The following is a 68,616-nucleotide window of genomic DNA, read 5'->3' as shown; positions in this document are numbered from 1 at the left end:
TAAAATAACAAACGTTATATGTTGAGCGCGTGTTTAATCCTTGTTATATATCCATCTCATTTTGATGACGTAATATGTTAGGTCGTTTGAGTGTTTACCCAATCGGCATAAGTATCTCCTATCACTTTTCTTGGAACGTGTCCGTTTAGATTAATAAATGTCTACAACGATGTCGTAAACGTAGCATGTCAAATGAAGTCATGTGAATTTAGCTTTTAAGGTAACTTCAGTGTAGCACGTATACTTTAGTAACAGTAGACGTCCTTTGGAAAGAGTTCGTGGAAAATACCGCCACCTAACCTATTTCTGCCGCCAAACAGTAATGTGAACATTACTGTTTTATTTCATTAGCGTATGGATTATGGCCTAGGATTTGCCATTGCCATGCTAGAGAGTGGGTTGACAATTGCAGTGATGTGCCAACCTTAGTGAAAAAGAAGGTAATTGCTATTCATCTGGGTTTTTCCAATTATTAGGCGGAAATTCTGTGAATTGTATATATATGTAGATATACGGTTTCATAAATAAATAAGATTGTTTATCATTTGTTTATAGATTTTTTTACTAAAATGTATGGATTCGGACTTACATTAAAGTTATCTGGGATTAAAATTTATCTATTTTGGAAGGTATATATTGTATATTGTACCAGAAATGCACTTACAATCGACTTCAAAAAAGGAGCTGTTCTCAACTCGATTGAATATTTTTTGTATGTGTGTTACGCCATAATCTGTTAACCGATTTCGATGATTCTTTTTTTGTTGGAAAGAGGGTACCTCAGTAGCAGTCCCATTCATATTTAAAGAAAATATTCCACCAATAAGGGTGGCAAATAAGGGTACGAATCCGGTTTATTGAATTTCACCCATTTTACGTAAACCGATTTCAATAAAACTTGGCGAATAGATGTAATTGCAATGAAAATAAAATGCTATGGCGACCTAGAGCTGATCTAATGATGGAAATGGCAGACAGATGAGAGAAAATTCTCGACAGTGTACAGCATCTACTTTATGTTTGGGTTCGTTATGCGAGTATTACTGCGTTTCGGTTTGGAAGGGTGAGGACTTGTCAACTTATGTCTCAGGGTGACGGGTGCTGTGGCTGTGCCTCTAAGATCTTTGTGATTTAAAGCTTTGAGTAGTACTGCAACCGTTATGGATAGGCGTGTCACTTACCACCAGGCGCACGACTTGTTCGTCCCGCCATTTGCTGTTACAGAAAAAAAAACTTCCATATGCGGTTCAGTTATCATTGTCGTCAGTAGCCATCGCTTGTTGACGTCGGATCTCTGTCAAATATTCTCCGCCTGTTGTTATTTCATTCATATTAATTTTCAACGCGCGGATTGCGGGATAGATAGATAAAACGTTTTTTTTTATGTACAAACATACATACATAACAGAAAAGTATGTAATATTATAATAAAAAATCAGTGGAGTCGTACCACTGCCTAACACCCAGTTATGTATGTGTGCTGTAGCAGTGCAAAAAGTCCATAGCTCTAGCTAGATAGATAGATAAACATTTTATTCACTGATATAACACAAATACAGATTAAGCATAAAAGAAAAACCATAACATGATTGTCATAGCATTGAAAGGGCGCTGACTCAGCATATGCCAAATTTTCCTGAGGCGCTGGTTTTCAGTTAGGACCAACGAGAATTATTTGAAGGCAAAAATATAACGACTACGCGTAAAGTTATATTGAGAATAATAACATACATAGTAAAGTGTAAAGCAGTATTGTGGGCATTACTGAGTTCCGGTTTTGAAGGGTAAGGGTGCTGGTGAAATTACAGGCACATGTGACTTGTCAACTTTGTCTCAGGGTGATGGGCGCAGTGCCCCACAGATTTTTGTGATTTAAATATCTACTGTTATGGACAGGCGTGTCGCTTACCACCAGGCGCACGACTTGTTCGACCCATCACTTGGTATCATAAAAAAACACAAATCGAACAACTCAAGAAAAGTTTCTTCTATTTCACTGGGCTTGAACCAGCGTCTGTGGCCCACCCGGGGCCACCGCTCTTACCAACGGAGCTACAGGTCGAGTCAGCAGATCTTACGAATTTGTCTGTGTGCTTGTTACAGTTTTTTGTATTGAGTTTAAGAGCGCTTTCAAATTAGAAGCACTGCAGTGCACATTTCTGGTCTGCAAAAGTGGCGCTCTAAATACCTTTTTATTGACGTCATTGTCACTTGTGAGGCAGTTATAGATTTATATTACGAAAATGCTATTCATTGTCATTGCCGTAGTTTTTGCATCCTTTTTAAAACAATTATGTCACGTGACTGGCACGCATATACTCGATGCTGTCACGTGACGGTGACAACGACATCACAGCTTATGAGATACGTGTTTCCTTTTATAGACAAAAAATACATGGGGAATGTTGATGTGTGTACGTAATAATATATTCTAATGAATTTTTTAACTTGTTTATGCCTGACAAATTTACTAAATAATCAAAATGATTTTACTTGATATGCGATATAATAAAAAAGACAATATTTTTTTTACAATATCTAGTGAGGGGACGAACAAGTCGTGCAGTTGTAGTGTTACTCAGAGCTTTAAATCGCAAAGATCGGAGAGGCAGTGCCACTGCGCCTGTCACACTGAGACATAAGTTGACACGTCTCTGTGACAGTAATTTCACCCTTCAAAAGCCGAACGCAGTAATGGGAGCACTACTGCTTGTCGGCAGAAATAGGTAAGGTGGCAGTACTTCCGTGGACTAACTTTTTCACGGAGGAGCTCTGCTGCTACTAAGCTAAAACAAATAAAACAAACGTCAAATTGTTGTATGAAGCTACAGAAGATTATGAAGTACATGTGAACAGAAACGATAATTAAAATACAATTAATGTTCTACAATATTCGCGAAAAACACAACAAAAAACAGGTAGGTACTCAATTATAAGCCTTTGTGAGCATTTTCTTCTGAATATCGATAACGTATGTGCTATAATTAAAAAAAAAAATTCAAATATTAGATCAGGAATAATAACCAACGTTCTTAACAAATAGCAGCCTTATTATTGTAGTAAATAGTAACATTATTATTGTGTCAAAAACAATATTTTATCTTTTTTGTTTTTACAATTAGAAAAAGTATTTGCCTTCGACATGCACCAGGCGCAGGTTGGTTATTGTAGTGACATATGCCAATGAGAGTGAAAAAGGAGGCAACTGTTTCGCATCTGCATTTTTCAACTCGTTCGTTGTTTTCATAGTTTTTAATTCGAATTTTGATAAAATTCTAAGTAGAGGTACATTGACCTACTAAAGGTGGAATTAATTTTACACAATCTTTTTAATTTTTACTCGACTTAAAAAAAAGGAGGAGGTTATTTTCGGTTGTATGTATGTTTTCAGATATCTCCGTCAATTGTAGATCAATTTTGAAAATTCTTTTATTGTTTGATAGGGTGCACTCTTGTAGTGATCCCATAGTCACCAAGTCAGAATTCAGATTCTGACTTGATTCAGATTCTGTGGTCAAAGGAAATCCTCAAATTTTGTAGGCATGTTCGTGTATTCACCAATTTTACTATAGATTCTATATCTGCTTTTGTTTCAAAGGGTACTCCAGGTGGCCCCTGATGCTGTTCTGGGTTCGTTTCAGCTAACACAAATTATTATCAAGAAATTACTGTCACCATGGCAACCAGAAAAGAAACTATAAAATGTATAAAGGTGTCCGTAACAGTCCCATTCAGAATCTGATGAGAGGATCCCATGGAAACCAAAAAAGCCGTTAGGCAAACTTTTGAGGGCGGTTTTTTTTTTCAATGAAAAAGTTACAATTATTACAATTTTAACTTTATAAACTGGATTTGCCGACACGCTAACATTTACGTACATAAGTTTAGTGCCAATAAACATAACATTGAAAATGTAATTTTAATTAAGAATAGTATTTTTTTTTATTAAAATTAGTGCAAACATGACATTAATTAATACAGAGAACAATAGTAAACTAGCTGTTCCTGACAATCGTCTTCTCAAAGTCACAAAATCATTTAGGGGCCAATATTTTTCTAAATAAGATTATAGTATAAGATTCAGGTTGATGTTCAAAATTTGCCATTTACGAGATTTAAACCTGTAGTGAAACAAAAACTTTATGGTAAAGGTTTATTATACAGCTTCTGCGTAGGTACCTGGATGGCAAAAATCCGTGTTAGTGTCCCGGTCAGCTCATGCAGGTATTCCCAATCAGAGATGTTCGAAATAAATTGCAATATTTACAAAAATGATAAATGTAGCGAAATAGGTAGCAGTACTTCCCTGGAATAACTCTGTCACATAGTGCTCTACTGCAAACATACAACTATGCATAGTGGATTTAGATCCGAAAAAAAGACCATTTGCTACGTGTAACAATCGCGAAAATCTAAGAGCTCATTGTTTAAATTTTGAACAATGTATAGATAAAAATAATATTAAATGGGTTAATAGGTTAATTATTAAGCAAGTAATAAACAATTGCTCATGGATATTCCAATTGATTTCTAGGTAATCTGTCTTATACTAAAATTATCTGAGATTAAAATTTATCTTTTGCAAAGGTGTATATAATAGCATGAGAAATGCACACATTTTAATTAGTTTGTGGTAGTAGGGAAGACAAGAAGTAACCATGCGTTTCGCCGTTGCCCTGCTTGCTTGTTTGGCCCTTGCCTTGGGTAAGAAAAACCGTAATATTATAATTATCTAATTCAACCTAAATACAACTAGAAATTCGTCAAATGGGTCATACGGAATAAGTTCTTTGGTTTCTTGAACAAATGGCATATATTTTTAAAATTCTTGACCAATATACTAATTCATTTATAATACTAATGAATTCTAGAATCTATCGCCTCTCAAGAAGAGACCTTGGGTTAGAATCTGAGCTCGCACCTCTGACTTTCTCGGTATGTCCGTGCGAAATTTGATTTGAAATTTACAATGAGGTTTTCAATAAAGGAATACATCATGGCGTAACCTGCACTTCGAAGAAAGTTCACAATCCTTGGAAAACGTGTGAAGTTCCCGACCCGCATTGGGCCGACGGATTATGGCCCAAACCCTCGCCAGAGAGGAGACCCGTGCTAAGCTGTGGGTCGTATAAATGAGTTGATGATGATTCAAACACATTATAGATCAATACATTTTATACTTATTGAAGAAGTTGAACTGCATTTTGCCAGCGGTTTATTGCTACGAAATAAAGCAAGTGAACCAATGTCTTGAAAATTAACAGTTCTCTTTATTATTTTTACAGCTGAAGTAGCTGGGCCACCTCCGGATCATTATGAACCACAAAGGATCGTTGGTGGATCATTGACTACCATCAACCAGTATCCATTTGGGGTCGCTTTGCTCTATTCTCAAGCCCAGACTACATTCTGGCAAAGTTGTGGTGGTTCTATCCTTAACCAGAGATCAGTACTGAGCGCTGCTCACTGCACCGTGGGGTATGTACTAAATCGAAATTTAGAATCTAAATCATATAACGTTAATGTGTTCGTTTGGAAGACAAGTTTCTCACATAATAAACTGAGAAATGATTAACAAATAATTGATATTTAAACGAAGATTTGTTTTAATTGTGTTATTCAGCCCATGTTAAACAGACTGCACATACCTTGGTGCACAATTCACATAGTACTTGTTTCTCTGAAAAGTAATGAATCCTACGTGCTAACTATATCAATCAATTGAGTTGCATCTTAAGTTGAAGTGTTTACTCGTGTGTCGTGATTGAGTAATAGGTATACGTGTGGAATTTCAAATCGATATCATTGTAGTACTCCAACTAATATTTATTATATTTTATTTTCATAGGACCGGCAATGTCCCCGGCAGATGGCGCAGTCGTGTAGGCTCTTCCTGGGCAAATAGCGGTGGCGCTGTTCATCTGACAGCCCAAATCATCAATCATCCCCAGTACAACCCTAATACTGAAAATAACGACATCACCATTTTGAGACTTAGCTCTAATATCCAGTATATTGGTGGCACCGTAGCGCCATCAAGCATTGCAGGTGCCAATTACAATCTTGGTGATAACCAGGTCGTGTGGGCCATCGGATGGGGACGCACTTCGGTAATTGCATATTTTTTTCAATTCGTTTCTTTGTTTTAGAACTAAAACCGTTAAACTTAATCTTTATTTATTTTTTGTGTAGAGTGGTGGTGCAGCTTCTGAGCAACTACGTCACGTTCAAATCTGGACAATCAACCAGGCGGTCTGCAGTCAACGATACGGCACTCGTGGTATCTCTATTACTGCCAACATGTTGTGCTCTGGCTGGTTGGACGTCGGCGGCCGTGACCAGTGCCAGGGTGATTCTGGTGGCCCGCTGCTGCACAACAATATCGTTGTTGGTGTCTGCTCTTTTGGACTTGGATGTGCTGATCCGTTCTTCCCTGGTGTGAATGCCCGCGTTTCTACTGCGTCTAACTGGATTCAGTCCAATGCTTAAGGCGTCTATAAATAATAAAGATTTATTTTATAAGCAGATACATCAAAGTTTTGTTTCCGAATAATTTCATGATTAGAATTTTTTTAAACCCATCATTAAGAAAATCTATCGATAAGAAGTTAAAAAGAATAAAATTTAACGGAGCACAGGACCTAGGTAAATAATCACTAATCAACTTATAAACAGAACGATACTTTTTATAATACCAGTGAGTATTTTAGTCAACATTTGGATTTTCTTCTATATTGTATAAGTAAAAAAATACTGTATAGGTAAATACAAATTTTTCTTTGGCATACAGAAGTTTTCTAAATCTGATAATTTTAATATTTAGTATTTATTTTTATTGAATATTATCATGTTTTTAGTAGCATGATATTCGTCTATTTTTTGTGAGAATATTTTGTAACTACGCTAGTGTGTAATTAATAAATATTGATTTAAAGATCGAATAAACATGAAGAAAAATTGCTTCAATCCGACTGTAGTCGGTCGTCGCAACGTGGCTACCGCTCTTACTAGCTGAGCTACGAATCGAGCAAGCAGATTTTACGACTTCTCTATGTGCTCGTTGCGGATCGTTGTATTGGGTGTAAAAGATTAATTTTTTTATAAAACAAAAAGTTTAACACTTTTTCAGTTGAGGTTTTCGCGATTGTTATACTCAGAAATTAAACTTTTTTTCGGTTTCTTAGGTTTTCGCCATTGTTACACTCAGGAAGTTAAACTTTTTTGTCGGTTTCTTAGGTTTTCGTGATTATTACTGTTGATGTTATTGTTGTTATATATGAAATTCAAGATTATACTATATTTGAACGTAAAATTTGATTCTCTACAGGTCAATAAAACCGTCGTTAAAATATTGTAAAAAACAACTAAAAGATGCATACTTAATTACTTAACTCAAAACGAGACACGTTTTATGTGAGCTAGTTCTGGCCAAAATAGTCCTTATTCTAAAATTAGAAATTATTTTTTCTTTTTAAATATGTATATTTGGCAAGTAGGAATTAACCTATACATAAATTAACACAGATCCTTCACGGGAAGCGAGTAATTCGGTTTTCGTCGATTTTGAGAAAATACACTTTTTGTGTTAATACACTATTGTATTAACAGTGCGACATACACGATTCAAATCCGAAAAAAATACTTTCATTTCCTATTTTTGCTACTTTACTGCATTACATCCTGGGGCAGTGCTCAAAAAACCACCCTGATAAACCTGGAAAGAGCGCAGAGAGCTGTTCTTAAAGTCATCAACTTCATCCTTTCGATTATCCAACCCGCAATTCCTAAACGAGTGCGATGATCTCTCGGTTCGGGAACTGTTTATCCAACAAATAATTTTGAGAAAGCACGCAAATACTCCATTTGATTTCATTACTTTTACCAACCACAGACGACTCGATACCTTTTCATCTCGTACACAACTCCACACAGCACACTCGCATAGATTCTTTTGCTTCCCTGGTACATTCCTTTACTTTAAATTAAATTCCTCTTAGCATTTTTCGCCATGAATAAAATAGAATGTAAAAAGATCGTCCAATTGTGGCTTAAGAGTAAAACTTACAACGAAACAGAGGGTATTGCTGGAAGTTGTTTCATAATTATTTTTATATAGGTAACCATTTATTTATAATTACTAATTATTTTATTTGTAAATATAGAAAATCTCTTTTTAAGCTGTAATATACAGAAATTTGCCCAAAACGATGCCTAAAATACAGGTACACATTTATTTAGTTGTATAGCTTTACTATGAAGAATGTATAATTTAGATTCCCTTCTTAATGCTTATTTTAGTGCTATAATAGCTTTTACTAGATTAAGTTATATTGAAAAAAAATATCTTTATCTTATCTTTATTTATTGTTACGTGTTGTTTTCTAATTTTTAGTAGCTATTTACGAACCAAATTTCATAATCTATCCAGACCTTCATCGTCATTACTGTGCGATGATATGTTTGTTTACAAATAACACGTCAGATTGACATCTCTAACTGGATGAGGTCGTAGAGAGGGTGGAACAGTTATCTTAAAGTCAATGTATATATGTAATGTATTGTTGACAGGGTTGCCATATGGAAAATAAGGAGTAAAGTCAATGGTGAAATGGTTTATAAATGAGCGCGTATGAACAAACGGGCTTTTGTGTGAGCGACTTTTTTATTTATTATGGTCAAAATCACAAGTAATACATAAGCTAACAAATAGAGATTTAATAAGTAACTAACGTTAACCACAGTTTACGTACACTGTTTTCAAATTTCAGTAAGTATTTACTCCTAATTCAGGGGTGGTACTGCCTACAAGAAATACCAACATTAAATCAAGAGTAGATACAGTAATATCATTATAAAAGTATACATAGATTGCTCCTCCAATAGACACAAAATAATTAGAAAAGTAAACAACTGCGTGACCGTTCACATTGAATTCAGTTGTAATCTGATTCGTGTTTTGTACTTTCGAAATAATATGAAAATAGATAAGCGAATTAATTTTCTATCTACGAAGGTTATATGTACATATAATATAATCTATTGGAGGTTTTGATATTAGAAGTTAATAAGTAAAATGGTTGCCATTCACGAACGCCATTACCTAACTTCCTCCGTAGCTGAACGCTACGAGGCTTACTATGCTGGACAGCGACGACGCAGATATCCCGGGCCGGGAGAAATATTTGTACGGCCCACAATTCTTTCTGTCGTGAGTTTGGATATAATTTCCCTCTCTCGTTAATTTTTCTCTCGTGAGGTTGTTGGTTTGTCTATATGGTGTATATCCGTGGCACCCGCGACACAGAGTTTCCCTAGTGTGAAGTTAGTGTGTGCGTTATTATTATTATAATCCCTGACTGAACGGGCCTTATGATGGAGGATTTCTCGCTCAACGTATCCCTCGCGGACGCTTGTACTAAAGTAGTTCTAGCTTATGTTGTTCAGTTTCAAGATTCTTCCAAAACGTTACCATTGTAGCGAGAGCTGTAACGGCGCGTACTCATAGTGATTGCAGTGTACAATGCCTTTCATCACACTTGCGAAGGGAAATTAGACTTTAAAATGTGATATTTTATGTATTCATAAAATACTTACAAAATTTTAAATATCTTAAAAAAATCGTACATACTTATAGAATAATAATTCATTTTTCAGCATTAATACTTTTTGTTTTGACTTTATTTATGAATGAGTTAAAAAATCCTTAAAACTTTAGTGTGCCTTGCATAAAAATCACATATTAAATAACGACGACCTACATATATACATTACTTTTAATAAACAAAATAAAAAACACTGCTTTTTAGCGCGAGGCGGCGGGTGGTGGTCGAATTAGCAGTTTTTCTGTGCCTTTTGTGTGTCACAGGAGCATAGGAATAAAAAAAATCCATTAGGCCGTATGATAAAAATACAGCCTATTTTTGCTGTACAAAATAATATGCTAAATTTATTGCTGAAAAATATTATTACTGTGATAATGTTATTGGGAGTCTTTCCGTTCCCAGTAACACTGCCAAATAGAAGGTAACAGAATTATATGAGTAGGAGCAGGGTTACGATTGTGACCGATGTCGTAATAGCGGTATTACGACAAAAAGGTTATCCCTTTTTTATTTTCGCAGACAACCATTTACGATTGGCACGGTGCAAAGCAAATTGCACGGCAGAATTAGGCGCACGTCATTTCAGTCGCGTAGTTTCTGCTAGATTTGTTCTTTGGTCTTGGTTTTTCCTTTGAGCTCAGCAGTCGTTTATATAAAATTAAACATCTACTCTGATATTGGGATAAGAACCTCACGTATTTAAGTTTTGTTTTTTATCATAGCTCTATAAATATTTTTTTCATGCACGTATTATTGTGTAGAGTGTATTGTAGTAATTGGTCATAGATATCGCTATTAGAAGAATCCCCAGGAAGCCTGCAACGGCTCCAACTGTTTGCTTCACGTTCGGCTTTAAGATCAGTGTCAAAAAGACAGAGGTCCTTGGACATACATGATCCCGAGACACTAACCCTTAAGTTTGGTGAGGATCTGTTCAAGTAGATGGATAAATTACGCTGTTTAAGGAGCACTACAACATTCTAGTATGACCTTAATACCGAAATTAATAGTAGGGTCGGTCTAGCTGCAGTATATGACAAACTGTTTTTCAAGGTCTTCTGCTCACATGACCTGAATTTGGCAAATTTCTTATATTCCTAAGGGCGCAAATTTGCACCTGCGGCGGCGGAACGTTCAGGACTCACATTCCACGATGGCTGCATCGAGTACATAACCAGAAATAGAGACAAAATAAGGGCCATCGGTCCCTGGTAACTGATCAGGCGAATGGGCCATATATCACTTTTAAATATTAACTCTCGTTTGCGCTGAAATCACAAATTAGAAAGCTGAAATAGCACAGCGCCAAGAACTGACCTGTATGTACGTCTCCGTATATTCGGAAAATGGGAGATAGTATGGTCACGTATCACTTATGGTGGAGGACAAATTGGCGAAACACATATTCTACTTTGAATTTGAGGAGGGTAAGCGGAGACGTGACGGTCAGCTCCTCAGGTATAAAGATGTTCAGAAGCGACATAATATGAGAAGATGCAACATTGAGCCAGGAATATTTGTAGCACCATATATGGTTCGAAACAGCGGAAAGCTCACCTTAATGATAATTGCGACTACATAAAGACCCGCTCACGTGCATGATCACGTGCTCTCAACGTGCATGAGGGATCTTTGAGCGCACTAGTGCCAACACAACTAGGACTTGAAGTAGTCGTCATAACCAGAAAAAAAGCCGATTGATGAATATGTCCTAATGATATGATTTTATCAGCGATATGTACCTGTAAAGTATCTGCATTAAATTACACGCTACATAATTTATAGTCTTATTTTAAAAAAGTTATTGTTGTCGCTTTATTCATTAGGTAACGTACTTTCGATATCAGTTTAAAGGTTTTTGATATCCATTATATTAAGGGAATAATCGCCTGGACACATACACTTAAAGATTACACCCTGTATGGTCCGCAAGGTTGTTAGCATTTTACAAATAACCCTATGTACAATAAATATATTCTAGAAATTGTATAGCTTGATGATGAATTTGAAAAATAAGTGTTTATACTCAAACGCTTCGATAGTAAATAACTTAATAAAATGTATTGTATTAAATGTGTTGCCCGCTTATGACCTTTGTTCTCACTGCCTTGGGTTGGCTGGAAGAGATCTCTTTTAGAGATAAGTCCACCTTTGCAAACCTTTTCTATAATAGATTTTTTCTGATGTATTTATTGGTGCAATAAAGAATAAATAATTGTCATTTGATACTTGAAACATCTAAGCAACAGAATGTTTTTACAATTACAATTTTTGCAATTGTCATGCTCGCAGTAGGGTTGCCAATTGTAGTAACGTGTATAAAAATTTTGTTGTACTATCAATCTAAAATTCTTGTGTCTAACGTGGGAACCCTACGATTAAAATTTTAATGAATGTTGATACAAAATGCAAAAATCGTATGATAATTATTAGTAGTTACTATGTAATCAGATTTAGATTAAAATTATCGAGCAGTAAAATTTATCTCTAGGTATATATAGTACGAGAAATGCATATTTCCTTTAGTTTGGGGTGAAAGGTAAATAATTGACCATGCTTTTCGCCGTCGCCTTAATTGCTTGTTGGGGCATTGTCTCGGGTAAGAAAAACTGTTATAATATAATTTTTAGATAAAAAACCTGCGAAAATGTAAAATTTTATATATAACTTGTTTAGCTTCTTGAATAAAGACCAATTACTGACCTTTTGTTACATTGTGATAGCATTTACTAATAAAATAGGTGTTTGATCACCATATTCATTAATTTATACATTTAAAATTTTATACATTCATTCATTCGTTATATTTTTAATTTACATAACAAACTCGACCCCACTTGAATTTGGTCCGCAAGGTGATATGTCGACCTATTCCACTAGTCCCTACTAGCTGTCCCCCTGGTGGGGACAAGTGGATTTTTTCCACACTTCCTTACTACACCGTCACAACCTAATGTCTGTGAATCATTGTCTTGAATAATATTAATTATTTTATAATTTCTGCAGCCACCGTAGCCGGACCCCCGCCAGGACCTTATGAATCACAAAGAATCATAGGTGGATCAGCGACCACCAACTACCAGTACATATTCACCGCCGCTTTGCTCTTTTCTCAAGCGGAGACTACATTCACTCAACAATGCGGTGGTTCCATCCTTAACCAGAGAACAATTCTCACCGCTGCTCATTGCTTCTCGTACGTATCGAACCTATGAAATATATGAATGTCAAAAGTTACAAATTTTTAACGAAATTTAGCTGCATACGATTACGTTCATTTAAAAGGAGTTTTATCCTATATACTAAGTAAATCAATCAATCAAGCGAATTCCATCTGAAATTTTCTTTTTTACACTGTAACTAACGATTTTATTTGCACAGCTCCGGCATGGTTGCTACCAGATGGCGCGCTCGTGTAGGCTCTTCCTGGGCAAATAGCGGTGGCTACGTCCATCTGTCGGCTGACATCATGAACTATCCCCAATATAATCCGAGTTACCATGACAATGATTTCTCCCTCTTAAGGCTTAGCTCCCTTATTCAGTATATAAGTGGTTCAGTGGGACCGGGGAGCATTGCGGGCTCCAACTACAATCTCGCTGACAACCAGATTGTGTGGGCAATTGGATGGGGAGAAACTTGGGTAAATATTTTTAAATTTTCATTACAATTTCAACTTTTTTTCTTTATTAATGGATTTGTGAATAACTCTGTTATTAATTTTTTGAGTTATTCTTGGTCTTTTTTTATATTTCTGCGGAATAGTAATATGCACCATTTGAAATTATTAGGTGGTCAAAGTTGTAGTGACATAGAATGATAAATAGTACTTTTATAACCAACAGTTTTGGACCTGAACATCCTTTGACTAATCTTTTTTTGTAGCCTGGTGGTTCAGCATCCGAACAGCTACGTCACGTTCAACTCTGGACAGTCAACCAGCAGGTTTGCGCACAACAATACGCTACTCAAGGTAGTGTTATTACCAATAGCATGCTGTGCGCTGGCTACTTGGACGTCGGTGGTCGCGGTCAGTGCGCGGGTGATGATGGCAGCCCACTGTTGCACAACAATGTCATTGTGGGTGTCTACTCTTGGGGATTAGGGTGTGGTGACCCCTATTACCCTAGTGTTAACGCTCGCATTACTTATGCTTCTAACTGGATCCAAGCTATGGCTTAAAGCACATATGGCACAGAAGAAACATAAATTTATTAAGTTATAAAAATACACAAATTTCCTGAATAAAGAATTTTTTAAAAGCAAATCTATTTTATTGTAACAAATTCAATAATTTCAAGAATTACATAATTAAAAATCTTTACAAATTTATTATAATTATAATATAATAATTATCAAAGAACGAACATTAAGAAAAATTCTTTCGATGCGGCTGGATTCGAACTAGCGCCTTCCAACAATTAGTGCTTGAAACTCTGCCAGCAAAGCCACGGAACAAACCAGCAGCCCTTACGAATTTTTGTATGTGTTTGTTGCAGATCTTTATTTTTGGTTTTAACGACTTTTTTGCCATAACGACGTTTTTTGCGTCACTCGTTGACTCGTGAGCTACGTAATTTCACCAGCACCCTTGCCCTTCAAAACCGGAACGCTCACATTAATGTTAGGCGGCAGAAATAGGTAAGGTGGCTGTACTTCCCAGGACAAACTCTTTCACAAGCAGCTCTACTGCTACTTTTATTTATATTTACGCACCTATAACATAAACAAGTCATTAAAAAAATCTACCACAGCAAACTTTTACGTCGTGTGCTCCAGTTACACATAACTACGTTGCCACCATCTCAAACTAGTTCGTGCACCTTCCAAAACACCTGCTCCACATCATTTTTTCAGCAACAGAGTGCATAATTGGAACATGCTACCGGAAATTGTTGTTTCTGCTGTCTCTGTTAATGTCTTCAAAAACAAGCTCGACAGCTAGCTACGAAAGTGTGAATTAGTGGTAAAAAAGTGAACTAAAACAAACGATATAAATTTCAACACTGTATGATGTATACATACCATCGAAAGCTGCTCGTCTATTATCAAATAAATAAATACGTAAATTAAATTTATTCGTGAGGCGAGTATTGTGTTTCCAACTTTCAATTATCGGCTTTCTTTCGCATGTATGTCCTAACAATGGCTAACAATATAAACATAATCCTTTTATTTTATTTTTAATTTTGGGTCACTTGACCGTTATCATAAATCCATAAAGCATATCGGCGTGCACGTACGAAAAATACATTAAATTTCAAATTCGTCATTCTTAATTGAGAACCCCAGGGTTAAAATTGTAAATAATGTTAACACAAAATGATTTAACTATGCGATAACTCTCACTAGTTACCGTGTAATCAGATTTAGATTAAAATTATCGAACAGTAAAATTTATCTATCCAGAGGTATAAATAGTACCAGAATAGCACAATTCTTTTAGTTTGGGGGAAAGGAAGAAAAAGAATTGACCATGCTTTTTGCCGTCACCTTGTTTGTTTGCTGGGGCATTGTCTCGGGTAAGAAACTATTATAATTATAAATTATCTAATTCAACCTGTAAAATTTTTATATTTGTAATGTAATGTTACATTTTTTCGATTGCCACTCGCTATTGGTCCGTAAACCTAAAACCTAATGTCTTGGAAAATATTTATTATTTTTAAAGCCAAAGTAGCCGGACCCCCTCCAGGACCTAATGAATCACAAAGAATCGTTGGTGGATCAGCGACCACCATCACCCAATACCCATTCGCAGCCGCTTTGCTCTACTCTCAAGCCCAGACCGTATTCACTCAACAATGCGGTGGTACCATCATTAACCAGAGAACAATTCTCACCGCTGCCCACTGCTTCTGGAAGTACGTATCAAACTAAAAAACTTCTCTTACACATGACTGTTTATTGAAAGATAAGTTACAAATTTTTAACGCAGTTTATTTGTTTGTGTATTACAGTTAGTTACAATATAAATAAAATATAAATAGGTACAATATTATAAAGTACAATTACGTTCATTTAAAAGGTATTTATCTGAAAAGAGCTATATGCTAAATAAAAAAAAATCAATCAGTCAAGTGGTATCTGAAATTTTCGTAAGCTCTTCCTTGCATCGCATTTGTGCGACATCCAGCTGGAATTCTAATTTAAATCTAATTGGTAAATATTTTCACACTCCAACTAACGATTTTGTTTTCACAGCACCGGCATGATTGTTTCTCGATGGCGCGCTCGTGTAGGCTCTTCCTGGGCACACAGTGGTGGCTCCATCCATACGCCGGGTGAAATTACGAACCACCCTCAATACAATCCTAGCTTCGAAGACAATGATTTCTCCCTTTTAAGGCTTAACACCTTCATCCAGTACCTTACTAATTCAGTGGGGCCGGCGAACATTGCGGCCGCCAATTACAATCTCGGTGACAATCAGATTGTGTGGGCAATTGGATGGGGAGACACTTGGGTAAATATTTTTCATGACAATTTCAACTTTTTTTCTTTATTAATCGTTTCCTAAATAACTCTGTTACTAATTTTAATGGTTATTTTTCCTCTATCTTTATAATTCCAGCTGAGTATTATGTACCATTTGTGACGACTGTTTGTCGGAAAGAGTAGTATCTTCTTAAACTGGTGGGCAAAGTAGTAGTGACTATAATACAAAATGATACAATGATAAACAGCACTTTTATAATGAACTACTACGGCCTGGGCGTTTTTAACCAATGTTTTCTTTTGTAGCTTGGTGTTCCTGGTGTAGATCAGCTACGTCACGTTCAAATCTGGACTGTCAATCAGGAGCTCTGCGCACAACGATACGCTACTCAAGGTCGCCGTATTACTAAGAGTATGTTGTGCATTGGCTACGTGAACGTCGGTGGTCGCGATCAGTGCACGGGTGATGATGGCAGCCCATTGCTGCACAACAATGTCGTTGTGGGTATCCGCTCTTGGGGAATCGGGTGTGGCGACCCCTATTACCCTGGTGTTAACTCCCGTGTTTCTGTTGCTTCTCACTGGATCGAAGCTATGACTTAAATCACCGATATGAATAAAGAAATTTTTAAAAGTAAATGTATTTATTTGTTTTTGAAGAATCACGTCACCAAAATCGTTAGAAATTAAATTAAATTCGCTTGATAAAAACGATAAGTATTCTATGATTTTGAAAAGCGATTCAGTTTAGTTAATATAGATTGTTTTGATCACGACACGAAGAATTCTCTTCGACAGTATGAAAAAAGAGTGAAGGTTTTTTAGCGTACTATATACTATACACCAGGTTTCAATTGAAAATCACTTGGCTTGTATATATTTAAACATAACATTGTTTTATGGATAATTTTGTTATTACTTGTTAAAACACAGAAAAATCAATTTTATTTGATAAAAAATATGTTTTTACTGAGTTATCAAATACAATATCGAATGAATTTCGACATCTTTAATGACTCGCTAGCTACCTTTAAAAATAATAACTTAACCTCCGGTTAAAAAAACCGACCTCAAAAGTCATTCATTCCCTGGTTTGCCACCTTTAGAGGTGAAACATTTTCTTTAAATTCAAATGGGACTACATCTGAGGTACCTTCTTTCCAACAAAAAAAAAATCATCAAAATTGGTTCACAAATGGCGGAGTTATCGCGTAACATACATACAAAAAAAACATACAGACGGATTGAGAACCTCCTCCTTTTTTTAAGTCGGTTAACAATAAAAAAAATTATTCAATGTTCTGACCGACTTGTTATGTACCAAATCATCATTTATTTATAATCTTATTCTAACGTCCTGATTGTATTTTACTTTTTCTTTTTTAACTGTACAGAAAATTGTAATTATAATTGTAACGAGTAATTAACTTTCATACATTCTTGAATCTGTATAGCTTGCTGTGTTCGCCAATATGTATAGTGTATACCTGCCTTTAAGCATTACAATAATACAATAAATAAATAAAGGTTACAACACCTATTATTTATTTATTGTAAAGTAACGCCTATGTACGTAGCAAACTAGAATATGCATTATGGTTTGGGTCAATATAAGACAAATACTTCATCATGGTTGCACGAATTCAGCGTCAATTTGCATGTTGGCTGTAGAGCTAACATAGAGGTACGTACTGCAGCCTCTATAACTTAATATATAGAGGCTGCAGTACGCGTATTACCCATACTTACCTTCACGCTTTGTTGTGTGGTGTAGTTAGAGCGCATTTGATCGACACGAATTTCATCGCGGAGTCCGCGTTGCCGCCGTGCAGCGACCCCGTGCGTCTAACTGTCATGGCTTGTTTGACTGTGTTTTAATTTAAATGAGCGTTCCGGGCACGCGGGCTAGCCTGGTTTGAATATGGTCTACGCGGCGGTCGCGCGGTAATTTTATTGAGAGGAATGTAAATGTTGATGCATAATAAATAGAATTCAGATTCGCTATTAATGAACATGAAGGCGTGGCAACTGGGCGGTCGCAAACTTTCTTCTCGTGTAACTGAGCGCTTAGACACTTCGTCTCTTAGGCGAAAGATGCTTCTTCTGGCTCATTTCATTTCCTCGTTCCATTATAAGGTGGCAGCAAATATTTATTAGCATTATTGGTATTTTTTTATAATACCGAGTGGCAGGATGAACAAGTCGTGCACCTGGTGGTAAGCGACACGCCTATCCATTACAGTTACAGTGCCACTCAGACCTTTAAATCGCAAAGGTCTTAGGGGCACTACCACTGTGCTCGTCACCCTGCGTGCCTTACAGCTCAGCCACCAATGAGGAGATTTGGTAGTGGACTCAGAGTCACTAGCCTCTCGAAGAACCGGATGAAGTCAAGTATGTCATCATTGTAATGTCTAAGGTTGATCTGCTAGTCTCGCGCGTATACCTTGCGGTGATAAGGGTGCGGTGGCTCCTACGCACAGTACATACATATGAAGGGTAACTTGTAAATTATTAGAATTAGCATGGGAATATTAATTTAAAAATATATATAATTATCTGTTTATAACATATGAATGTGTTGGCTATTTAGCTGTAACTTTGCAATGTAAATAAATAAATAAAAGTCATAAATAAAATAATATTTTTAGTTAATTATGTTCTTCAGCACAGATTGGTTATGTTGATTTGCAAGCCGTGCACGTGATAATAATGTCTAGAAATTAAATTTAACTCTTGCACCACTTCCGCACTTACTGACAACATGATCATATTATGTGGTGTAACATGATACAAACACTGTATCTACGTAATGTAATAATTTAGTGGTTTTCTTTAGTGACAGTAATTCCGGTATTTTTTATTCACATCTACCATAAATATTTAAGAATCTATACTGCCGCATATTTGTATGCGTAGTTGTGCCTTTTTTCGTTACGAGGACAGTACAATTTACTTGATATTATGAAAACCGACTTCTGCAAACTTTTGTCCTTCTTACTCCAGTTTTTTTATGATGTCAAGCGGCCGGACGAATAAGTCGCATATCTGGTGGTAAGCGACATGCCCATTCATGACAATTGCAGTGCCACTTAGAGCTTTAAATCGCAAAGATCTGAGGGGCACTGCCACTGCGCCCGTCACCCTGAGATATAATTTGACAAGTCCCATGTGCTTGTAATTTCACCAGCAACCATACCCGCCGCAGAAATAGGAGTAGTTCTCTAGATGAACTCTTTCACAAGGAGCTCTAGTGCTACTAAGCCACAGATGTCTACGTAAATATAATTCGTTTTGTTAGGCGGGTATTGCGTTTGATTCAATCAATCTTCGATTTCCGATCGCATTTTTATCACTAAGACTGGCTTACAATATAATCTTTTTATTTTAATTAAAATCAAAGTTTATCAGTGATACACCGGTGGCATGCGTTCTAATTCTTGGTGCAGTCTACATTTTGAACTTAACACCGTTTTTACTATTACGACTAGTGGGTACTGTTGAATTGAAATCCTAATGTCCCATAAAGTTTACTAAAAGCCTACTTCCTCATTTATATTAGGGGTTAAAGTATGAAATTGCCGTTTTATTGCAATAGGTTCTTTGAATTTTCATAGAATCTTCATGGTTTGAGGTTTTCGAATGAAACTTTTTTCAAATGGTTTCTGTGATTTTTTTTTTTTAATTTGAAACATTTGAATATCGACTTTCAATTGTTTTTGTTATTCAATTTAGACAAGAAAGATGGATACTGCGAAAATTCGAGTGATTTTTGAATACGAGTTCCGACGCGGAACTAACGCGGCAGAAACAGCCCGCAATATCAATGCTGCGTTTGGAGAGGGGTCTACTAATGAACGCACCGTGCGATTTTGGTTTAAACGCTTTCGTGATGGAAATTTCGACTTAAAGAACGAGTCACGAGGAAGACCGCCCACACAGGTGAATAACGATGAATTAAGAGAGATAGTGGAAGCCGATCCTAGTCAAACTACCCAGGAATTAGCGGCATGGTTTAACGTTACCTTACCCACAATATTGACTCACTTGCGTCAAATCAATAAAATAAAAAAATACGAAAAATGGGTGCCTCATGATTTGACTGATCTGCAGAAAGAAACGCGTGTTGAAACTTGTGTTGCCTTGTTGAACCGGTACAGAAATGAAGGAATATTGGATCGAATTGTAACATGTGATGAAAAGTGGATTCTTTATGATAACCGGAAAAGCAAAATGCAATGGCTGACCCCAGGTCAAATGCCACAACAGTGTCCTAAAGCAAAACTTACCAATAAAAAGGTAATGGTAACTGTTTGGTGGTCTCAGCATGGTGTTATTCACTATAGTTTTCTCCGATCTGGTCAAGCAATAACGGCAGATGTCTATTGTGCCGAACTCCGAACCATGTTGACAAAACTAGCAGTAAAACAGCCCCGACTCATGAATCGATCTTCACCATTATTGCTCCACGACAACGCGAGACCTCACACAGCACGAGAAACCATTTTGACCCTTCAGGAACTGCAGTTAGAAACCATTCGTCATCCTCCGTATTCACCAGACCTTGCTCCAACGGACTACCATTTTTTTCGTGATTTGGACAATTATCTACGTGACAAGAAGTTTTCTTCCCAGGAGGCAGTACAAAATACTTTCACACAGTTTGTGCAGTCTAGATCGTCGGAGTTCTATCGCAAAGGCATTAATAACCTTCCCATTAGATGGCAGCAATGTATAGATAATAATGGCAACTATTTTGATTAAATAAATTTGTTAAAAATTTAAAAAATAAACAATTTAGATTTTCAGTACAAATCGGCAATTTCATACTTTAACCGCTATTATTTTCTTCCGTTTATTAGTTCGGATTCTTGTTTTTGTCGAGTTCTGATTGTTGTTAAACAATGTTTTACTTGCTGAACAAGAAACGGTATTACATATAAACAGCGAAATGACCTGCGGGACCACTCCGTTCAGTATCACTTTGAATGTACAGCTATTGAGATTACCTATTGTAAATTGATTATAATTTCGCTATACAGGACTGGAAAGGGCAATATTGACATTTATATGGAAAAATTGGAATTATTATTGAATAAGCTCATTGACGAAAAGCAAAGGTTTCTTCTAGTTGGTGATCAAAATGTAGATTATTTATCTGACAATAGTTTGAGACGGCGGGTCGACGACGTACTAAGTAGTTATGGGTGCTTTAATATAGTTTCCTTTCCCACTCGCGTGACTGCTGACTGTGCGTCGTCCATCGATTGCGGTATAACAAACCGCGGTCATGAATGCCTTACCGTATCACCGGTGGATACTGCTATTAGCGACCATAGCGCACAGCGATATGAATTTGCAATTAAACACAGAGGAAAGGAAAACAAAACAAATCAGCAGCTTATCGAACGTCGTTGTTTTACAAACGAATCTATCTATTTATTTTATTGTGACATTTGTAACTATGATTTTAATTTTATTTATGACAACACTATAGATATTAACAGTAAATTTGATAAATTATTTAATATTTTGGCATATTACATTGACATACATTTTAAGGTTAAAACATTTAAATTTCGGAATAATGTGACAACTACGCCGTGGGTAAATGACGAGTTATTGGAATATACACGTAAACACAGGGATTTACATGAGATCAGGCGTCAGTATCCAAACAACCCAGTAATATCAGAGTGTATCATGACATATTATAATCTTATTAAATCTGAGACGTTACGTGCCCGGCAAACCTACATTGAAAAGAGGTTGGTAGAAAGCAAAAATCCATCCAAGGAGATATGGAATGTAGTCAATGACGAAATAGGTATAGAAACTAGGTCATCAAAAATCAGCCTCAAAGATTTATCCTCTCAAATTGATATACCAATAAATATGGTTCCAGACACGTTTAATTCGCACTTTCTAGGTGTAGCCTCCAAATATATAATTGAAAGTGATCTGTCTATGTGTAGGCAATACATCTGCAAACATCTGCACAATACAGATGTGCCAACTTTCTCTCCACCGACCATCACACGGGGCCTTATAGATAAAGTGGTACAGTCGATGTTAAAGACCCGTTCAACTGTTGACAAATATGACATATCACTAAATATATTGTTATACATATGGCCATTTATCTCAGACATTTTAGTAGTCTTATTTAATATTATCTTTGACACCGGTGTGTACCCGGATGTGCTTCAGAGTACCAGGGTGTGTCCTGTCTTCAAGGGGAAGTGTGACAAGTGTGATGTGAACAATTACAGACCAATAACAATTGTTCCTACTATATCTAAGATTCTGGAATCTATCCTATCTTCCCACATAATGGGCCACCTTGAGGACAATGAATTGGTGACAGATAATCAATTTGCATATCGGCAGAAGATGTCTACAATTACCGCGGCACATAAAATATTTGACTGCTTAGTTTCCGGTCTGGATGAGAAGTATAAAATGGCGGGCATATTTTGTGACTTGTCCAAGGCCTTTGATGTAATTAATCATGAACTGTTGTTGGATAAGTTATATCATTATGGAATACAGGGTAAGAGCCACAAACTTCTCACCTCGTTCTTATCGGATCGGAAGCAAGTGGTAAAATTATCCTCGAACGGTAAAAGACTGGAGTCCGTTGCTGGTAGTGTGAACTTGGGAATTCCTCAAGGGTCTGCCTTAGGAAACACGCTATTTCTATTATATGTAAATGACCTTCCCACTGCCATCACAGCCGGCCTCTCCGTACTGTTTGCGGATGACACAACAGTTATAGTTAGCGCGCGCACGTACGAACAGCTGAGACAGAGAATCGACGAAGGGTATGAGCAGCTCCAGAGGTGGTTTTCATCGAATGGGTTGCTGCTGAATATCACTAAATCCAACATCATGGTTTTCTCGGGTCGAGGTCTCACAGTTCCTCCGTGTGTAGCAAACAATCCGATGCCGATATGCAATGAGAGTAGGTTCCTTGGCTTCACTCTGGACTCGAACCTTAACTGGAAGTGCCATGTTGACAGACTGTGTGATAGACTGAGTGGTGCAGTCTTTGCGTTGCGTAAACTGAATTTGCTAATTTCTGATTCTGCATTAAGACAGGTCTATTTTTCATATTTCCACTCGCTGATGTCGTACGGTTCACTCATATGGGGTAACTCCACGGATGCCAATAGAGTCATGCTAATGCAAAAAGTGCCGTACGCGTATTGGTTGGGGTAAAACACAGACATTCCTGCAGAAATCTCTTTGTAGCGCAACGCATAATGACGCACTACTCACTCTATTTATACGAAATTATAATGTACGTTAGAAATAATCTGTCTTCATTTGGTACTGTAAATGTTTCTGGCATCCCACTTCGCCGTACCGGTTATTTGAGAACAGTCCCTCGACGCATGGCACTTGCAGAGAAAAACCCGCGTGTCATTGGACCTACTTACTATGAGCGTTTACCCGCTACTCTCAGACTTGAACCGTCTGACGAAACATTTAGGCGCCGGTTGAAAGACTTTTTCTTGAAAAATCCTATATACTCTGTAAAAGAATTTATGGACTTTAAATTGTAATGAATTCAGTATTTTCTATTTTTATACTAATTTTTACCGCATTAACATGCTCTTGTATAATTATCAACTTATGACGATCCTTGATGCAGAATGATATTTATATGTAATTTAATGACAACAATATTATATAATGAATTGTTAATTTTCTAATTATTGTGTGTTTTTCTAAAAATTTTCCTTTTTGTCTGACGATCTCAATATAATTTCTTATACTTTGACATGTAGTGGAGTAATTTCACAAAAAATAATTGAATATCAATTCAATAAAAATTTAATTAATACAGTGAATAGCGACATCTCTCGCCAGGACTGGTAGCTGTAAAGGTACTAACTGGGTGATAAATCTGTAATAGATTTCTCATAGATGGCGCTACGACTAAAAAGTCGTTGAAAGACCAAGTACAAAGACACGACGCAAGCACATAGAAAAATTCGTGAGGTCCGTTGGTTCGTTCCGTGGTTTAGTTGGTATAGCGTCTGGCACGGTATGCAAGAAGACGTCGGTTCGAATCCGACCGGATCGAAGGAATTTTTTCTGAGTGTTTTTTCTGAGTGTTCGATCTTTGTATTAATAATTATAACAAACTAATGTAGTGCAATTTATACTGTAATGTTATATTTGAGAAATAAATGAATCTGAATCTGAATCATTCTGACACATCTAATCTTGATTAAAAATGTTTCAATATAAGGATTTTTTTAAGAAAAATCTAATGCTACGGTGTACCTTGATCGATAAGGTATTAAGACTAAGGTACCATGTCATAGACGATTGTTGTAGACAGACATGGGCGTAGAAAGTAATGATTCCGGTTGAACTCGAGTCATGCTTGAGCAACGTAGGAGGGCCCGCTCGTGAATCTAATTACCTGAAACAAAACAAAACAAAAAATTAGAATAAAATTATTTTCCATTGAATTATGAGCGCATTGTAATCTTCTTGTCGTAACGTTGTCAAGTAAAGAGAAAATTTGGAAATTCAAGAAACTCGGAGTTTTACTGCAAGAATGGATTAGAAGTGAGAATACCCGCAAAATAACCAGACCGTCAAAGTCCAAATCAAGCAAGCAAGCAAGTCCGCTGCATGCAAGTAGGGTCTTTAGTAGTAGTAACTCCTCGTGAAAGAGTTCGTCCAGGGAAGTACTGCCACCTTACCTATGTCTGCCGCTAAGCAGTAATGTGAGCAATACTGCGTTTCAGTTTTGTTGATGATTTGAAGGGTAAGGGTGCTGGTGAGCATGGGACTTGTCAACTTATGTCTCAGGGTGACAGGCGCAGTGGGAGCGCCTATCAGGTCTTTGCGATTTAAACCCCTGAGTGGCACTGCAACTGGATAGGCGTGTCGCTAACAGGCGTACGACTTGTTCGTCCAGCTGGCGTCGTTTTATATCATTTAAAAAAAGACAGATCGTTATTTTTTTCCTTCCACCTATTGGGGAGGCCTGTGCGCTACGTTTAAAAGTAATGAAAAAAAAAAATCGTACCCCTCATGGAAGAATGGTATATGTGGAGTTACGTCAAAAACGTTTATTTTTTTATTTTATTTTTTAAACAAGTGTGCATTTGATCTCCATCTCAACCTGTTGGAATGTGATGATGAGATAGACGATGTAGCATACACATCTAAATAATGCGAATTCACTCTCGCCTTGAAAAGGTCCAAGTTATAGCGTTCGGGGAATACCTCCGCGTGCAGGGAATTCCACTCTCTAGCCGCTCACCATATAAATGTGGAAGCGAAGCGCTTCGTACGAATCCTGGGAATATCCACAACATAGGGTTGAATCACAACCCACGTCTAGATCCCCGGTTGCATAATTTGATTCCGCCTTCTCCTTTACATAAAGGGGAAGGCGGAATCAATTTGCGATTTCAAAAAATCTTAAGAAAAAGCGAATTCAAAAAATCTTAGCAAATCGACGTAATTCCACGTATTTTTGAGGTCGGTTTTTTTAGTACTCTGTACTGAGATTATTCTGCATCTAATGGAGCTATAAACGTGTTTGATGTAACTTCACTTTTGCCATTCTTCCACGAGAGGTGTGAAATGATGACGAAACCAAGAAATACTGCCAATTAAGAATGATTTTGTCTATAAATGTCCTCTTAACAGCATAAAAGACATATTTACTTATAACGTAAAGACGTCTAAGTAAATTACCTAGGGCAGGGAAACTTGAGACTTAATAATCATTCGTTATGTTGACCTTGAATTAACTTGTGGAGCATATGTTTCATCCTAAGTTGTTATCTATCCATCTCTCTTTATTGACATAATGTGTTGGGTCGTTTAAGTGTGTACCCAACTGGCATAACTGAGTCCTATAACCTTTCTTGGGACGTGGCTGTTTATTTAGACTAATAGGTGTCCAATTAATGGAAATGTTCATAAAACAGTTCGGTTGCACTTCTATACAGCTGGAGCACAGTTACGTCACTAAAAAATACTATAAATGGTCAGAAATGAATTTATTGTTTCTCAAAATATTCTCCGTTAGCGTTAATGCATTTTTTCATACGAATGAACCAATTTTGAAAACATTTATGCCACCCCTCCGTGACAATCCCTGAAACATATTTTTCATACTCTTCGACAGCCTCTTCAAGTGATGAAAATCGTTGACCGCGTAACTGGTTCTTAATTTTTGGAAATAAATAAAACTCACAAGGTTCCAGGTCGGGACTGTACGCGGGATGGCTCATAAGGTCAATGTTGATCACCTTCAAAAATTCATTTGTCTGTCTGGCCGTGTGGGAACTGGCATTATCGTGGTGCAAGATGATACGGCGTTTACGGTTATTTTTACGGAGTTTGTCAATAACTTTCAGCAAAAAAATGATAGTGTACCAATCACTATTCACGGTATAATGATTCTCCAAAGCAAGGGTAGCCATGTGTCCAGTTTTCTTAAAAAAAGAAGCAATCATCCGCTTAGAGGCACTTTGCACGCGGGCCACTTTGGTTGGTTTCGGCTCATCTCGGAAGACCCATACGCTTGATTGCTGCTTTGTTTTAGTATCGTAACTATAAATCCATGTTTCGTCACCTGTTACTATGTCCCACACCAAATTTGACGCCCCTTCGTTGAATCTGGTAAACATGGCATTGCACTTAGTGACGCGATCCGTTTTTTAAGCCTCAGTCAAGTTGTTTGGGATCACCGAGAGCACAGCTTTTTCACACCCAAATGTTTGTGTAGTATTGATTGTATTTGACTCATGCCTATGCCTAAAGATGCCTGAGTCTCATGATATTCACATGCCTGCCTGTTTTAATCATACGGCGAACAGCATCGATGTTTTTGTTGTTCACAGCAGTGGATGGGCGACCATCACGAAAGTCGTCACTGAGATACAATTGACGTCTGATCTCATGTAAATCCCTGTGTATATTCCAATAACTCGTCATTTACCCATGGCGTACTTGTGGTTATAACCATAAAATGTGTGTCAATGTAATATGTCAAAATGTTAAATAATTTATCAAATAGTGGATAAGGACATATTAGAAATTATCAAACATACATCTGCTAAAACTAATATAATTCTAGAATAGTAGTACAGTTGAAAGCACGTCAAGCCCATGACTTTGGACTATGAATCGTTCTTATCGCAAGCGGCATAGAGTTGAACTTAAATCTTATGCGTTGAGCTTGAAGTGGTCTTGACCCTGTACTACAAGTGAGGATCGTGAATACTTTAACGTTACGGCGTAGACGGCGTATCTTTTAAGCCCGTAAAATAACTTCTGAACTTAATATTTTGTAAGTCGGTACTATAAGACAAGCGGCTCAAAGGAATACTTTTATAAAACATTATTAGCACCTGCCAGTGTTGAGCTACACATCTTGAAGGTCTTTTTTGTTGCGTAGTTGTTCTACTGGTTGTTTCAACATATCATTAAATAGCAATACACAAGTGTGTGACCTAATTGCAGGGAAATAAAATGCTTATCGTTTTATATTTTTCATTGAATAGATGCTATATACCCGCGCTATCATGAATAACATCAAAATTATCAAGTCATTATTGTTTACATTTTTTTTATCATTTCATGAATTCCAATATATGAATTAACTAATGAATAACTTTTGTGCAAAATGGAAATATAGCGAAAAGGAATTTAGACAACGATGTTCATTATTCCGAATATCAAGAATTATCCCATTATTCACAATAATAATATGTAATTATATTTGTGATTAAGTCTGATTTTACCGATCACCTTGCATGAACTCACACCTCATATCTTAGGAAGAGGCTCGTCCATAGTGACGTAAACGCGTCCGTAGCGGTGGATGGACCAATTATGGGACAAATACATAGAAATAAATTGACGGTGCTGGTGCGCGTTGATAGAATGTCATTCGGTGACTGGTTAATTATTAATACGAAAAGTGCGGGGTCGATGTGTGGCTCCCCGTGGTCGTCGGGTAAATCGGTAAATCGGGTAAAGGTCGTGCGAGGAAATCCGTGAGAGGTCGCCATTAGAACAATGTTAGTTACGGTTTTCTATTCAGCTATATTTCGTAATTTCACTAACGAAGTATCTATATAGTCTTTTATACGGAAAAAATTGGGACAGTAAAATAAGAAAATAGTTTCATAAACATAAATTACATAAATTTCAAACAATAAAGTTGGTAAGACTCCGTTGGCTCAGATACCTCGAAAAGATGCCAGCTCATAGGGCGATCAAAATAGCCTGCGCAAGACCTTCTAGTGGACGTCCCAAATACCGATGGAGGGACGAAGTGGAGAAAGACTTATGCGTCTTTAACCCATCCTAAACTATTTCATCATTTGTAAAGTGCCTGAATGTCGCTAGAGGATTGGAGATTGGCACGGGCGACTGCAACAATCACTTTATAATCGAGATGGTTGGTTTCAGTTTCTAGTTAGCCTGCTGGAGTAACAAGGGAATTCCCTAACTTGAAACTAACGTAGTTAAGTCTTGGGACTACAACCAGATAACCCAATAACATATCTATGTGTCCCTAATTATTGCTTATATAATTTTTTGAGTAGGTAACCTAAAGGATTATTAACATTGACAACACTAGATATCAATCAACCATTAAATTATGATATGATATATTTTTTAATTGGACCTAGATTCCGTCTATTATAATCGGAGATTGTTTGATTAAAAGTTTAATATTAAGAATAATAATAAAGTTATGATGATAGCATGTGCACAACTCGCGGAAAACGTGTTAAGTACCTAACAATCATTGGGACTGTAGTAGTAGTGGATTAGGGCCTAAAACCCTCACCTTTCTTTATCTTTTAATTTTTGTCTACTTTGGTTCATTCTTTTTCTTCTTCTTCATTATTTTGCTCTTTGTATTTGACTTAATGGTGTATTGCAAACTTCCTTCTACAGAGTTTGTATTAGCCTCCAAAATATTATATTCTTATATAGTTTTGTTTATAAACGGAACATTGTTATTATTACTTGCGTAATGCCAATTATTTCTGCAATCTGGCCGAATAGCCATTGTAGATAAGGTTCGTTTTATAATTCATGCGTAAGAACAATAAAACGAACGGATTGGATGCGGAATGATAAAAAATAAAACAAGTGTCTTATCTTTAATGCTTCCAATATCCGGCTATATAACTGCTCTAATCCTACGGCAAGTGAATAATGTCGATTTCAATTCAATCTGATTCACCAATCACTTGGTCTCAAACTAGGGAATTCCCTGTACCGTGAGTACCAGAGCGAGGGAATTCACTCCAAGACTAGCTAGAATAAATATAAATAAATAAATAAATAACGCACACACTCAGCATAGCCCCGCACTAGGGTAACCCTCTGTCGCGGGTGCCATGGACACACATAGACAACCACAAATTACAGTGCCTGAAGTTGCAGTGTCACTCAGCTCTTTAAATCGCAAAAATCTGAGGCACATTGCCACTGCGCCCGTCACGCTGAGACAAGTGCCATGTGCCTGTAATTTCACCAGCACCCTTACCCTTCAAAACCAGAACGCAGTAATGCAAGTAAAGTAATGAAAATTTTTGCTTGGCGGCAGAAATAGGTAAGGTGGCAGTACTTCCCCGGACGAACTCTTTCACAAGGAGCTCTACTGCTACTCGAACGTCTTGCCATCATCCGCATAAATTGGACCGCCGAGGTCGTCAGTAGTATCAACAATTTGTTCCTGTATTTGACAAAAAACAAGTACCTACATAGACGGTCGTTATAGATCTGTGAAAGTATGAAAGAAAATTGCAATTAAAAAGATGATAGGACATTTAGAAAAAACTTGCGCGGGCAGAAGCAAAGCCAAGATGCTGTGATATGATAGTTATGATGATTTTCTTTATCAGCCAGTGTCTGTTGTTATAATACCAAGTAACGGAACGAAAAAGTCGCGCGTCTGGCGGTAAGCGACATGCCTATTTATAATAGGTGCAGGGCCATTCAGGGTTATTGATACTGCACCCTTCACCCTGAGACATAATGTGTGGTATACCCATGATGTTAATAAAATGTACATATTAAATCAAATGCAAGAAATCCGCCTGTGAAACTGTATACTTTGGCACGTTCAGGTACTTCGTGATCATTTGGCGTCGTGATTTTAATAAACTTGTAACTGACGACGAAAATTTGTTAAGTACACAAACTACTCAAAATTTTGATCATAAATTTTGGTCGTATGGGTATGAGTATGTTTGAAGGTATGACATTTTTATGATAACAAGATAATCCTTTGATCAAACGCGAGCCACCATTCTGGCTATATAAAATATTGCCGTGGTTTCCAAATAATTAAAGGAAGGTCATTTCTATTATTACTTTTTTAAAAAGGGGAAGATTATTTTTTCTTTTGGTGGTAAATGTTTTACCATTATACGTTTAGAACCTGAAAAAGTAGTATGTGTTAATCGATTACATAAAAAAATGAGGTAGTAAATAATTTACTTTTATTTTATGAAGAAAGAAAGAAAAGAAAGAAGAAAGAAAATACATTTGTTTGTTTACCACAATGACACCACAAAAGAAAAAATAAAACAAAAGAAAACAGAATAAAAACAAAACATAATCAAAACATTCAACATAAAACATAAATAAATAATTACGAAATAAAAACACTGACAAAGCAAAAAAAAGTGTATAAAAAATAGGTTAAATTAAAACACGAACTATTCACACAAATAGTAAAAAGAACACTAGATATAGAGACTGACTTTGTGTGGTGCCAGTCACGGTAACAAAAGTGTCACAAACTCAATATTTGCTCGAAAACGTAATGCGTTCCCAACACTGATTTTCGGTTAGGACCCTAAGTGAATAAGGGTTGTACGGCAATCATTACTAAGCTGCGTTGCAACTTGAAATCAATTAGTAACAGTGTCTATTCTGTGACTCCCATTCTTAATGTAATTATAAAGAATAATAATATTTCTACACATAATCGCAGAATTTATCCCAACATACTGCACCACACGGCTGCGATACGACTTCGGTCAGACTTTTAAAGAACTTTCGTACTGTAATTATGTTTGTATCGAATGTCAGGATGTTTCACTATCATGATATTAAATTTTTTTCTGAAATTACTCCTCTAGTTTATTATAATGTATAATACAAAGATCGAACACACAGAAAAAAATCCTTCTATCCGGCCGGATTCGAACCGGCGTCTCCCAGCAAACCGTGCCGGGAGCTATGCCAACTAAGCCACGAAACGAACCAGCGGACCTCACTTTACTATGTGGTTGTTGTCGGATTGTCTTAGACGGTACTAAGCTCCATTCAGATACTGAATTCAGTCTATAAATAAATTGAAACGAAGTTACCAGACCAACACATCTAACAATGTTTAACCCTGAACCGTCCAACTGTCCAACTCCCAGTTATTTGACGAATGCCAATGTCAACGAAGTTGACCGAGCAACTGCGGAAACACTCGAGTACCTAAATCGATATTCAGCTTGAACTTCACGACTACGTTTATAGCACGTCCATGACTGGTGTTAGAGACCTTGCTTTTAAATTTTAAAGTTTAGTTTCTACAGTGGTTTTACAGAGGCCATAAAGGAACAGTTCAAAAATATAGACGTTTTTTTAACATTCTTTTTCTTCAATAACAAAAACAAATAAAAAAACCAGTGTTATATTTCTTTGGCTCAGCAGTTAAAAACATGAATTTTTTTAAACATGAAAACCTAGCTATGTTTTTGAGTTAAGATTCCTTTTAATTTTGTCGTAATTTGAACACGAGTTTAGATGTAAGTTTTATAATTGTTACTTTATTTTAATTTCCTTTTCTTTGTGCAACAATGACAACTTATTTGCGAGAAATGCTTTTGTTCTTTTGATAGATCAAACAAGTACCTTGATTGAATTTATGTTAATGTTTAAATTATTAATTTTCGTACAAAATAAAAACTCATTTATTTTGAATAAACCTTAGTAAAAAGTTTCTCCCCCTCTCAATCAGACTCGCCTACTCGTCAAGCTCTATGCTGCCATTGGCAGAAACGTTTAATTAAATAATATATCAATGCCGTGGGAAAGTGCTTTGGTTGACAAAGGTTTTCGATTGAAAACATATTTTGCGTATTTTTTTTATTTCACAATTTAGTTGACAATGCATAGATAATATAATGGTATGAATATTGTAAAATTGTTAGATAAAGAGAAAACTAACATGGTCGCCTAGATATTAAAACTACAGTGAAAAGACGTTTTTATCTTTTATTTACTAGAAATCAATTAAAATCGATAAAAATTTTCATTTATTTATATTCTTACATTTATTACACATACATATATTTATCGATACAATTTCATTAATCATTAAATAATTTTCATTCGAAGGTACAAGCATACTCTCCACTTGTTTCTTTGTCTACATTACAATTTTTTTTTATTATGTCAAAAGACAGGACGGACAAGTTGTGGGCCTGGTGGCAAGCAACACGCCTGTCCATAACAGTTGCCGTGCCACTCTGATCTTGAAATCACTGCCACTGCGCCCGTCACCCAAAGACATAAGTTGACAAGTCCCATGACCGGAACGTAGTAATTTTTTGAACGGTTTTGAAGGGTACGGTTGCTGGTGAAAGTACAAGCACATGGAACTTGTCAACTCTGTCTCAGGCGGCGGGCGCAGTGGCAGTGCCCCTCAGATCTTTTCGATTTAAAGCACTGAGTAACTCTGCAACTGTTATGGACATACGTGTAGGTTACCAACAGGCGCACGGCTTGTTGGTAAGGTCACATGATATTATAAAAAAAAAACAAGATAATTAATGAATTTAAAGTATCTACGTGTAACACGTTAAATAGTATAATTATTTCTCATTCTTTTGTAAACTAACGATCACTTTTCGAAGAGTAGTATAAAATGACATGTAATTGTATATTCGTACGAAATTTGTAATGTTGAGAGCAATAAAGTAAACTAATGGGCGAGGGCGTAGTTAGATTTTTATGCACGTGCATTATCAGATTGATTAAATAGTAGATAGTGTATGTAATAAATAATCAATCAACGAATTAGAGGGATGCCCCTAGTATTTTCAAATTCTTGAATCAAGGACAGATATTCTTATGACAGATATAACAAACCAGTTTGTAGATCTTAAAAAATCATATTTTTTCATAAAAGAAAATCTGATGGTTTGTAAAATTTAAAGTGTGCCATCATTGACTTACAAATAAATGGACGACGGGTCTAATACAAAAACCACGAAAAAAATGTCCCAAGTCAACCTATTCGAAATTTAAATTGTTATGTCATCGCAGTATCGCGCTGTCCGTAGAACAAATGAAGACTAAAGCGGAGTGTCGCGCTCTGTATACGATTTTACCGCCTTACAAGTGCGGACACTTTTTAGCGCGGACCCGACGTCCATATAATTGTAAGTCAATGTGTGCCATTCAGTAATACATATGAGGTACCAAAAAGTATACGAAATACAGAATTCTGCTTTCGAATACTTTTTGACACTGGCCTTTTATGTATAACTGACCGGCTGACATACTGCAGAACTAGGACTGGCAGACAGTAAAAAATGACATAAAATCTTTTTGTAGCGAAATTGTACATTGTATACCACAGACCACATAAATAATAGACTGGTTAGTGGGCGGGGTCCGCGTTACCTAGCTTATGAACAGACGTTCTTATGAGTGTCAACAGCACGTCAGTCGTCGTTCAAACGTGATACATGATTATTTTGTGGAAAAAATAGAAATGTGCCGAATTGTGCCATTATATCATGTCGCGGAAGAAGCCAAAGCTTAAAAAATATTCCAGGAGTGATTTAATTTCATCGGTAAGTACAAAACTCTGTATTTTCCAATATTTTGAATAATACAATAGTATAATTTCGAAACAAAACTATTTTCTTGCAACCCGGTAATAACAATATACATTGGTTGTTGGCCATCACCGCCGTCAAAAGAAAAATTCGAATAACGCTCTATGAATTGCTTGCACTAGCGTCGTATTACACTTGGTACTAGTTCCGCGTGTTGTAAACAAATTATCGATATGTAGAAAGTCTGTATTTAGAAACCCGGTTTTGGTTTAGTTCAACATTTTTTTTTAATATAGCGGTTCCAATGTGTAAACATAAATTGTTTACAGGTATTTAAAAGCTAACAATTTTGAATACTTAAATGTTTGGCCCCAACACTCGCAATAGTTTTTTAAAATTTTCAATTTAAGTAAAAACGATATATTAATGGAAAAAAAGCAAATATAGATAGAAGAGGTACAGTATCAATAATTTTACATTGCACGTAAGCTCGTGGAGTATCAAATGAAGACTTTATGAGATTGGACATTTTCTTTCCCTTATCTACATGATTCCACCCTACTTGCTTATTATACGTCACCTTCATCCATTTGAGTTCTTAGTTTTGTCACAGGCATGATTTACATTTTCAGTTTTTGTATTGATTTTTTTTTTAGTTTCCCGCCGGATCCTTTTTAAAGGAGAAATAGGCTGAAGCAATAGGCAGTAAAAGCTGGGTACCTACTGAATGTAGCACCATTTGCTATAGGTATTGTATGACATCACATTAAATTATATACATAAAAAATAACAACCGAAAAATTCATTAAGAAATACATCATTTGGTTAACCAGATAGACATGAAACCCAGAGTCGCCTTCACAAATTATAGACCACATCTAAATGTGAAAACATTTCTGAAGCATTGTCAGTTATTTTTCCTCAAGTTTTCATGAAACAAATGATTCGCTTCTTCGCCTTCGGAAATAAGTATCACGCTATAGGTGTAGTCATGTTCAGCCAGTTCAGAAAGAGGTAATTTTTGAACAAGTACATCATATTTCAGGGTGAATAAAGATTTTTATGATGACTGTGTTTTAATGTTTCAACCCTTCCAGTGATCGGATTGACTTGAAATCTAGTAGGTTAATGAAAGTACGATGACAGTATAGTAAATCATCAATACTGTGATTGTAGCATGTAGCTATTATACGCATACGCCTGCGTAGCTAATATCAATTAATATTTGCGTGTAGTAAAGCCTTATGCGTATTTGGTAACAAATGTGTGCGTGTAAGAGTCAGTTACGCTAGTTCTCGAAGAAATTGCTTTAAATGCCGTTTCCATATACTCCGTGATTAATATAGCAAGTATAAAGCAATGTCTAGTTCAATATTCCGCTAGATATGAAACATAACGTCGATATCAATTAAATGTCAGATCCCTATCTGTAGATTGCCAACTTTTTGCTTTTGTTCCAAGAAGTTTATGTTCAGGTTCTTAGCCTTTATGTGAGTAGTAATAATAAAACCTTATTAGATCCAATTAAGTTTCAATGTTTTTACCAAAAGTTTTTTATTATTGTCTATTTTCGTTTGATAATTTTAACCAATCAAAATTATGTTAACTTAGTACTAATGTAAGATTACGTTTTCAAATGTGTGCGTGTGGCGACACAATGTCGCTTGATGCCACTTCCATAGCTGCCAGTAACTGTCAATATGTTCACTTTCGGTCGAACGTCTCTAGTAACTATAGTTACCAGTAAATTACAGTGCCCGACTGGTGAACTGTTTTACAAATAATTTTGGTGTTACAAATGTATTGACACCAATTTTTTACTAGTATTTCATTGTGAAATACTCGATATCCTAGTATAAAGAAACAAATATTCATGATGCGTCCCTATAACAGAAAAAACTGTGAAAAGACGTTTAGCGGAATTGTTGACGTTTAGTGTTTGATGAAGACTTTAATAAATTGTGATCGATGACGTTATTGATTAATTTCTGTAATTATTACTTATCAAAATGATCGTCAGGATGTGCTTTTTCAGATAGTGTTAAAAGTTTAACATTTGATATATTATTGGAATCACAATCTTATTGGAAAAAAGGTCATGAAAATGGAGGTCATGGCACCTTGTGATTTTTTTTTTTAAATCTTATTCATTTCGAGTTCTTAGGTTTTCGGGATTGATACACATAGGAAATTAAACTATTTTTCCGAATTTAAATCGCGTATATTTGTTTTCTCAAACAAACCGACGTTTCAGTCAACCGTGACCATGGGACCTGTAAAGGGCCCGAAACGCCGGTTTGTTTGAAAAAACAGACATACGCGATTTAAATCCAAAAGAAAAATTTTAATTTCCTAATCTTATTCATTATTAAAATACTCTTTACAGTAAAATGTCACTTAAACACATATCTTTATTCAATAGAGGTAAAAGTAAAACATTTTTAGGTCGTTACATTGTGAGTTGTGATAGGTTTCGTCAATTTTCTTCCTTGCGACTTATAGTTTTTTTTTACACCATTTTCACAAATTTTCGCGATTTTCGTCGCTACCCGTGACTGTTATTACTTTATTTTAAAAATAGTTACACATTACATTCATATCATTCTAGTGTTAATCGATAGGTATTTAAATGCTTGCCATCTTTATATATGTTTTGTTTCTTAATACAGTGAATATACAAAGTGGTTAGAAGTTACAGCGTAGAATACTATGAAAATTTCTCCGAAGTGTTCCGTGTACTCAGAAATTAACAAATAAAGTCGTCGTATTACAATCATGACAGTAATCTAAACAAAAGCTACTTAAGTGCTCTTATCGCCCTATTATTCGTTTTACGGTAGCTTAATAGGTTCTTGAGTTTCAAGTGTTTATATTATACGTCTCTTATCGCCTCCCGTAATGTAAATAATAAAAAAGGTACCATCTGATCAGAAAAGTGACAGGTATCAAATGTCGTGCGCGCTGACGATCAAGTATACTAAATTTTATGTCATTTGTGTAACTTACAAACCAGACTATCTTTTCTGAAGACGAGCAAAATGCCAATTCAATGCGTAAAACTGTTGCCCGCTTGCAAGCGACTATCGACAGAATATTAGTTACGCTTCGCAATAAATAATTGAACTGGTCTTATTTGAATCATTATTGGCCATTATTCATTCTACTGTTGGGCACGGGCCTTATAGTCCACCATATAGCCACTGCACTGGCTGGGAACCTTTTTCGGCGTGCCGGTTTCATCATGATATTTTAATTTAAAGTTAGCGAGAAGTATTGCTACTAAACACTAATGTATGTAATTTATAAATGAACGTTATACGTGTGACGCACTATAAGTGTCCGGAATGAATAAGAAAAAAATAATACAAATAGTCATAAATAAATTTATTGTTTTTCAAAATATTCTCCGTTAGCGTTAATGCACTTTTTCATACGAATAAACCAATTTTGAAAACATTTATGCCACTCCTCCGTGACAATGTCTGAAACATATTTTTCATACTCTTCGACAGCCTCTTCAGGTGATGAAAATCGTTGACCGCGTAACTGGTTCTGAATTTTTGGAAATAAATAAAAGTCACAAGGTGTCACGTCGGGACTATACGTGGGATGGCTCGTAAGATCAACGTTGTTCACCTTCAAAATTCATTTGTCTGTCTGGCCGTGTGAGAACTGGCATTATCGTGGTGCAAGATGATACGGCGTTTACGGTTATTTTTACGGAGTTTGTCAATAACTTCCATCAAACAAATGGTCGTGTACCAATCACTATTTATGGTACAATGATTCTACAAGGCAACAGTAGCCACATGTCCAGTTTTATTAAAAAAAGAAGCAATCATCCGTTTAGAGGGATTTGCACGCGCGCCACTTTGGTTGATTTCGGCTCAACTCGAAAGACTCATACGCTCGATTGCTGCTTTGTTTTGAGATCGTAACTACAAATCCATGTTTCGTTACCTGTTACTATGTCCCACACCAAATTTGACGCCCTTTCGTTGAATCTGGTAAGCATGGCATTGCACCAAGTGACGCTATCCATTTTTAAGCCTCAGTCAAATTGTGTGGGATCCACCGAGAGCACAGCTTTTTCACAGCCAAATGTATGTGTAGTATTGATTGTATTCGACTCACGCCTATGCCTAAAGATGCCTGAATCTCGTGGTTTGTCACATGCCTGTCTGTTTTGGTCATACGGCGCACAGCATCGATGTTTTTATTGTTCGCAGTAGTGGTCCCCCGACCATCACGAAATTCGTCACTGAGATTCACATGACCGCGTTTGAATTCTGCAAATAAATTGTGAAGCTATAAATAGTCGTCTGGCATGCTGCTTCATCGCCAAAAGCAGTCTGAAGCCGAGCGAAGCTCCGCTGAGCTGTTAAATTACACTTACAGTCGTAGAAAATCATACTACGAAAATTTTCACGAGTTAAATCCATGGTGATGTAGACAACCAATTTCTAAAATGACGCCACAATGTAAAAGCAAGTGACAGTTAGATAAAACTAACTGTATTCTACAGCCGAAGAGTTCCATTTTCAAATGTTGTAATTACTTTTTAAATATTGTTTATGTAAGTGGCCAGTTCCGGAAACTTAATAGTGCGCCCTATGTGTCTTAATACCACCTCAGGAGGTCGGTCCAGCTACCACTCAATTTAGAAGCAACTACAGGGCTACTATCCCTTATTTTTTAATATTTTTGAATATTAATTAAAAATATTAAACCAGGTAAAAAACTGATAAAAATAGAATAAAATGTATATCAGGCAGCATTGCCGACGAGTCCATTGCTACATACACCCACTGTTGTTTTGTGCGGATATTTTATCGTATTTGTACCTATAGTCTACAATAGAGCAATAATTTGCATTAGAATAAGAACAAGATAATGGGCTAACTGTCAAAATAATAATAATTAGGACGATAACGCAATTATGAATGATAACAATGTAATAATATTATTTCAAAAATTTTTACCTTTTTTCACTATCTATCGATAAATCTATCAACATTAACTACATGACTATTTAATATTTTACGAAAACTGGCAACCCTGTAAATATCATTTTACTACGTGTTCAAAAAAGGCAAACTACATAGATACGATATGTTAGCGTTAGTGGAAATTCCCGAGATCGCGACAAATCCTCAAAAGGAGCGTTTTTTGGTTCGTAACCAGTATGTACGTTACATACTAAAGTTCATTATGATATGGTTACAAAAATTCGCTTCAATGAGCCTAAGATCGGCAAAAATCTGTTCAATGACATTATCTATTTTATGGGGAACTGTATACGTTTTTACAATAAAATTCCGGAGCCTTTATTAAGATGATCACTTCCTAACTTTAAAACTTACATTAAACTATTTTGATTGAAAAGTCATATTACAAAATTGAAAAGTATGTGTCAGATAAAGATGTGTGGAAAGACAACATGAGTCTAGATTACATACAATTATGATGCAAAGTGTATTTCCATAGCATTTATGTTTATTAGAAAACAGCAATCCCTAGAGTTTCTTGCTCGTTCTTCTAGGGCAAATCAGTACATTGAACGAGTAGTAGTTTAAAAAAAGACGTTTTCAAGTGTAAAAATGTTACCTATAGAATAAATGATTATTTGATTTTCACTTTGACTTTGATTGTATAAAAATGGCAAAAGTGTAAAGTAAAAATACTATCATCATCATCATCATTAACAACCTACTTCATACGTTTCATTGGCGGACACGAATCTCCTTTCAAAGAGGATTTAGGTCAAAATCCGCTAAGTTACCTACTACTACATTGTGGATTTTAATGTGGAATTTAACACGTTTTCTAAGGATTGTGAATCTTTTTTTTATGTTATCAAATCGAGCGCCTATTCAGAACAGCTACTTTAAACCTCAAATATCTGAAGAGCGCCCGTTATCCTGTGGCATAAATTTGACAAGCTTCATGTGCCTGTAATTTCATCAGCACCCTTACCCTTCAAAACAGAAACGCAGTAATGTTCACATTTCCTATTGGCGACTGAAATGGGTAAGATGGCAGTATATTCCTGGACAATTTTTTTTGTAGCAGTAGAGCTTGGGAAGTTGTGAAAGAGTTCGTCCAGGGAAGTACTGCCACCTTACCTATTTCTGCCGCCAAGCAGTAACGCGAGCATTACTTCGTTCCGGTTTCGAAAGGTAAGGGTGCTGGTGACATTACAGGCACATGGGACTTGTCAACTTATGTCTCAGGGTGACGGGCGTAGTGGCAGTGCCCCTCAGATCTTTGTGATCGTCCTGTCACTATAAAAGAAAACTTTCGCAAGGAGGTTTGCTACCACTTCTTCGACACGCAGATTGCGTTATGATGTTTGATATTTTCCTTCACTGTTAGCTAGAGGTATAGACATTAAACATTCACAAAAGTACGTAACTTTGAAATTAAACTTACGCATACATATTGCCACAGGGATCCAACTAACTCTCAGATCGAGAAGTTACTGTTCTCTCCCTAACCTACCACCGCTTTTAAATAAAAACATTTAAAACTTATTTTAGTAGGCAATTTGGGCTTTCTGTAAAAATAATATAAGAATGATGACGTCATAATAATTACATATGATAAGATTGATGTATAGACAACAAACTGTTCATTAGTATTTTTATTCTGTTTGGGTTTTATCGTTTACATAAATCACTCGTTATCTATTCTGCGAAAAAATAATAAAGGTAATAATAATCATTAAAACGGTAGTGTGGTAGGCAAAAACACAATCGACAAAACGCACTGACAATGTGTTAATGTTATTAATATAGATAAAAAAAAATCCTTCCACACAGCTGGACTCAAAGAAGCAACTACACCATACAGTTGCTGATGCTCTCCCAATTGGTCTACGGAACTACCCAACAGACCTTAAGGCGCCGCGCAAACGTGTATCTTGTCTTGGATCCAAGCAATCAATTTGTATGAAAATAGAATATTCGCTTCTAGTTTGCCGTTTGCTTGTATCCAATACAAGACACACGATTACGCGGCCCCTACGAAATTTCGCATGTGCTTGTTGCAAATCTTTGTTTATGCTTTTAACTATTTTTGTCCCGTAGCGCCCTCTGTTAGAAATCTATGAAACGTTTTCTTCATTCTATGTGTTACATTTTACACGAATTTGAGGAACAATTTTCGAATTTTTATATATCGAATAATTTATTATAGATAATATTAACTATAAACAATATAGTTCTAGGTAACAATATCAAAACATCGGTTTACTAACTGTAAGCGTAAACACTGAATAATCCTCACATCAGAGGTTTACATAATTGCGAGATGCCAAGAATCTGCGATTCTCTTGCATCAAAACCTAATTTATGTCGTGGTCTTGCGCAAATACAAGTATAAGACCACGATTACAGACCAAGACCGATTTTAGGGACACTTTTTACAATATATAAAACTTAATCTAATTAAGATTACAGGAGACTGTTAGTATTTATTAGGAGATTGAAAGACTAAATCATCTATTTTTTAACTCATAAATTATTTTCAAGTTAAGACGAAATTTAAGATATTTTATTAAATTCCAAAAATAACAATAAGATATTAGTTGACATTTATTTTTTTGTAGTCCATTTACGATAAAAATATTGTTCTAGGCGTTGGCCTGAATCCAGTTAGAAACACTAGACACACGAGCATTGACACCAGGATAGAAGGGATCGGCACATGGGTAACCCCACGAGCTTACACCAACAACGATATTATTATGTAGAAGAGGGCCACCAGAATCACCTTGGCACTGATCGCGACCGCCGACGTTCAACCAACCGGAGCATAACATGTTATTGGTGACTTCTGCATTTCTACCGGCCCATCGCTGTCTGCACTCGACCGTATTGATGGTCCATACTTGAACGTGACGCAGTTGCTCAGATGGTGCACCGTTGGTCTAAAAAAATACAAAATAATATATAATATTTTTATTAACTTATTTATTCTTTGCATACATGACTGTATAAGTATTTAAAAAATGAGAAATTTAAGAAGATAATTCAAATTTGGAAAAGAGATAAAAAGTTACCCACATACCTGTGTACGCCCCCATCCAATGGCCCATACGACTTGGTTGTCGGCAAGATTGTAATTGGCACCAGCTATAGATGCGGGGGCAACAGCGTTAGGAATATACTGTATGTTAGAGCTGACTCTAAGGATTGAGATATCATTGTCTTCATTTCGGGGATTGTATTGCGGGTGGTTAATGATCTGAGATGATAAATGGACAGTACCACCGCTGCTAGCAAAGGAGGAGCCAACACGAGAACGCCACGTTCCAACGACCATACCAGTGCTGCAAATTAAAAAATAATATTACATTGATTAGACTCTTGTAGTTGGTAAAATTAAACAACATTTTATTAAATTTGCCCAATTTCTGCTCTCATCTAATTAAGTTAGGTTCTTAAATACGTCGTTGTATGTTCAATTATTTCGTTGTGAGTGATATTACTTTTCCCAAGAAAGATCAGATTATGATAGATGACGCTTTTTCCACGGTTTTTTTTAATGTAAGTAAAATGTAAGTCATTGATTGTGACAATAGTTACGTGGGGTATATTTGATATTAAATAAATACTTACAGCCAAAAGCAATGGGCAGCGGTGAGCACGGATCTCTGGTTAAGAATAGAACCACCACAGCTTTGTGAGAAGCTAACTTGATTCGGAGAGTACAGCAGAGCGACCGCATATGGATATTGGCTGATTGTGGTCAATGATCCACCAACAATTCTGTTTGGGTCCCGACGCACCACATCGGCGAAGCTGGCTGTGTAATCATAAGGTTATAAATAACTTCAAACTATGTAATATTTCTTAACCGGTTGACTAATGAAAAACTAATTCAAGACACATGTACAATGAGTCCATGTCAATCTATGTATCTTTTGCACTATGGAAAATAACAGAACAATAGCCATTGACTTTGTAAGTCAATGACAATAGCATAAATCAAAAATAGTTTTATTTAACTAACACCTTTGTTTTTATTGGAAAGTTTAGATGATATACATGTTGTGGGTGATTTATGTTAGGTTCGCTTTTTTTGTAAATAAAAGACATTCAATATTTTCTTTCCCGTGGTCATTACATCATTCCGTACAATTTTGTAAATTTGTGCATCGCAATTTGTGTTAATTTTATTAGAAAAGCCATGTATAATCACACATATTATTTTTGTGTAAAGAATACTTACGTAAATTTCAATAATTGTTTTTTTAATTAATTGCACAACGTAAATTGAAATAAATATATTTAATAATCTCAGTACTGAATACTAAAAAAACCGACCTCAAAAGTACGTGGAATTACGTGTATTTGCGAAGTTTTTTTTAAATCGGTTACCGGAAAGTGCGCAAACCCGGATTCATCCCCTAGTTCGCCACTATACGGAACTTAACACAGGAGATAATAAAAATCGGTTCTCAGACCATTGAGAGAGAATAGCGCCTTAAATTAGAGAATAGCAAAATGAACCATTAAAATAATTGCTCCTTATAATAAAATTTAGGCGCTATTTATAAAAATGAATCTTCATGCGTGAACAGCCACTCTTAGAGGTGGATGATTTTCTTCGAAATTAAATGGGACCACTATGGAGGTACCCTCTTTCCAACAAAAAAAAGAATCATGAAAATCGGTTCACAAATACCGGAGTTATCGCGTAACATACATAAAAAAAAACAAACGGTCGAATTGAGAACCTCCTCCTTTTTATGAAGTCGGTTAAAAATAGAGAGATCTAGTGTCAAATTCAACGACGAACAAGTCATGCGCCTGATGGTAAGCTATACGCCTGTCCATAACAGTTGCAATGCCACTCAGAGCTTTAACTCACAAAGTTCTGAGAGGCACTAGGCAGGTGATTTCACCAACTCCCTTGCCTTTCAAAGCCGGAAAGCAGTAATGCTCACATTACTGCTTGGCGGCAGAAATAGGTAAGGTGGCAGTACCTCTCTGGATGAACTCTTTCAAGGTGCTTTACTGCAACAGAATAATACCTACATGCTTTAAAGTATTTTTGTAATCCAGACAATCCCTAACTTTTTATTATTACTTTTCCTTACGTCATTGATTCATATTTTTTAATATATTTTCTCTCATTTATGTGGATAGGCAAAGGTTTTACCATAGATCATCTTCATGTTAAGTTAGTATCTTTTCCTTGTATTGATGGAAAACTCATTGATAGAATATAGTATAGAGATAGAATTATTTTAATGCTTGATTTTGCTATTCTCCAATTCAAGGCGTTTTTCTCTCAATATACTTTGAGTAATGAGAACCGATTTTTATTATCTCAAGTATAGTGGCGAACTAGGTGATAAATCCGGGTTTGCGTACTTTCTGGTAACCGATTTAAATAAAACTTGGCAAATAGATGTAATTCCACGTGCTTTTGAGGTCGGCTTTTTTAGTACACGGAGTACTGAGATTATCTTTATAACCTAATTAGTTTATACCATTTAAGAAAGCACGTTATTGAATGTTCCGATGTTTGACCATCATGATATTCAATTATTTTTGTGAAACTACTTCGAACACTTAGAAAAAGTCTTCCAGCAAACCGTGGCGGATGCTATGCCAATTAAGCCACGGAATGAACTAGCATATTTACGAATTTTTCTGTGTGCTTGTTGCAGGTCTTTGTAGATGTATTAATTAATAATTATAACAAACTAGTGGAGTAATTTCACATAAATAATTGAATATCGCGATGGTCAAACATCGTGACATTCAATGACTTAAAAATCTTATTGATGATTTAAAAAAATTGTGAGTTATCAAAGGAGTGGAAACCAGTTCATTAGAGTAATCATCCGATTATTTTATTGGTATTTATAAAATAACGTTCCAAAATATAAATTTGTATGAGTTACTTACTTGTAGCAATGGCCAAGCAGGCAAAAAGTACCACCGCGATACGCATGTTTCTAACTAGTTCCGATTTAGATAATAAGTATGCATTAGCAAAATTATTCACTATATATAGTACACTGATGATGTGATATAATTTGTTGATACAGTATATCTGCGATTAATAACTCGACAATCTCTGTAGCAGACTTAATTTTAAATAATTGCCTGGGTTTTTACATCTGTCGGTTATAAAATAGAATTAGGGTTCGACAAAATGTAATCGCTATAAATTATCTATTTCAAAAGTATTCGGAAGTATTTGCTTTTAAATTAAAAACGGCAAACTATTAATAGGAAATGAAACTATTTTTCCGGATTTAAATCGCGTATATTTGTTTTTTCAAACAAACCGACGTTTCGGGCTCTTTAAAGGTCCCATGGTCATGGTTGAAAAATAGTTTCATTTCCTATGTGTAACAATCGCGAAAACCTAAGAACTCGATAGGTAAACTATTAAATTCATCTATAAATAGTGTTTTGTGTTTATGTTTTTTATTGCTTTATTTTTTTTATTCTCATAATCTTGAAGTTCAGATGATAAATACTCTTAAGAAGTCGATTTTGTGGCCTGTACTATTTCAATTTCAACCCAAAATTATTTGTTTGAGCACATACATATGCATCTGTGTTAACCAAATGTGTCTGTGGTTACCAAACTAAAAATAGTATAGCACATACAACCCGAGTATCTTTAAGGTATGACTGAATAGGCATTTCTGGGCGAGCTCGTTATATCGTAGACCATATCTCTGCTGAAGGACTAAGTACTGGTCTAATAATGGTAATAAGATTGGGAAAACAGAAGTTCGCTTTCTAAATTCTTAAACTGACTTTTACGAGTGAGGTATCATTCCTCTGGCTGCGAGAATAAGGTCATGAAATTATCCAAAGTCAAGAGCTGTAAACTGTATTTGAGAGCAACCGTAACACAACCGTACCCAGTAACAAACTTTGAGAATAAACTTTTAAGTAAGCGACTGAAGTAAGTATATATAAGAAGTAAGTAAGTATCTGTATAACGCTTTGAATTCGCCAATGTAGTTTGAGATCTTTCGTGCGCCTGGTGTTAAGCGACGCGCCTGTCTATAGCAGTTGCATTGCCACTCAGAGCTTTAAATTGCAAAGATCTGAGGACACTGCCACTGCGCCTGTCACCCGGAGATATAAGTTGACGAGCCCTATGTGCCTGTAACACCTTTACCCTTCAAAACTGAAACACAGTAATGGTCACATTGCTGCTTGGCGGCAGAAATAAGTATGGTGGTAGTATTTCCCTGGACGAACTCTTACACAAGGAGATCTACCGCTACTAACCTAGAAAACCTTCCGTAAAATGTTACATAAATACAAATGTTGATCATTGCTAAATAAGCTCTTTGCTATAAATAATACTCCACAGGGATAGTAATTCCTCAGAAGATTTTAAGGTATTTTTGTAATCCAATGTTGTGGTATGTTAAATAATAATAATATTTTTATTGAATATCACGATGTTTTTGTTATGATTATTTTCACGCAAAAGAGGCGCTTTGTCGTCGAGTTGCGGATACCAGCCCGTTGCACCAAGTACCAAGTACCAAGTATGATTATTTTCATCTTTTTTATTTTTTTGTTTGTTATTTTCAATGATACAAAAATCGAACAAGCACAAAGAAAAATTCCTTCAATTCTGGACGCGGACCACTCGCTGTTGTCTCAACGTGGCTAGCGCTCGATCTTACGAATTTGTCTATGTGCCCGTTGCAAATTTGCATTAGGTTTTAACCGGCCACGGTTTTTTGCCATGGTACTATCCGTGAGTAAATATCACGTTGAGACAACAGACGCTGGTTAGGGTCCAGTCAGATATTGCTTTGTGTTTGTTCGATCTTTTATATCAATAATGATAATGTGTTTGAAACAAGGTTCAACAAAGTAAAATATGTTTTTTTTTGTCTTCGGCCAGTTCCTAAAAAGTCATTATTATATTTGGTGAAACGGTAGTTGAACATTTGATTATTTAAGTAATAATGTAAGAAAGTAAAGCTTGTTTATAGGATTTCATAAAGGTTAATTAGTGTCACCAAAATTTGTTTTATAAATTAGTGCAGATAGAATGGGTTCCTGGTTGTGCTAAAGGAACAGAGGAAATCGGAGTAGACGCTGTCTCTAGGCTAAGTGAATGTATAGTTGCCCGAGCATCGTGCTTTTGCAGATTGCAAATGTTTATAAACTTTTCTTGTACAAACTACGAAATGAATGTAAATTATGGCATGAATAAGTGTTCTTACGCGAATCATGCGTGTTTTTTATCAACAATTTTATGCACTGGATCCGTTTGTAGGATCTAATAACACTTGTAGAAGGAAATTGGAAACAGTTCTATTTTAAAATAACTGAAATTTGAATACAGTGCGGATAACATTTATAGAATTGGTTTATTTTTCTCGTTTATATATTTATTAACATTGTAATAACTACAACTTTAACATGCCATTAGTTCTATCTAATTTCATTATGCATTAATGCCATTAGTCCCCATGAAGCGGTGGCGCGACCGCTAGATGGCAATGAAATGAACGAATGAATGCTTTCGACTGCTATAGCATTTGTATGGCACTAAAAGGTTCTCGAGTTATTGAGACGTTTCGGTCCTTACTTACTACTATTTTAGATTCGGCAATGAATGTTGTGTGAGACAATGTTGGGTCCCTAGCCGCATGAACATTTGTTTTCGTCTTTTTGTATAATATACGCATTGTCCACGAAGTCTGCGTCTCTATCATTTACGCACCACAAGTCGTGTGAAATGTCGATACTGCGTGTCGCTACGGATTCAATATTTTGATTTATGTTGTATAACAATGACGTCACTATTAACATTTTGTACGTCGTTCTACATCACTTACAAATGTTTTGGGCGGCATAGTGCGTAGCTCATGTGTTCACAAGTATGTAGTTAAATATATTATAGCGTTTAAAATACCAAGTTCAGCAGATACATTGAGAATTCTGTACAAATATTGTAAGATTGATGGCGTATAATTAATTATAGACAGATAAGCGTGTTAATATTTCTAGTGGGTTTTTTTAATTTAGATAAATACTTTGTTATCTGTTTGCGATCATCATGTAAAATAGGGAAATCCTAATCCTTAAATTGAGTCACACGGTATTGTGATAATCGATTCGTTCTGAATACAAAAGGCAACGCATTGACCGCACAGCCTTTTAACCGAACTTTTGTTTCCCACACTATAGTTCAAAATCTATTTGACTTATATATTTGTGATTTTGTTTATCTAATAAGGTCTCGCATGTAAGAACAAAATGTAGAATAGTTCGACAGTGAAAATAAAGTAACGGAATAAGGTCAGTAGAGAAGAGCTTTTTAGAGCATAATTGCCGAATTTTCATGAATTAATTTATTCTTTATTTTTTTATGATAAAATAAATGCGCATTTGACCTCCATCTCACCTGAAGCAAAGTGACTATAAGATCGGCGATTAAAGATGCATACCTAAATAATGCCTATTCACTCTCGCCTTGAAAAGGCCCAAGTCATAGCATTCACTAAGTAAGTATATAGGCAATGAATTCACTCCATAGCCGTTCACCATATAAATGTGGAAGCGTAACGGTTCGTGCGAATCTTTGGAATATAGAATATGTATAATATAGAGGTGCTACTCCAGCCTATGTCTAGTCGCCCAATGATGGAAAGGTGATGAGGTGAAGGCGGAACTGCTACATAGGATCCAAAAGGCTTAATGCTAAGTTAACAGCGCATTATGGACCCTTTAGTGTAGTGCAAATTTTATTTGGAGAGGAGATTTTAATCCTTACACAAATACTGCTTTGTCTTATGTTTACATTTGTTCATATTTGTACAACTGTAAATTAAGGAAAGCATATTCATAATTGAACTAAAGAAAATAAAGCATTTATTGTATTATTTGTTTATGAATAATAGAAAATAAGTAAAATGTAATTATTTATTATTAATTCAATACAATTTATTTATTGTTTTCATTAATTTATGTTAATATAATTTTAATTTATATAGTCATATACAGGGTTATTTATAAAACACTAACAACCTCACAGGACTATATTACTAACATAATAAGTAATACATTTGTTTCGTGACTTTACAAAACATTTACCAAGTTTGACAATTTCTAGATCTGTAGAGGGCGTTCTATTTCGTACTTGATGAAATATCTTGGTCTTGTAGGCCCCACGTTGGGCGCCAGATTTGAAGAGGGGGTTCTACTTCGTACTTGATGGCGACACCAAATTGGATAAAAACTTCCAGTTCAAATTCAGGTTTAATTTCCAGAAAAAATATACCGTGTACTTTTCAAGGTGCCAAGTTAATTCTAACCGGCGGCGGCGGTACTACATGTACAAATAAATAATAATAAATAACGCACACACTCAACATAGCCCCGCACTAGGGAAACCCTGTGTCGCGGGTGCCATGGACACACACATAGACAACCACAAATTACACCCAAACTCACGAGAGAAATAATTGTAGGCCATACATATATTTCTCCCGGCCCGGGAATCGAACCTGGGACCTCTGCGTGGCAGTCCGGCATGGCAACCGTTCGGCCACGGAGGCAGTTATGCAAAAAGATAAAATGTAACTATCAGATAGGTCCAGGCAGTCGTTCCCGCAAGGACCCAGTTCCTAGAAACTTATCGACACTTCAGATGTTTCTCACACATAAATAAAATTTAGTTCAAGTAGTTACCATTATCATATCCATTATCATATTTAGAAATTAAGTAAAAAGGTTCAATGCCATCTAGCGGATTTTAAGAGAACTATTTGACTAACAAAGCTGATTAGTAAATTCTACGGTATAAAATAGGTTTGTAAAACCTGAAATTCAAGGTTTTACACAGCTTTATCATCGTTTAGAGTGGTCTATTTAAATATTATTATTTTTGTACTAAAGAAAATCTGATGAATTATTAAAAGTGTTGGAACAAAAGTTGTTGTTTATGATGTTAGTAATACAGTCCTGCAAGGTTGTTAGTATTTTACAAATAACTCTATATGTTCGTATTAATTGTACTTTTAGTAACCATTCAAATATTTTTGCAAGGTATAATATAAAAAACAAAACTGAAGCACATTAAATAAGTTCATTGCTCGTCCCAGTATGCACATAACTTGGATTTCAGAAAACAAGACGTGAGCTATCTCTGAGGCAAATATGATATTTTACTAGCGGAGCTGGAACAGGCTATTGAACCACTGTCTTGGAGGAGAGACTTTGCCTCCCTATGCCTTTTCTATCGCTTGTACAATGGCGAATGTTTTGAAGAACTGCTTAACATGATGCCAACAGCAACGTTTTATCATCGCACCGCTCGCCACCGGCAGGAAGTCCATCCTCACACTCTGGAACCGAGTCGATCTCGTACTCTACGGTTTCAGAGGCAGCATACAGCATGGAGTCCTTCAAAAGGGGTTTGAGAAGGGTCCTAATGGGCCGGCAACGTGCTCGTGGCACCCCTAGTGTTGCAGGAGATCATAGGCGACGGTAACCGCTTTCCATCAGGCGGGCCGTATGCTTGTTTGCTGCCTACCTTAAAATAAAAAAAAATTAAGGAAAAGGCTAAAACAAAAATATATACGCTAGGAAGGACAGTTACAAATATTAACAAAAAGAAAATGCTTGGACAAAAAGTAGAGTCTTCGCACAATGTACTCGTAAACAAAAATATCACAGGAATTCAACTAATACCCTGCGAAAGTCTAAATGAAATTGGCACTAAAATAAGAAATATTTCAAAAGTATATAATGATGACATCATGCGGTCTCGGCGGAACCAACCGCGCCAACTATGAGTCAGCCTCAAACATCATAATCATTATCAGATTATGGGTGGTTTTAGCACCTGGGACTTTGATACCCTTGCAAAACTTATAAAGTTGGTTGGAGTAACGAGCAATAGAATTAATTACATCCGGTATAAGTATAACAAAAACAAAGCGGGCGTTATTGTGGAATATCAAGAAGCAACTAAATGGCTTGTTAAGGTGTATCTTACTATGAGTGGGAAAATACTAATTAAGAAAACGGATTGAGGTAAATCTGTTCGAAAGCCGGGAATTATTTAAACAAAAATATACTAATAAAAGTAAAAGCGCTGAACGCCCAATATAATATAATACAATATACTAAATCTAATTATATGTATCAAGCCCAAGCAAGTATGGCCTGAGTTTTGTATGAAAAATGTATTTTAGTAGATACTATATAATCATAAAAAATATATTATATAGCGCGAAATTTGAATGCTGTTTTCAATACAACGTAGACAGGGCGTTCTCGTAATCACAAGGACAACATTGACTGCGTTAGAATCACATATTATGTACATTTACATGGTGCCTTATAAGGCTAAGCCACATCTGCAAAATGGCAACTTTTCCGAAGAGATTTTAAAAATTGTATCAACGAAATAATGGTTCAATAAATTTCTCATGTTTAGTTATAAGAGTTATAAAATTTCACATAATTACATAATTTGTTTCAAATATTTCGTATTATTTTTTGAGTTTAATGTGATAAAATTACTTTAGTCGTATGGTCACGTGGCATTATTATATGAAGGTTTGTATGTAAATTTTTTACCCTTTCTCATAAGCGACTCACCACATTTATTCACATGGAATCGCACTAAGCCGGTTAGAAAAATCTTTTTGTCTTTGCAATACGTATGAAAAAGACGTTGCACGTTTCGCTTCTGCGTCAAAGAGTCAACGTCCTCCTCGAGCGAAACGGTCAACGTCCTTTTCGCTCTTATTACATGGTGCTATAGATTTATCTGACCGATTTAAGGCGAATCCGTGTCGATAAATGTGGTGACTCCCCAAGGATCTCTGAAATCTGTTCATAAACTCCAAAGACACGAACACGAAAAAAGATCTATAGTCGAACTGAGCAGGTTGTTTCTAAGCTTAGCTAGATAATTTTTTTTTAAATATACTTTTGAAAATTTGTTTGAAATGGGTAATTTAAATTTTCGATTACATTTTATCGAACACTAATAATCGTTATTTGTAATCGATACATGGAAAACCCACGTAATTATTTGAGAATTAAAACTACAGAGACATTTTAATCGAAGATAAACTTTATCTACAAATTATATCTGTTCATAAATGTAAAAATATAAACAGCAATTTCATTAGTAAACACTTATTTCCAAAATTGAAACTAGCTATAAACATGCGTGTAGCGGTGGTATTAGTTGCCTGCTTGGCCGTAGCTATAAGTAAGTAATTCACAACTTTAATCAAATTTTTGTTCTTTTGGGCACAAAAGGCGTTCAATTCGCTGTTAATGTTTAAATAGAGGCCTTTAATTAAATATATTTCCGAATTTTCGCATTGATTTTGGTGTACATGTGTAAACCACATTAATATATTACAATGGGCAACAATGCTAATGTATCTGAAATAGAAATATTACAATTGCATTTTTTAAATTTAATATTAATGCTAGCTAGAGTCATAGCAATCACAAGCGCGGGAGTCTAAGAATGTACATGTCCTACGACCCATTTGCGATGGAAAGTTACTTCCTTAGTTTCGCATATTTGATATTAGAAGTGTAATATACCTATGGTGTTCATATTTTACACCCACTGCACTGGACACATTGCTCATAAAACTTGAATCAATTCAATGGGTTGTGGGATATTTACATACTCAAACTCCCATGCCTGTGTCTACCAACCCATTTGCGATGGAAATATTACTTCCTTAGCATCGCATGGTTTATATTAGAAGTGTAATATGTAGTGTTCATATTTTACACCTACTGCACACCTGTCTACCTGGACACACAGCTTATAAAACTTGAATATTTTATATTTATCTGCCAGAAAATAACAACTCCAAAGAATATTTACGTATTTTGAAGTTACCTTAATCGAAATCTTACGATTGCACAGCCAGTCCTACCAATGTGGAACATCAGGATCCAAACAGAATCGTCGGTGGATCTGTGACCACCATCAGCCAATATCCATATGCCGTTGTTATGCTGTACTCTCCGACACAAACAAACTTCGCACATAGCTGTGGTGGTTCTATTCTTAACCAGAGATCCGTGCTCACCGCTGCCCATTGCTTTTGGCTGTAAGTACTTATTTAAGTATATATTTAATATATGTCTGTCGGACTTGTGCCAATTCCGACCATTCGGACACATTTAGTTCCTTTAGGTCTTTGGCGACTTCCCCGGTCCGTAGGTTGCCTTAAATACGCTCTTTTGGCATCTCGATCGTCTCCCATGCTTTCCACATGATCTAGCCAGCGAATTCGAGCAGATTTTATTTCCCTGATTATGTTCGGCTCAGACACTAGTTCTTCTATCTCTCTTTTGAATCTGGCCCTCCAGTTCCCAAATTCTCCTTTGATTGGTCCTAGAATCTTTCGAAATATCTTTCGTTACCACTTATAATTTGTGTTCTTCCTTCAGCGTTAGTGTCCATGTTTCACACTCATACATTAAGATTGGTCTAATTGCTGTTTTGTAGACACGAACCTTTGTAGTCCTGCTTAGTTACTAATAACTTGGACACCAACACTTTGTGAAGGGCTGCTGTCCATCGTAGCGCGATTACTATGCGAATGCCGATTTCATCCTCCCTTTTATTGTGTCGGTAATAGTGCAGTCCAGGTACTTAAATTTGTCGACGCCCCTATAAGTCGTACCATTCACTTGTAGCTTCATATGTAAGTATTCCGTCTTCTCTCGACTGATTCTGAGACCAACCAGTTCGCCTACTCTCTCCAACTCCTCAGCAAGTTTCCTCACATCTGACTCGCGTTGCCCAAGTAGTGCCAGATCGTCAGCATACCCTGTTACCTTGTGCGGTCCGTTTAACTCTATTCCACCATCAATCAATAGGACTTTTCGGATGATGTATTCGAGAACCAAGTTAAACAGAATGGGCGATAACGCGTCACCTTGCTTCAGACCAGTAACTACTTCAAACTCCTGTGTGAGCCTTCCTCTCACACTAACTTTCATTTTGCTAACCCAGTGATGGCCCTAATTATTGTCACAAATTTCTCGGGTATATGAAAAGATGTCAGTGTCTACACCGTCATAGGCATTTGTATAGTCGACAAACAAGCAATGGACGCGTTGCGCGTACTCCCACTTCTTTTCCATGATCTGTTTGAGAAGAAACATTTGGTCTACCGTACTCCGACTCTTGCGGGAACTACGCTGGTAATCGTCCAAGATTTGCCCTGTGCAAGGTTCCAATAGAGCAACACTTTTTTTACTTCCTTTCTTATGGATCGGGCAGATATTTCCCTTGTTCCACTCGGCGGGTTGTCGCTCTTCTTACCAGATTCTTCGTATTAGCTGATACAAATAGGTCTGCACCACTCCGCCCCCATACTTTCATATCTCCCCTGTTATGCTGTCTGTTCCTGGAGATTTATGGTTTTTCAGTCTCATCATAGCTCCTCAAAACCTCCTCTTAAACACACCTCCTCAAAAGCCGGGGGTTCCTCACAAGGGTCACGTGCCTCGTTGATATTAATAGGTATTTAGCTATTCACTGGCCTTGAAAAAAGGAGGTCTTGAAAATATTGACGCCACATTTTCTTTTGAACTTCCGGATCCGATACAAGATTATATTCGTGGTCTACTAGGAGCTGAACAGCTGGTTGGTAACCCTTTTTTGTTGTTCTGATTTATTGGTAAAATTTCCTGGATTCATTAGCTCTTATCATTGTTTCCATATTCCGCAGGATACCTGTTAAATGGTCCCTCTTTGCTTTTCTCACTGTCCTTTTGTACTCTCCTAGAGCCGGCTTATATCTTACTTCCCATCTATTATCCTGTTCAGCCAATATGCTATACTCACTCTTCCTTTTCACACATGTTTCGCATTCCTTCGTTCACCATTTCCTCTTTTTTCGGCGTGTTTTTATACCCAGTACTTTGACTCCCACATCTTTTACTATGCGTTTAGTTTGCTCCCAATCATCGTCTATTTCTCCATTGTTATCTAATTCTTTAAATCTGTTACTCAATTCTAAACTAAATTTTTGTAGTATGTTCTCATCTTTCAAACTGTCTGTATTTATAGCTGGTTCCATTCTAAATTTTTCACTGAATATCGTTGATTTATTTTCACCGTAACTTTGACGCCTACTAAATAATGGTCACTATAGCCGTTTGCACCTCGATAGGTCCTTATATATTGTATTATGCTTTTATGTCTATTGCCTGTCAGTATATGATCTATTTGGTTCACAGATCACGCGATTTCCAGGTACTTTTATAAATGTCTTTGTGCGCAAACATTGTACTATTGATTGACATGGACTTTTCCGATGCAAAAGATATTAGCCTGAGATCATTATCGTTCGACTTTGCGTGTTTACTATGTCTTGTAATAGTGGGAAAAAAACACGCTTCTTCCCGGCCTTCACGTCATCAAATCCCCCATTGATCGTACACCACCTCCAGCTGTTCATAGAACCGGTCTTTTTCATTATCTTCTACTAGTTCTGTTGGGGCATATGCGTTAATTATTGAAATATTATTAAATTTACTTTTGACTCTAATCATACATAGTCTCTCTGATATTGGGGAGAATCTGAGAATGCTGCCCACTGCTCTTTTATTCACGAGAAAGCCAGTGCCGTGCACATGTTTAACGTAGTCCACTATATAGTAGTAATGAACCATTTTCTACGGTACACTCTCCTTGGTCCGGCCATCGAATTTCTTGTAGTGCTGCAATGTGGATTTTGTATCGTTGCAGTTCTTCATTAATTTGTTACAGCGCTGCCGGTCTATACAAACTGAGTACATTCCACGTTGCCAAATGAAGGTCCAAATGTCCATGCCATAGGTCGTTATTTAAAGGATCGGATCGTTATTACTTTTCTGTCGGTTTTGTAACAGTTTAGTTTTATGTGAGCGAAGTGTTAGCCCGCCGCACAACACCCATGTTGTTGGAGGACCTCACCACTCGTTGGTCAGCGAGTCCATCGGACTTAGACGGGCAGCATAGCTAGGCAGGTAGGCATAGGTAGTACACTACCGGCCATTCCCCTATCCGCCACCCAGAGACGCTCCTCGACGCTATGACAGTCCAGCGCGAGTTTTCGACGCGCTGGACGATGAAAGCTGGATGAAAGACCTAAATTATTAAAAAATAACGTGACAAAAGCGTCATCTGTCCTAATTTGGTCTTTCTTGGGTAAATTAATATCAATCGTAACAAAATAATTGAACATACAACGGTGCATTATAATTTTAAGAACCTAACTTAATTAAATGAGAGCAGAAATTGGCCAAATTTAATAAAATGTTTCATTTATTTCACCAAGTCATTTTACCAATTACAAGACTCTTCTCAATGTAATATTATTTTTTAATTTTCAGCACTGGTATGGTCGTTGGTATGTGGCGTTCTCGTGTTGGCTCCTCCTTTGCTAGCAGCGGTGGTACTGTTCATTTGTCGTCTCAGATCATTAACCACCCGCAATACAATCCCAGAAATGAAGACAATGATGTCTCAATCCTGAGAGTCAGTACCAACATACAGTACATTCCTAACACTGTTGCCCCCGCGTCTATAGCTGGTGCCAATTACAATCTTGCCGACAACCAAGTCGTATGGGCCATTGGATGGGGGCGTACACAGGTGCGTATAATTTTTTTGATTATCTTTTCCCGTTATTTTAGTACTTATACAATCATCCGTAAAAAGAAAAACTAAGTAATAAAAAGATTTCAAATTTTGTTCTATTTTTTCTCAGACTAATGGTCCAGTTTCTGAGCAGTTGCGTCACGTTCAAATCTGGACCATCAACACAGTTGAGTGTAGACAGCGATGGGCCATTAGAAATATGGAAGTCACTAACAACATGGTGTGCTCCGGCTACTTGAATGTCGGCGGTCGCGATCAATGTCATGGTGATTCTGGTGGCCCTCTTCTGCACAACAATGTCGTTGTTGGTGTATGCTCATGGGGTTACCCATGTGCTGATCCCTTCTACCCAGGTGTCAATGCTCGTGTTTCTAGTGTTTCCAACTGGATTCAGGCCAATGCCTAAGATAGTATTTTTACCATAAATGGACTATAATAATTAAGTGTTCAACGGTCATTCTCACATTCGGTGTTCCCAGCCTAATTACCGTAGCCATTGTTTTTTCTAGCTTATTACATCCAATAACATTGAAATATTAATAACTTTAAGCTTAACTATCAATATGTCTAAATGGCATTGGAATAGACAAAATAGTTTTCGAGTTATTAAGCCGCAAATATTTTATAGAAACAGTAATTAGATCTAATTACCGTAGCCATGGATACGGTAATTATAAAGTTTAAACATTTATAAGACAACATAAAACACAAATTCTAAAGAACTAGTAACAAAATATAAATCTTTGATTTTAATTTTCTTCACTTTTTGTAATGAATTACACCGATATAATTTTTCTTTTCAATTTTAAGGTTTTTTATCGATAGAAATAGTAATCAAAATGTAAATTATTAGACTGTTCTTCTAACAGCTGTGATTAATCATAAGACAGAATTGGAGTAATTTTTAATTATTACCACTAACCAAATAATAAAAAACCTACTTTAAATTTATTTCAAAAAATCTTGAATGGCACTTGTGTCATTAGAAATAAACCAAACGTAGCAAAATATACAAATAATAATTCAGCTGTGTCAGAAATAGTAGCTTTTTTAAAAAAATATTTGAACTTTCTAATTACCGTATCAATGGCTACGGTAATTAGATGTAATTACTGTTTCCATTAAATATTTGTTTCTTAATAACTTCAAAACTACTTTCTCTATTCTTATGCCCTTTGGATAAACTGATAGTTCAGCTTAAAGTTGTACATATTTCAATAATAATGGGTATATTAAGCGAGAAAAAACAATGGCTACGGTAATTAGGCTGAGGACTCCGAAATGGTTACGGTAATTAGGCTGAGAATACCGAATGTGAGAATGGCCGTAAAAATGTGTTGTTATTATCATTGGACTTTGATAAAATATATTTCTAAGTTATATGAGTGAACAAAACGCTGATTTAATCTCCTAATAAACACTAAGACAAAAGTCTTTTATAGTTTTAATTAGATTAAGTTTTATACATTTGGAAATAGTGTCCCTAAAATCGTTCTCGGTTTGCAATCGTGTGTTCTTCCATTTTCGCAAGGTTGCTACCAATACAAGATTGTGCAAGAGTCTGCGATACCCTTGCTTATTGAAGTTACGTCAACTTTGACATACTTACACTAACGGTTAGTTAACCGGTGTTCAGTTTCAATATTGATAGACGTTTCTTAGTGTTGGTATCAAAATCTCGATTCTCTCTGACAAAAATATTGATAAATAGTTATAACACAAAAGGCTATAAACAATTTATCAAGTCGATACTTGAGTGATGTAAGTAAGTAAGTATCGATGAATATACTCGTATATGAAAGTAAGGACTGTTTTACTCCTAAAAAACAATATCTATCTGTAATAAAAACGTTGCACAAAATACTAGCGAACTTAGCGAATGATCAACAACAACGAACGTCAAAAATCGAAAAACTAACGGGCGACGGGGTGACGTACTTCGCTCTCTCGCACATGGCATACATGACGATGGTGGGTAATAATCTAATGATTATGGTTGGGTTTATCACCTAAGGCACTGATACCCTTGCACAGCTTAAGACGTTGGTTGGAGTAACGAGTTATAGGTTTACACCCGGTATAAGTATAACAAAAGCTAAGTAGATGTTCTGTTTAAGTATATCGTTCGTCCAGGGAAATACAGTCACTTTACCTATTTCTGCCACCAAGCAGTAATGTCAACATTGCTTACTTCCAGTTTTGAAGGTAGCGGTGCTGGTGTAATTACAGGCACTTGGGATTTGTCAACTTATGTCTCAGGGTGACGGGTGCAGTGGCAGTGCCACACAGATCTCCGCGAATTAAAGCTCTGAGTGGCACTGCAACTATTATGGACAGGCGTGTAGCTTATCATCAGGCGCACGACTTGTTCGTCTCGTCATTTTATATTATAAAAAAAATCTTGCTACGAATGGGGAAATACAAATTAAATAAACAAAGCGGATTGATGTAAATCTGTTCGGATAAAATGGAAAAGCATAATCAATGAATTATTTTAACGAAAATGTACTATACCACATATTCAAAATGACAACTTTCCCGGAGAGACGTTAAAAGATTCTACAAAGCAAAAAAGTCGACAATTTCTTATGCTTAAATAAGAGAGTTACAAAATTTTTCTCATACTTGTACGTATTTGTTTCATTTAGTTTGTATTATTTTTATGACTCTTTCGTGTGACATAGTTACTTTTGACTTCTGATCACTCTCAATGTTCGCAAAAATAAAAATAAATATTCATTTTTCGTAATTAAATTTTTATTAGATATGAAAGTTTTCTCTACCTATATATAGACTTGTTCACACTGGCGTGCACGTAGCGGACCTGAGCAGTTGGTATTGGTGTATATATCAGCAGCTGGCGAGAGTGATCTGTGCACCGTGTACCCAAATGTGTGCAGCGGATTTACATTACACTAGATAAAATAACAAATATGAATTGTTAAAAAATATTGAATATGACGATTTGTTAACAAACTCACGATTTACTGAATTTCATGATTATGGGAGATAAATATTATTGGCAAATCAACATAACAAAAGTTCAAACAGCTGTAAAAAAGCAATATAATATGTGGGATCGCTTCTATGTATAGGGCGGTGGCGACGTATATTAGGTAGGTATAGACCCTATCAAAAATACCACAATCATTCGGAACCCAAGCTACGCATAAATTGATTACGAGTAATAGTATTTAGTAGCATTAGAGTTCCTTGTCAAAGAGTTTGTCCAGGAAAGTACTGCGACCTTATCTATTTCTGCCGCCAAACAGCAATGTGAGTACTACTGAGTTCCTGTTTTGAAGGGTAAGGATGCTAGTAAAATTATGGCAGTGTCCCACAGATCTTGGCGATATAAAGCTCTAAATAGCACAGCAATTGCTATGGACATGCGTAGGCGTGTCGTTTACCACCAGGCGCACGACTTGTTCGTCCCGTCATCACTTTGTATCATAAGAAAAGAGTAGTAGTAGAGTTTTTAGCGTGTTGCTGAAAACTTTGTTGTTAGATATAAATTTTTTCTGCAAATTTTTATTTATAGTTTGACGTTACTGAATAAACCATATTCGATAATGCCTTCGCGTAATTGTTCATAGATGTTTATTTATTTTCAAAATACTTTTTAAAGATGCAGTTAAATTTATAACTCGTTTCATTTGAATTTCGCAGTTAATTTTTTTATATGCAAACGAAGGATCATTGATCAGTGATTGGTCATGGGTCTTGATCTTGATATTGCACAATCAGTCTTAGTTTCAGTTTTGCGGCAAGAGTCTTGCGAGCCTTGCACCTGCTCATGAAACTGCCATGTTTTTATAAAAAGTGACAATAACAGTGGTTCAGATTTTAGGACAATGCAATAAAGTAGATATATTTTGTGTTCATACAGCCGTAGATATTGTGAAGGCCAACCAAGCGACCGAAAAATTAGTTATACTATATTTTAAAGGTCAATAAAGTAAAGATTATTTACAATTTTCGTAGTATTCTCTGCGAAATAAGGCTGTGGTGAATGAGTAGTTTTACGACAATAAAGTAATAAACCACTAAACCCGCACAAAAGCTAATAAACTAGGTAATGTTATAATATGTGTCCACATGCGAGTAGACGAAGTGCCGCGTCGCGTGTCGGCTCGCTAGTTTTTCAATTTTTGATGTTTGTTGTTGTTGACAAGTCGCTTATTTCGCTAGTGTGTAGTGTTAAACCTTTATTACAGGCAGATATTACTTTACAAAAGTAAAACACTGTTTACTTTAAATAAAATTAACGATACAATAGATTTCCGTGTTACACAACAAACAATTAGTCAGCTTTTTTATTAGAAAAACGCACCTCTTGCATAATCTTCTATTGATTGTAGTCTTGCGAAAATGCAAGAACTTTTGAGAGTAGACGCCCTGGACCACGATTGCGAGACTTTAGAGACACTGTTTCCAAATATACAAAACTTAATCGAATTACGACTATAGGAGATTGTTTGACTCAGTATTTATTAAGAGATTGAACAATTAAATCAGTGATTTGTTCACTCATTAAGCTTTTTCAATTTAGGAAGATATTTAAGATATTTTATCAAATTTCAATAATAATAATAAGATTATTTTAGTCCATTTATGATAAAAGTATTGTCTTAGGCATTGGCCTCAATCCAGTTGGAAACTAGAAACACGAGCATTGACACCAGGGTAGAAGGGATCAGCACATGGGTAACCCCACGAGCATACACCAACAACGACATTGTTGTGCAGAAGAGGGCCACCAGAATCACTATGACACTGATCGCGACTGCCGACGTCCAAGTAGCCGGAGCACATCATATTGTTGGTGATTTCCGCATTTCTAATGGCCCATCGCTGTCTGCACTCGACTGTGTTGATGGTCCAGATTTGAACGTGACGCAGCTGCTCAGAAACTGGACCGTTAGTCTGAGAAAAAATAGAACAAAAGTTTAAATCCTTTTTTTATTACTTACTTTTTCTTTTCACGGATGAATGTATAAGTATTAAAATAAAGGAAAAAGATAATCTAAAAAAATTATACTCACTTCTGTACGCCCCCATCCAATGGCCCATACGGGTTGGTTGTCGGCAAGATTGTAATTGGCACCAGCTATAGACGCGGGGGCAACAGTATTAGGGATGTATTGGATTTTGGAGCTGACTCTTAGGATTGAGATATCGTTGTCTTCATTTCTGGGATTGTATTGCGGGTGGTTAATAAACTGAGATGACAAATGGACAGTGCCACCGCTGCTAGCGAAGGAGGAGCCAACTCGAGGACGCCATCTACCAACGACCATACCTGTACTGTAAATTTTAAAAATTCAATTGAGTTCATTTGGTTATATTAACTTAGCGAAGAAAGATCAAATGATGACAGACGCTTTTACCACGTCATTTTTTAATAATTTAGATTTTGTATCCTACTTCAAATTGTGTATGTATTCATTGTGACAACGACTACGTGGTATTGGTTATATATATGATATTTTAAATATAAACTTACTGCCACAAGCAATGGGCAGCGGTTAGCACGGATCTCTGGTTAAGAATGGCCCCACCACAGCCTTGTGCGAAATTTGTCTGCGTCGCGGAGTACAACATGGCAACGGCATATGGATATTGATTGATGGTGATCACAGATCCACCGACAATTCTGTTTGGATCCTGATGTTCCACTTTGGTAGGCAATCGTAAGATTTAGGTTAAGTTAACTTCAAAATACGTAAACATTTTTTGGAGCTGTTATTTTCTGGCTGGCTGATAAAATATAAATGATTCAATTATGCGACCACCACTAATTATATTTGTATGTTTCGACGAAACTGGTTGTAGTAGCACTGTTAATGTATTGAACTGATCTGATGAACTTATTGTACCTACTTCCACAAATAAATCGATCTTTATCTTTATCTTTATCAAATTTTACAAGGAAAGTGTCCAGGTGGACAGGTGTGCAGTGGGTGTAAAATATGAACACCATATATTACACTCCTAATATAAAATATGCAATACTAAGGAAGTAATCTTTCTATCGCAAATGGGTTGATAGTCGAGAGATCTTTTTACCTGTGATTGCTTGAGGAGTGATTTGGTTGTGTATTAGTAAATTAGTAGGTAACTAAATTTATAAAAAAGGTGTAGCTGCAGTGTTTCATATAGTCAATAATTAACTATGTAGCAATATCTTATGGTTAATAATTTTCCAATGTTCTTAGTATAAACGGTAAATTTTTGTTTGCTTTTTTAAGTAATATCGTGCCATCTCATTCTTCAAAATGGTTCCAACTGAAAACCAGCGTTACAGCAATTGAGCTGTGACATATGCTGAGTTTGGATCCATTTCAGCTCGTAACTGTACCTCTTTGTATACTGGCAATGTGTGATGCTGGCTGAATAAACGTTTCTTTCTTTCTTTCTATAACTCTTGTTAGCAATAATATTAAATTAAAAAAAAAAACAATTAGATCATAATTATAACATTTACATTTCAGATACATTGGTGTTGTGGCCCATTGTATTAATGTTGTTTACATATATACATCGAAATCATTGCAAAAATTCGGAAAGATATTTCATTGAAGTCCTAGTTTTTAGTTATTTAGTCTATAGCAAAATTTAAAAATTGACGGCGGTTTAAATCCTTTTGTGCCCAAAAGAATAAAAATTTGATTAAATTATATGAATTACTTACTTGTAGCAACTGTCAAGCAGGCAACAAGTACCACCGCGACACGCATCTTTATAGCTAGATATGGTTTTAGAAATAAGTGTTCCTTTGCGAGATTACTAGTTATATATTAAATTTAGAGATAAAATTAGACATATAATTGGTAGATAAATTTTATCTTCGATTAAAGCCTCGAATATCCATATATATATATATATCGAAATCATTACGTGGGTTTTCCATCTGCCGGTTGCTGATTTATGAACACATGTCGAAGCTCCTTTTTATTTAATACTCGTTCCAAAGGATCAGTTATGTGTTTTTTGCCCATAGTAATTTGATTTTCAGTAGAAAATCAAGTTTTTAAATTATATTTTTGAACCCCGATGTATTTTTTTAAGAATTTTATAATTAGAATTTGAAAGAGAAATGGAACAAAATTAAATTCACTGATGTTAAAAAATTCGCTAAAAAACATGATTTTCAGAAATGAGCAAAAGCGTGCTTGATCCCTAGATACTGCTTAAATGATGAATTGAAAACATCGATTTTGGTCGATTGGTCTACTTCACCCCGCAAAACTTTATTTTTTTTAAATAATATCCGCTCACGCGATGCGCTCTTCCTACAGCATAATGGTGGCTATTTTTTTTCGCAAATTAGAAAAGCATTCAGTTTAAATACAAGTTTTTATAAATAAATATTATTATTCTGCATTGCTAAATTAATAACCTCCGGACTACCAACAAAAATATCTCAAATAAAATGCAGTAATACACCACAGATCCTGCACTTAAAAAGCACTAAAGAAATTTTTGATGTACTTGGATAAATATGATAATATTCCGTTTGAGTGGTTCTAACGTTTACCATGTAATTACTCGTTAAAGTATAGTTTATAAACATTTATATTCAGGGTAAACTTAAAAAATGCTACTTACGGTATGTTTTCAATAAATAAACACCGAAATCACCAGCCCAAACAATAACACACACGATTGTCGTGACGTATTTTTGAAGTTGTTTATTTTTTTAAATGACAGACCCAGGCATTAAAATCTTTATGGTTTGCTAGAGTAGTTACCGAAATAGAATTAATATTAGTTCTTTTACCTGTTATAACTTCGATATCCGATAAATCGGTATAAAATCATCACCGGCACCTCTAGGTGTGGTATGCGTCTACGGCTGCATGTATCGCGTGAGCGGATATCATTTGTTTTCATTTATTTACTTTTTAAATTCATTCATACAAACACAATCCTTAAAGTAAAACTTATAGTAAGACTACTTTCAAAAACCCAGTTCATACGAACGCAGAATGCATCGCAAATTAACTCGTCACATTTTATTATGAATACCCAAGTTATACTTGATTATTATTAATAATAATAATACACACTCATAGTCAATCTAGGGAAACCTACACCCAACAAAAAATTCACGAGAGAAATAAATGTAGCCCATACAAATATTTCTCCCGACATTTGCTACAAGTGAGTAGGTTAGTAATTCGGCCACAGTGGCAGTTAAGTTCTTTTTAAAAACTTGTTTGCATTTCTTAGCATTCGTAAACATGTCTTAATGCGATTATATACGTATTTTGTTTAGAATATCAAGCAGCATGTACTTCGCGGTCCTTATACCATATCCGTTAGTGATTCTTGGCTAGTAATACATAGTTAAGTAAGTAAGGATACATAATCAACCTGGTATATTTGTTTTGTTAAAAAAACTACGATAACGTACGAACATGTATTGGTAAATCTATCATTGACATAAGTTGGGGAAATTTATAACCGATAATTGTTCATGTCATGTTCATAACAGTTGCAGTGCCACTCAGAGCTTTAAATCGCAAAGATCATAGGGGTACTGCCACTGCGCCTGTCACCCTGAGACATAAGTTGACAAGTCCCGTGTGACTGTAATTTCACCAGCACCCTTACCCTTTTAAGCCGGAACGCATTAATGTTCAGATTACTGCTTGGCGGCGGAAATAGGTAAAGTGGCAGTACTTCCCTGGACGAACTCTTTCACAAGGAGCTCTACTGGTATTAAACCTATTATAATTTATTGACGATAGCACGAAGAAAGATTTGCGAAGGCTGGAAGGCAAGTTAATTGTTGCAAGTACTCCCTAATACACTTTTACAAAAGTAAACGTGTACTTTATTATGAAAGCTTTGCATCACAAAGAATTGCAACAATGTCTATCGCGCATTCAAACTTTCGCACAATTGACCATTCGCGTAAATGCACTATCGCGCATTTAAGCTTTCGCGCAACTAACCATTCGCGCAAATGAACTATCGCGCGTTGAAGCTTTCGCGCAACCGTCTTCGTACTATCGTCATTCGCGTAATGGCATTCGCACTCTCGTAGTACACCCGGCTCGTAACTACACTTTAGACCGCAGATGGGACTTTGGTGTAGTAATACGACGTCTCGGACGGTCCCACTACGAGCTGCAAATGAAAAACGGCCTTGTATGGGTTCGCCACTTAGACCAAATCGTGGGAGCTCCTCTGGTGCTGAGTTCAGGAACTGGGGCGGAGGACTGACGTGTATTCGTTATTTAGCAACTGCACTTGTTTAGTCATTCGATTATTTATTGAGCAATATAAAATGTTCACTTTATACGATTTCCCTATTTTACGTATATGTAGACGTGGGCCGCAATTTAAGTTTCCGGAATAAACAAGAAAAAAATACTATAAATGGTCAGAAATGAATTTATTGTTTCTTAAAACGTTCTCCGTTAGCGTTAATGCTTTTTCGTACGAATGAAACACTTTTTGTGAACACAATTTTGAAAACATTTATGCCACTCCTCCGTGACAATCTCTGAAACATATTTTTCACACTCTTCAATAGCCTTTTCAGGTGATGAAAATCGTTGATCGGATCTTAATTTTTGGAAACAAATAAAAGTCACAAGGTGCCAGGTCGGGACTGTACCTACGTGGGATGGCTCATAAGATCAACGTTGTTCACCTTCAAAAATTCATTTGTCTGTCTGGCCGTGTGAGAACTGGTATTATCGTGGTGCAACGATGATATGGCGTTGATCCGTTTTTTGAGCCTCAGTCAAATTGTGTGGGATCCACCGAGAGCACAGCTTTTTCACACCCAAATGTTTGTGTGGTATTGATTATATTTGACTCATGCCTAAGCCTAAACATGCCCGAATCTCATGGTATGTCACACGCCTGTCTGTTTTGATCATGCGGCGCACAGCATCGATGTTTTTGTTGTTCACAGCAGTGGACGGGCGACCATCTCGAAATTCGTCAATGAGATTCACACGACCGCGTTTGAATTCTGCAAACCAGCTATAAATAGTCGTCTTGCATGGTGCTTCATCGTCAAAAGCAGTCTGAATCCGAGCGAAGCTCCGCTGAGCTGTAAAATTACACTTAAAGTCGTAGAAAATCATACTACGAAAATTTTCACGAGTTAAATCCATGGTGATGTAGATAACCAATTTCTAAAATGACGCCACAATCTAAAAACAACTGACAGTCAAATGAAACAAACTGTATTCTACAGCCGAAGAGTTCCATTTTCAAATGTTGTAATTACTTTTTAAATATTGTTTATGTAAGTGGCCAGTTCCGGAAATTTATAGTGCGCTCTATGTAATACCGAATTTACATAAATTACATAGATTGATACGATATTGTAGATTTGTATATTGTTATTATGTTTCTGTAGGTAAATTCGAAGGAGCTATAATTAAAGTATCCAATTAAGCAACAGTTTAGTAAGCGTACGTATATACAACATAGCGCCCCTTGTCGGTGGTTTTTTTAACCGACTCCAAGAAAATGCGACGGTTCTCAATTCCATTGTAATTTTTTGTATATACATGTGACGCAATAACTCATTTGTGAACCGATTTTGATGATTCTTTTTTTTTGTTTGAAAGAGGGTACCTCAGTAGTGGTCCCATTTAAATTTGAAGAAAATATTCCACCTCTAAGGGTGGCAAACAGGGGATGAATGACTTTTGAGGTAGGTTTTTTTGAGATACCAAGTGACAGGACGAACAAGTCGTGCGCCTGGTGCAATGTCACTCGAAGCTTTAAATCTTTAAAAGCTTCAGATCTTGCTGAAGGACTGACACTGCGCCCGCCACCTTGAAACATGAGTTGATAAGTCCCCTGTGTCTGTAATTTCACCAGCAATCTTACCCTTCAAAAACGTAACGCAGCAATGTTCACATTACTGCTTGGCGACAGAAATGGGTGAGGTGGTAGTACTTTTCTAGACAAACTTGTCACAAGGAGCTCTACTCCTATTACTTACGATGTGTTGTAGACATGTAATGGAGTGACAAAAGTGTAAAAAAGTATTAAGAGATGCGGTATCAAGATTCGTGTTGTCAAGAAACGTCCCACAAAATCTGTGTGATATTTCAGCTGATGTGAAAATAGATAAAACCCGAATTTATTGTAACAAAGTAAACGACTTGAAAGCGAATACTTAGAAGCAGAAAGTCAAATATAGGAGAAGAGAATGATGCACATTAAACAAGTTCAGAGCGTTTATCAGTATTATACACAACAGTTTGATTGCATAAAACGAAGTATGAGCTATCTATTAAGACAAATATGAAACTTTACTAGCGGAGCTGGACAAGGCTAAGGAACAGGCTAAAACAAATATATTAACAACAAACAAAAAGAGTTCAAGTTGTTTGTTGTAGCTGTAGAGCTCTTTGTGAAAGAGTTTGTTCAAGGACTTATGTATGCCTTACGTATTTACTGCCAGGAGGTAAATGTGACCATTAATGCCTTTCAGTTTAAGAGTAGGAAGGGTGCTGGTGAAATTAAGGGTTCGTAGGATGCATCCAGTACCTAAATTTTAGCAATTGTTACACACAGGAAATGAAACTATTTTTAACCTGCTTCAAAAAAAGCGGACAGAGGAGGTTCGACTACGTATTTTTTTTAATGTTGTTACGCGATAGCTCTGTGAACCGATTTTGATGATTCTTTTTTGTTGGACAGAGGTTACCTCAGTATTGGTCCCATTTAAATTTGAAGAAAATATTCCACATCTATAGGAGATGAATCCGGTTTCGCGCACTTTCCGGTAATCGATTCCAATGAAACTTGGCAAATAAACGTAATTCCACGAACTTTTGAGGTTGTTTTTTTTAGTACTCAGTAATGCAATTATGTCGGATTTAAATCACGTATATTTGTTTTTTTAAACAAATCAACGTTGCGGGTCCTTTACAGATCCCATGTCACAGTCAACCGTGACCATGGGTCCTGTAAAGGGTCCGAAACTTTGTTTTCTTTGAAAAAACAAATATACGCGATTGAAATCCGGAAAAAATAGTTTCCTTTTCTCGTAGAACTTGTCGAATTATGTCTCAGGG

The 68,616-nt window shown here is 36.2% G+C and overlaps 5 protein-coding genes and 1 pseudogene across 5 annotated transcripts in view; 4 read left to right on the top strand and 2 right to left on the bottom strand.

Moving 5' to 3' along the window:
- Window positions 1–6,489, top strand: part of LOC113229924 (transmembrane protease serine 9-like) — a 17,525-nt gene extending 11,036 nt beyond the window's left edge. The window contains exons 5-7 of the mRNA XM_026463618.1: window positions 5,286–5,478; window positions 5,849–6,110; window positions 6,193–6,489. Coding sequence (XP_026319403.1) covers window positions 5,286–5,478; window positions 5,849–6,110; window positions 6,193–6,489 — 752 coding nt within the window. The remainder of the gene's footprint in view (window positions 1–5,285; window positions 5,479–5,848; window positions 6,111–6,192) is intronic.
- Window positions 6,490–12,125: 5,636 nt separating this feature from the next.
- On the top strand, window positions 12,126–13,853 carry LOC113230108 (trypsin CFT-1-like). The gene is made up of 4 exons (XM_026463870.1): window positions 12,126–12,201; window positions 12,609–12,798; window positions 12,984–13,245; window positions 13,488–13,853. The coding sequence occupies exons 1-4, from the start codon at window positions 12,156–12,158 to the stop codon at window positions 13,782–13,784; spliced, it is 795 nt and encodes a 264-aa protein (XP_026319655.1). The 5' UTR covers window positions 12,126–12,155; the 3' UTR covers window positions 13,785–13,853.
- A 1,195-nt stretch (window positions 13,854–15,048) lies between these two features.
- Window positions 15,049–16,654, top strand: LOC113230557 (trypsin CFT-1-like). Its single transcript, XM_026464563.1, has 4 exons — window positions 15,049–15,124; window positions 15,274–15,466; window positions 15,807–16,068; window positions 16,347–16,654. Exons 1-4 carry the CDS (start codon window positions 15,079–15,081, stop codon window positions 16,641–16,643), a joined length of 798 nt encoding a protein of 265 aa, XP_026320348.1. The 5' UTR covers window positions 15,049–15,078; the 3' UTR covers window positions 16,644–16,654.
- Window positions 16,655–40,521: 23,867 nt separating this feature from the next.
- LOC113230566 (trypsin, alkaline B-like) lies at window positions 40,522–44,892 on the bottom strand. The gene is made up of 4 exons (XM_026464584.1): window positions 44,821–44,892; window positions 42,520–42,706; window positions 41,969–42,230; window positions 40,522–41,828 (listed from the first exon to the last, which is right to left on the bottom strand). Exons 1-4 carry the CDS (start codon window positions 44,864–44,866, stop codon window positions 41,532–41,534), a joined length of 792 nt encoding a protein of 263 aa, XP_026320369.1. The 5' UTR covers window positions 44,867–44,892; the 3' UTR covers window positions 40,522–41,531.
- A 7,217-nt stretch (window positions 44,893–52,109) lies between these two features.
- LOC113230568 (trypsin CFT-1-like) lies at window positions 52,110–57,052 on the top strand. The gene is made up of 4 exons (XM_026464586.1): window positions 52,110–52,138; window positions 52,820–53,006; window positions 56,287–56,548; window positions 56,664–57,052. The coding sequence occupies exons 2-4, from the start codon at window positions 52,909–52,911 to the stop codon at window positions 56,958–56,960; spliced, it is 657 nt and encodes a 218-aa protein (XP_026320371.1). The 5' UTR covers window positions 52,110–52,138; window positions 52,820–52,908; the 3' UTR covers window positions 56,961–57,052.
- Window positions 57,053–61,185: 4,133 nt separating this feature from the next.
- On the bottom strand, window positions 61,186–63,294 carry LOC113230567 (annotated as a pseudogene).
- Window positions 63,295–68,616: the final 5,322 nt, after the last annotated feature.

This window comes from Hyposmocoma kahamanoa, unplaced genomic scaffold, assembly GCF_003589595.1.
Source record: "Hyposmocoma kahamanoa isolate Upper Pololo Valley unplaced genomic scaffold, ASM358959v1 63, whole genome shotgun sequence".
Taxonomy (NCBI): domain Eukaryota; kingdom Metazoa; phylum Arthropoda; class Insecta; order Lepidoptera; family Cosmopterigidae; genus Hyposmocoma; species Hyposmocoma kahamanoa.
This window is presented reverse-complemented; position numbering and strand designations above follow the sequence as displayed.

Bases quoted from the DNA above. Each gene is read 5' to 3' on its own strand.
- LOC113230108 (XM_026463870.1), top strand. From the start codon at position 12,156: ATGCTTTTCGCCGTCGCCTTAATTGCTTGTTGGGGCATTGTCTCGG. The intron at 12,202-12,608 runs GTAAGAAAAACT...TAATTTCTGCAG, and splicing joins TTGTTGGGGCATTGTCTCGG to CCACCGTAGCCGGACCCCCG. The intron at 13,246-13,487 runs GTAAATATTTTT...CTTTTTTTGTAG, and splicing joins TTGGATGGGGAGAAACTTGG to CCTGGTGGTTCAGCATCCGA.
- LOC113230557 (XM_026464563.1), top strand. From the start codon at position 15,079: ATGCTTTTTGCCGTCACCTTGTTTGTTTGCTGGGGCATTGTCTCGG. The intron at 15,125-15,273 runs GTAAGAAACTAT...TTATTTTTAAAG, and splicing joins TTGCTGGGGCATTGTCTCGG to CCAAAGTAGCCGGACCCCCT. The intron at 16,069-16,346 runs GTAAATATTTTT...TTTCTTTTGTAG, and splicing joins TTGGATGGGGAGACACTTGG to CTTGGTGTTCCTGGTGTAGA.
- LOC113230566 (XM_026464584.1), bottom strand. From the start codon at position 44,866: ATGCGTATCGCGGTGGTACTTTTTGCCTGCTTGGCCATTGCTACAA. The intron at 42,231-42,519 runs GTAAGTATTTAT...TTTAATTTGCAG, and splicing joins GCTGCCCATTGCTTTTGGCT to CACTGGTATGGTCGTTGGAA. The intron at 41,829-41,968 runs GTATGTGGGTAA...GTATTTTTTTAG, and splicing joins TTGGATGGGGGCGTACACAG to ACCAACGGTGCACCATCTGA.
- LOC113230568 (XM_026464586.1), top strand. From the start codon at position 52,909: ATGCTGTACTCTCCGACACAAACAAACTTCGCACATAGCTGTGGTGGT. The intron at 53,007-56,286 runs GTAAGTACTTAT...TTTAATTTTCAG, and splicing joins GCTGCCCATTGCTTTTGGCT to CACTGGTATGGTCGTTGGTA. The intron at 56,549-56,663 runs GTGCGTATAATT...ATTTTTTCTCAG, and splicing joins TTGGATGGGGGCGTACACAG to ACTAATGGTCCAGTTTCTGA.